Below are 72,089 nucleotides of genomic sequence, written 5' to 3' on the forward strand. Positions count from 1 at the left end.
AGTGCAGCAACCAAACAAACAATGCATGACTATAGAAACCTGTAGGATAGGAAGTAATTATAAACTGTGTTTAGAAGCACAATAAATGGCTTCTCCTTGATTCACATGGGATTGTGCAGAGTCTTTTGTCTTTTCTCCACATAATCCTACTCTAAATCCCACTCTACAATCCTACTCTACAATCCTACTCTAAGATGGCTATGGAGAAAATGGTCCTGATATGATTATAGCACTGTTTGCTTCTCCATCTTCCTCTTCACTGAGATGATGAGAGGTGCCAGGGTGGATGCAGCCTCGGCTGATGTTACAAATGGATGCTGTTCACAAAAAAACCCAAAAAAACCCCCCAAAAAATACAAAAACAAACAAAAAAAAGAAAACAAACAAAACCAAAAACCCCAAAAACAGTACAAAACCAAACAAAACAAATAAACAAAAAAAAAAAAAAAGACAAAGAACAGTGAACCATTACTTTCCAACCTCAGTGCTTCACAGGCTCAATTGGGATTGCTCTAGGTCCTAAAAAGACCCAGAAAGAGAAGCAATGGGACCATCTGCTACCCAGCAGTCATGTGCAGGACCCGGCAATCACAGGCAAACCTGGCCCAGAATCCCACTCATCCATTTATACAGGTTTCTTTATCTTGTTGGGATTTTTGCCCTGCCAGTGCTCTAGAAATGGTGCTTTCTGTCCCTGGGTTTTCTTCCTTTCAGGAAACTCCAAAGCCTCTCATTGGTCCCTCTCTTTGAAAGACAGGCACTGTGCTGATTCCCATAGGCACAGAAAGCAGTGTCTACCTTTCCATGCCCTGCCCCTCGTGTGCTGGATGGCACCTTCCTTCCCAGCAGGGCCAGCCCAGTGGCACTGGGCCCTGCAGTTCCCTCTCTGCCACACAACCTGGCAGTAACCCTGGCACAGTTCCCATCTGCTTGAGGGTGCCAGGCAGCAGATGGGGCTGGGACAAGTCCCTCCCAGCTGTCCCTGTTTGCATGGCAGAAACTTCTAAGGGTGGGCTGGGGGGCACAAACCAGGGCCCCTCAGAGGCTCACAGTGAGCCCCCCACGGCCCCTCCTGCCCACAGCCAAATCTCTGACCCCTAGGCTGGGACTGGCTTCCTTGGGCTCCTCCACCACCATTTCATGTCTCTGTACCCTGCATTGCTCTACTTCAATTCTTTTGCCATTAGATAAAACTGAACACTCCACCAAATCACAAAAGAGGGCAACAGAAACAGTCAGAGGACAGAGCACCTCTCCTCTCAGGAAATGCAGAGGGAGCTGGAGTTATTCAGTTTTGTGAAGGACAGGCCCCAGGGAGACTTTATTGCCACTTTCCAAGACTTCAGAGTGGCTTTGAAGAAAGTGGGGGACATCTTTTTTAACAGGGCCAGTTACAATAGGATGTGGGTGAATATTTTTTAACACAAATAGGATCTAATCAGAACTTGTTTACTTGGAGCATGGTGTGACCCTGGCACAGGTCACAAGAGCTTGTAGGTGCCCCATCCCTGCAACCATTCCGGCTCCAGTGGGAAAGGGCTCTGAGCAACCTGATCTCTTTAAAGATGTCCCTTCTCATTGCAGGACACTTGCACCACAGGACCTTTACAGGGCCCTGCCAGCCCAGCCCATTCTAGCATTCCTCAGTCTTTTCATTTGAAGAGCACCAAGAGTGGAGGTGAGGAGGAAGGGGGCTCATCTGCTGCCTTGGACTTGAGTGGAGGAGGAGCCCTTCCCTCAGAGCCTGTTTCACCTGCAGCCCCTTCACATTTTACCTGCAGGAGCTCCTTGGCAGACCAGCGCCGCTCCTCGTCTGTCTGCAGGCAGCAGCTCAGGAAGTCACGCAGGCAAGATGAAAATAGGTTGGGCTGCTGCAGCTTTTGTCTTCCTCCTGTGGCTATCAGGAGTTGAGGCTGGGGAAAAAGGAGACACCAGGCTCCACCTGCTTCTTTCCCATCTGTCACTGCTCTCCCAGATCCCATTGATTAAGCTCCACTCTGCAGTGGCAGTTTCTGCCCTGGCAGAGACCCAGAGATGACTTTCCTTTATCAACCAAAAACCCAAAACCCGATGCAGCCACAGCCTCTCCAACATCCCACAGATCTTGCCTTGGCAGCTGATTTCACTGACTGACCTAGTTAGTGGGAACTACATGAGCACAAGCACATTTCCTTCCCTGACGATTCATATCAGCTTGAGAGGCTTTTTGGAAGAAGGACTTTGCTATACTAACTCCACTGTATCCAAGGGTTAGTACATGGAAAGTATTTCTGCAGTGGTTCTTGTCCCTTAAGCACTGCTGCCATAAAACAAAACTAATCAAGCTTTTTGCTTTGTTCTTGAAAACAATGGGAATTGGAGGGAAAGAAAGGAAATCCACCAGGTATTCTTCAGGTAAGGAAACAAACATTTACAATCTCCTCTTCAACACAGACACATTAAGATGCCTGCACAAATGTACTGGGATGAAAATGCCTGCTTGGACACAGAGGAGCCACCTGCAGCTCTGTCTCTCAGCAGTCTGAAAATTTCTGCTTTCCTTACATGGAAAAGAAAAACTTTTCATGGTCAAATCAGAAGGAGAGGTTCCATCCCTACAGTCACCCTCTACTCATTTGGCTTCTCAAGTCAATGCATGAATGGTAGGCCCGTCCCAGAAAGTGCCAGGAAACAAATGGGAGGTTTTGGCAGGCTCTCCACATCACCAGGCTCTGGCTTGGTGATGTGCAGAATGTGGCTTGGGCCAGGAGAGAATCACGGTCACTGAGTGTTCCAGTAGCACTGCACAAGATGCAGAAGAGACTCTGTGGCCTTTACACCCTCATGCCCAGGTTTCAGGCATGTTTCCCAGTGAGAAGAAACTGCACAGGAGTTAAGTTCCTCTCTAAAAACCAGTGCCTTAGCAACTTTCTTGTGTTTGGCCTTCTTTTCTTCATTTCTGCAAATGTAACACCAGTTCTGAGAGGCTTGCCTTGTGGTTTGAGGGGCATCTTCACAGACAGACAAGTGGGAACAATTTGAAACCCGAAGCAAATGTTGCCTGGGAAGAGCTGGGGAGTGTTTGCCTGTGGTGAGGCTTGAGCTGTCTGGCAATCCCTTTCCATGATGTGCAGAAACATCCAGCTGCTCCCCAAAACTCAGTCCCTCTGGGCATGCAGGCCTCTGGAAACACCTGATGATTCCAGCCTTTCTCCTGCTCAAGAACATCTAACCTAAGCTGAGCTCCAGTTTCTTCAGCAAGGCCAAGGATGCTCACTTCCATGCAGCTGACAGTGTCCACGGAGCTCAGCAGGTCTTTCTGATACTCCTCAGGCCAAGGAATTACAGTGTAGATTGGCAAGACATCGGCTGATCATTATCCAGTGTGGTTCATGTGGAACCAAGCTCTCACACGCTGACAAGTCAGAGGGAGAGAGCTCATTCTGTTTTTGCAAGATGGTATTTAGAAACATAAGACACTGACTCGGAACTATTCAAACCTCAACTTGCAGAATTCATCTCAAATAGACAAAAAGAACAATGGCAAGAGGCCTTGGAGTCTCCATAAAAATGCCCACCACTGTCATGATAACTCTGTACTCATGGCATTGAAATAGATGGTGACCAAAGAGACTTTGTTATTAGCCTCTTTAACCCAAAGGAGAATTTCAAAGCCAGAAATGGCAATGCATTCCCCTTGTGTACAAATAATTTATGCGGCTTTCTGTCCTTTCCCCACATCACCAGAGGTGACAAAGAGGGTTTTATCCTGAGTCTCACCTGAGCTCAGCCACTGGCCATGGTGGGGAGCTGGAGCCCTCCCTGTCATTAGAACTGTGCAGGCCAGGGATGGCCCTGCTCCTGTGGTAAAGAAACACAGCACCAGTGTCAACTGCCCACGCTGGATCCCAGCCCGGGCACCTGCCTGCAAGCTCATCAACTTGTTAATGTACCCAGAAACAGCCAAGGGTTTGGCAAACAATTCTAACTGCAGTAGGAGAAAAACACATCCTAAACTTATCCAGGCCACCCACATCCGTGACTGAACAATGTACAGATGACTTGAAAGCCTGAAAGTTTTGAAGACCCACAGGATTTGGAAAAGATGCTACAGAATGGAAGAGAAGAGCTGTGTTTAAAAAATGAAAAAGCAAGCAGAACTGATTGCACATTGCTTTGATAGTAGGGTTTTTTCTCTTTTTCTTTTTTGTTTTCTTTTCTTTTTCCTTTTTTTCTCACGTTTTCTATAAAATTGAAACTGGGAAGGTCTAACCTCTATTTCTCAGGATGTTTATCACATGTCTGCCCTCTCCACTGAAAAATTATTGTCCTTCAGAAACAGAATTCCAGCATTGTTCAAAAAACAAGTGAGAATTGTCAGGCATGGCTGGAGGCCAAAATGGTAGGTTTCTGAACTGGTTAGGTTTCTGAACTGCCACTTCCCTTTCTGATACAACCAAAGCTACAGCAGATGCTGATGTGTTGCAGGGGCAGCATTTTTAGAAGGAGACCTTGGTGGAAGTGGTGCCAGCAGATGGCAATGGGATTTTGTCCAATGGCACACAGAACATGGGACAGGTGAGAAAGACAATGGGATCAGTGAGTATTTGCACCTTACCAAGACAGGAGTTGCATTCCAGGAAGGAACTTCTCGTTTCACCATTTCGATGCCCACGATTCCCAAAGACCATATGTCCACTTTGGGGCCACATGGTTGACCTGTCACCACTTCAGGCGCCAGCCACCCAGCAGCGCCGGCCACGGAGCTCCGTCTGCCCTGCTCAGGGCTGAGCTGAGCAAAGAGGCCAAGGTCAGCTGTGGAGAAAACAACAAACCATGAAAGCCAGCTCCAATTAGGAAACCAAGCAAAAGAATTCCCCACTTTCAGGCTCAGAATGTGCTGTTGAATCTCCTGGAGAACTGTCCACGCTCGATTTCCTTGGGGCTTCAGCCAAGGGAGTATGGAGTTGGCCACTTCCAAAAAATCCCAGGTTTCTTAACGCTGCTCACAGCAGTAGACTTTATTCCCCTGAAGCTTTAGATTGTAGCTCCCTCTGTCTGGAAGGGACACACACAGGGCAAGGCCACTCTTGACTGCTTGTGGTTCCTTATACCTCTGTGCACGTTCCAACTGTGCCCTCAACTTGCAGCAGGGGTCCCTGCACTGCCACCAGCACCATTTTTGGGGAGCTGGCTGTCACTCCAAGCAGCCCCACACCCACATCCCTGGAACGCTGCACCTGACCAAGAATATACTGACCCAGTTTGACAGAGCCGTCGGTTCTGAGAAGGATGTTTCTGCTCTTCACATCTTGGTGGATAACATGGTTTGAATGAAGAAAATCCAGTCCTTGCAGGCACTGAGTGAGAAAACAGAAACAGGAGGGCAAAAATGAGTGATGTGATTTCATCACACAAGAAAGGAAGCAAAGAATCGAAAAGATTCCCTCTCCAGGGGAATGGGGAGTAATGGCAGAGCAGTAATGGCCACTGAGAGGAAGAGCTTGCTGCTCCAACACCTGCAGAGCAGGACCTTTCTGAGGAAAGGCGCGTCAGCTTTTGAAAGAGCAACAGCACCTGCTGTTGTAGGCTGTCCCCTGCCATCCAGCCAGGATGACTCCTGCTGCAGTGGACATGCATTGGCCATGCAGAGGACAAAGGAGGGGTTTGGAAAGGAGCACTCCCTCCCTTTATTGTGAAGTGGATCACTTTTGGGTGGGAGGCTGCATGACAAAGATTTTCTTGCTGGCCTCAGCACAGGCTTGGAAGTATCACACCAGTCACTTTCCGGAAGCAAAGAGCATTTTGGCTGCACTACTATCCTTTTCAGCTGAGGACTGTGAGAAATGAGTCTTTTTCCTTTGCTGATCATTTCAAATCCTGCCACCAGCACCTTTGCTTTTACAGGCAAGGAATGCAGTGAAGACAGACTCCAGGCAAACATTTAGAGAGGCAAGGTGGAGAACAGCAAATACAAATACAAATACAAGAGACAGAGCGAGAATACAACAGCAGGAGCTAAGAGTACTGGCACTGAGTACAGGGAGTGCAGGGGCACTGGCAGGCCTTTCACTTGAGATGCTTTTACTTGCCCATAGCATACCAGCAACACAGAAACAAAGTTCAGCACAGGAAATCACTCCAGCTCTGAGCCCCTGTTTCCCAGACAATGCTGCCCAAGCCCTTGGAAACACAGCTGGGATTGCTGACCTCCTGACTGATGGCTGCTGTCTCATCTTCTGACAAGTAGGTCTGGCTGATGACATTGCTCAGAGTGCCTCCATCCATGTACTCCATAACCAGGGACAGTTCCTCACCCACAAGGTAGCTGAAAGGAGGAAACAGGGGTGTGGAGATGAATGTACATGGCTAGGTTGCTGTTTGGAAAAGACAGGTTGGTTCTTCTTTTCAGGTCCCTTTGAGACAAAGACAAAATAAAGGAATAGACATTCCCTCTTGGCTGTGCATTGTTTGCCATCTGTGCAGTCTCAAGGAGAAAGAAAGGCACAGCTGCAAAAAAGGAGATATCTTAGATGGGCAGCAAGCAAAATGTGCAGTTTAGTAACAGCCCAGATATAAAACCTGTCACGCATGGTGTTTCTGGAAAAAAGCACCTAATCTTCCTGGCAGGCTAGCAAGGGAAAACAGTGGCAACAATCCAAGTGAAATCCTTGTTAGTTTACCTGGACATAGGAAGACACTAGAAAAAAATCAAGCTCCAAAACAAAGTGGTGGCTGTGAATATAGAGATCATTGATTTTGTAAGACACGAGGCTCATCTGGGTTTTTGAACAATTTTCAAATACCATGTGCCAGCGAAGACTCATGCAGAAAAAATGCAATCTCTTCCCATCCACTGAGATGAAAAGAGCAATAATAATTAGACAATAATTACAGCTCTATTTTCTGCCAGTGACCAAAGTGGGATTTTACCTTGCATGTTTGCAATATGTGAACAAACATTCATGGGACAAAAGCACAAGTCACCTGTCTAAACAGTTGACCAGGTTGGCATTCCTGTTCACCTTCATGACCATGAGTTCACTGACTTTTAGTTCATTCTTCCTCAGTCCTTTAAGCTGTATTTTCTTGATGGCCACCTAAAACGACATTGAAAATCAGTAACTTGAGAGGTTGGTGGCACGGGACCAGAAGGCACATGGAGTGAGTGATTTTGCAATGACACAGCTGAGCTGTGCCAAACTGCCTTGAGATTAGGCACTGCAGTAATTAAGAACTGACATTCCAACAGCCCATTTCTCTGCTCCCTTGGGAGCCAGTTACAGGACACGTGGGGCCGCTGACATTTTGCCTTGACCACTTGGTAACAGCGGTGTCTCAGTTATCACCCACAAACCTCTGACCACACTCTCTGCTGCTTTGTTTGGGATTCAGAAGAAGTAATCCATGCCTTAATACTCTGTGGATACATCTTGGACTATGGGCAGGGCTTAGGGCTTTCATGGGTGCCTTGCTGATCTCTCCCTATGTGCAGTTCCCAAGTGCAGCACTGCAGGTGGCTAAGGAACTACCAGTAACTTTCAGATGGATTTGCTGGCAGCCAGAAATGAGAACTCAGGACTCTGAAGCTGTAGCCTCAAAGAGCAGTGAGGTGCTCGAAGGCACCGCCTTTGTTTTAGCAATGGAGAGCGAGTGAGCGCATCCTTCTCTGAAAGGAACCGCTGCCCTCTGTGCCTTCCTTCCGGCAGCTGAGGAGGACAAAGTCCCAAATGTGTTCTGTGGGCTGGCACCAGTCTGTGCTTCTTGTGCCTTTTCAGCACAGCTCTGCCCAAAGCTCCAGCCACAGCTCACACCAGAGGGGAAAGCCCTCGAGTGCAGCAGAGCCTGCAGGGGCTGTTCACATTTACCTCTCCTCCTGTGGCAGTGTCGAGTGCTTTACAAACATCTCCAAAAGTCCTAGAAACAAACGGGAAGCAGAGAAAGCAGAAGCCATTTAGATCTTGCAGTGAAAGTCAGCCCACACAGATCTGTGCTGGAAATGCCTAAGACCTGCAGGACACTGGAAGCATGGAGATGTCTTTGACAATGCCTTCTGAGCACACTTAGAAATTCTGATCAGCACTGACAATCTAAGCCCAGTGCCTGAACACATTTGCAGCTTGTCTGACTTTACATTTGATACCTACTCCACCAGCAAAACACCTGATGCATAGTTTTGTACAATTGACATTGCTTGGACTCACCCACTGCCAATATTTTCCAGTTCAATGTATTTTAGAATAGGATTTTCCATCTTCACCATTGTCCCTGAGGGAAACAAAATGCAAGATGTTCACTTTAAATCCCACCTTCTAGGAGATACAAAAGGCAGCCCCACTGTCTGGAGCTCTGAGCCTTCCCTTTGTGGACAGCTGGCTAACAACAACAGGAACAGCAACTGGAACAACAAGAAAAGAACAGCAAGCCCACAGCACAAGTGGCTGGCACAGAGACTGATTTCCAGCATCCTTTGAAGTGAGAGACCTCTAGACAGCAGGCACACAGGGAAGCACAGGGCGATACATTCAGAGGAGACTGAGATCAGAAGAGAATACCTACCTAGGCAAGTAAGTTTGTCATCTAGAAACATTAAGGAGAGCTGGAACTAACAGTGCCTTTCTTTTCTTGGGAATAAACACTGTGCGATTTATAAAAGGTTTCCTACTTGCTAAGATTAAATGCACCTGGACATCTAGAATCAATTCCTCTGAACAGATGTGAAGTTCAGAACAGGAGGAATATTGCCAAGTGTTCCCATCTTTTCCACCTTGCAGCAATTTTCCAGAAGAATGCCTCTGTGTTTGTAAACCAGAGAAGCTCATGCTAGAACCAATCCCCACGGGGCTTTCAGCATCAGGACCCTCACCCTTTATGAGCAGACTGAGCTCAAAGACCTCCTTGCCCGTGCCCCACGTGAAGAACCGCGCCGCTTCTCTTCACCCTGACCGTGCGGATCAGTCGCTCTCATTGCACTCGCCCTCTCGGCACCGCACATGTCCCCATCTTCCCAACTCGGCATGGCGGGCATGGGCAAAGAGGACAGCAGTGCTCCTCAGGCACCCCTGTGACACAGAGAGCTGCCCAGAGCAGATGCTGACCCTCTTGTGAGCCCAGGCCGTGCGAGGCAGAAGCCGGCCCAGAGAAGGGGCTGCGGCCTCAGGCAGCTCCGCGCTGCAGCAGCCGGGCAGCAGCGGGACCCTCCCAGCTAAGGAAGGCTCTAGCCTCTGCATTCCCACCAGCCCTCAGGGACAGGGCAGCTAGCACAACAAGGCTGGCAAAGCCCAAGCATGAGCACTGACAGGCACTGATGGGAAGAAGCCAGAGTGAGCCTGAGCCCCGGCCAAGCTGTTGCCCCCATTCAGGACGCAACAGGATGGGCTTTGAGATCAGCCACGCCAAGGCGCAGATCAGTGCCCTTTTTGTCTCAACAGGTGATGGTAGACACAGAATCCACTGGGCTCTCTTCTCAACCCTACCAGATCTTATCTGAGAGCACAGCACTGGCAACTGTTAAGGGCAAGAAGCAGATTCATTGGGTTGTGCTGCAGAATCACAAAGGGCTTGATGTGTTCTCCTAGAGACTGATCTCAGCAGGGTTTCTGCCAGTGGCTAGGACTCAAGCAGTCACAGCCTTCTGCTGATCCAGGAACAATCCCTGCTTCTGCCTTCGGCAGAGAAGGAAGCCCAGGCAAACTCCAGCCAGTCTAAGCTGCCATCAGAAGCAGCAGGAACACCCAGAGCTCTCTCTTGCTGTCTCGGAGCAATGCCAGCACTTCTGTGACACTAAACTGAGCAGAACCCTTTGGTACAGCTATGCTAAAACATGCACACAACACACTGTCCCTCAGATAAGAAAGATACCAGACGCACTCTGCTGCTCCAGGAAGTCACCCGCCATCTCCTGTTGCTGAGCAGCAGCTGGGTCAGCACGGGAGGTGAACCAAGGGCTCAGGCTCCACTTCTTCAGCTGGGGAGCAAAGGCTCCTTGGGACGGCGCTGCTGCTTCTGCAACAGCTTCAGTGTCAGAGTCGGTGTAGATCTGAGACAAGAAATGAGTTGATGTCAGGAAGGTGTGGCAGAGATTGCCCTGAAATGCAAGAGAGATTGCCATTTGAAATGCAAGCCCTTAGGAAGCTGCTGTCAGCCACATGCAGAGCTCTTCAACTGGATTGCTTTGGATGTCCACTTGTGAAACCAAATGGTCAAAACCAAAGGCTGGTTTTACTTGAGTTCATAGCCAGTTTCTTGTTCTAAAGGACGACTGCAGCAACGACCGCTCCACTTCTCTCAAAGACTCCTTTCCCCCTTCTAGGTCTGCAGATACATTTGCAGCTCCTCATTCTAATGTTCTACCTCCTGCCATGAAATTCTCTTTTTCTGCACCTTCCTTGGGACGTGCTTATCCTGCAGCATCTCTGGATGGTTCAGTTCCTGGGCCTCATGCCAGCCTCGGGGCTCTTGGTTGCCTGTCATTTGCTGGAACTCTCTGCAGGCTGCCAGGTAGGATGGCGACACTTCCACCTCAAGTCAAACAGAACAAAGCAGTCAGAGACAACAGCTTGTCCCCGTCAGCCAGGAGTCATCGACTGGGAAGAAAGTAAAGAAAAGGACAGGAGCATTCACAAGGGATACAGACAGCTTGTAGCTCGTATTCCAAATCTATGTGAGTGACCATGTTCACCTGCAAAAACATCTCAAGAAACAAGGTCACCTGGAAGAAGCCAGCAGGAGTTCATTTGGATGACTGCTGGCTAAATGGCCAGAGGAGTAATGCTACTGTCTAGAGCATCAGCTGAGATCCAGCAGAGCAGGAAATGTCCTTGAGAGCAGCTCTGACAGAGGCCTCATCAGGATGGCACTCAGAGGCATCACCCACCCCCTGCTGCTCTGCACTGGAAAGGCAAGGAGGGCAGAAACCACCCCTTGGGTGACTGCAGTGCCTAGTGCTATTTCACTCGCTTGCTTTTCTAGAGCCTTTTGCTCCTGAAGGAGGCGATTAATTTTCTCTTTGATAATTTTAATTTTTTCGTCTAGCCTCTTTTTCCTTGCCTTGGTCCTAGCCTCAATTTTCTGCAGCTCTGTCTGCATCTGTTCATCAATTCTCTGTAAAGAACAACAGAAAGGACTCACTTTCATGAGTAGAGTGGCTGCCATTCCTTCATTCACCTGTTTTTGTTGATTGCCCCTCTGCATAGGGAGATACTTCTCCTCTTGGATGTCTTCATTCCTCCTCTTCGCTGCCATGATGGCACTCTGAGCTTCAGGCAGCTCTGCTTGTGGCTCTGCCTTGTTCTGTACACACAAAAGCAGAGCAAGTGACTGAGAGCTGCCATCAAGCTCAGCTTTTCCCTCTTTTAGCCTCAAAATCACATTTATTCAGTCCCTTCTTTCTGCTTCCCTACCCAGCTCTTTTTCCACTGTAACCATCCTGTCCTGGTGCTGATCTCTGCAGATTGCAAGGCTCTGTGCTTCCAGTGCCTGTGGGACTCCTGGCCTCCCCAGTCCCAGGAGCTCTGGTTTATGCCCCTCTTCCTGCCCTTCCCTCTGTCCCCTGGCCACTCAGGCTTACCTGGCCATTCTCCTGTGGCTCTTCCACCTGCTGCCTGAGCTGCTCTTCCTGCCCTTGGGCAGGGAACAGCTCTCCCTGAGTCTGGCATGGCATCTCAGATAAGGCAGTGTGCTCCTGCTCTTTCTCTAGAAGCACCTGCACAGAAAGCAAGACAAGATGGGTTTCAACTTCCCATACGCCCTTTGTGGGCCAAGACTCAAAGGCTGCTGGGCTCACACGTTCCCAAAGCACTGTGCTGCTGCTCTCCTGGGTCGTTCTCTGCCCGAGGGGAGGCACAGATTCCAAAGTGACCCTGGCCCTACAATCAGGGGCCGTCTGGGACTGAAGCCCCAACAGCCTCTCAGGCAGCTGACAGGGAAGGGGTGGCATTTCTCAAGGGTCTGGTGAGGGCCTCCCTCTGCTTCTGCCATGTCCTGTTTGTCTTTCAGTAGTGACTGACACCCTGCCCTGTCCCACAGCTCCATCCTGGCTCTGCAGGGGCTTCCTGGGTGAGCTCACTCCTTGTGAGAGACACTTCTGGAGTTCACCTTCTCTTCAGGCCTGTACCAGCTTTGTGACTTCCTGACATCCACACTCTTGTTAGAAAACTGGGTCATTCAGGAGATGAAGATGCATGCAAAGATCTCTGATGGAAGTCAGAGAACCTCTATGGCCACCTCAGTATATGGAGGAGGACCAAGGTGTTTCTTCTCCCTCTTTTGTCAACTGAGAATTCTGACCAGCAGTAACAGAGTTTCTCATAAGGCCCCATTAACGAATGCACTTACACAGCCCTGGGGATGCCAGTGAAGGAAACCATGTGTCATATATGGCATGTATGAGCAAAGTCACCAGACCCCAGCTACAGCATGGGATAGTTCCACTCCCTTAGGACATGCAAAAATTTAAAGGATAAAAAGAAGGCTTCAGGGCACAAGAGGCTAGAGTAGGAAAACAGGAGGGGAAGAAACAACCATCTCTGGAGGGGGAAACATCTCTGCCTGCTCAGGATCAGTCAATGGAACTTGTCTCTATGCCTCTCCTGAAGGGATGCCTTTAGGTGAGATTTGCATCTTCCACTGCTTTGGAGCAGAGCCAGGAAGATTCAAATAGATAGAGAGATAGATCTCACTTTTATAATCTCTCTTTACTGTACTGTGGTATTTACATTCTTTGTACACAAAGAGATATAGTTCTCACTCCTAGGTTTTTTTTTTTAAGAGAAGGTAGTGAGAAACTTAAAGAACAAGAGAAAGCCATTATTATCTCTACTTGCTGTTCTTGTTGTTTAGTACATGTAGAATGCGTTCTAGTGATTGTTTACTGAAAGTGATTTGTTAATTGGATTTTAGTGATAGTTGTTTAGCTTGATTAGCTAATTAGATAAAAGATGTGTTGTGACTGTCTGGAGACAGTCACGAGTTTTTCTTTAGTAGCTTTATAGTGTAGTATCTCTTTAGTATAGTTTTAATACAGTACTAGCGTAATATAACATAGCTTAAAAAAGCATTTGTTTAACATTCTAAATCATAGAGTCAAAGCACATTATTCACCACGTGGGGTTCACCCTGAATCAACACTGTCATTTCTGTCACTACACACATCAACACTCGGTAGCAGTGCCCCGATCAGCAGCCATCCTGAACTTGCTGTCCTGTTGCTTCAGTAACCCACACTCTTGGGGAATCTGGAGCGTGTGGGTCCTTATGGAATGCAACCAGACCCAGAGCATTGCACTGTGAACTGAACTCTTTGTGCATCTGTGCTCGGGCAAGTTCTTCTCTTGCCCTTGGCCACAGTGATGGTGCTGAAGTGGCTGGAATCAGAAATACAGCCCAGCCCCTTCCAGCTCCTCTAATCCCTTAGCACCAGCTGGAATGCAAGGGCATTGATTTCCTGCTCAATTCCCAAACACAACACACACTGATTCCCTGGGCTGCCAAAAGACACGGGAGCCGTTACCGTGAAAGTGATGTGTTTCTGCCAGTGCTGGAAAAGGGCAGGAAAGATGGAGAAAAAGCTCCCTGGAGAAGGAGAAATTACAGGCTAGAAGGCTTCTCCTTCTAGCAAACAAACAAACAAATAAACAAACAAAATATGAAAGTGTTACCTACTCCAGTGTCTAAAGCACTTGGATGCAGTGAAGAGATGTTTGGCAGGGAAGCAGCCCTTGTGCTGAGCATTGGCTCTTTGGATCTAAGGCAGGGATCTATGGAAGTCTGCCTGAAGGTCCCTCAGGAGCCCCCATTGTCCAGGCTAAAGCTCCCTCAGCACCTCCTCCCTGGCCTTGTGCTGCCCCCCCTTGCCCAGCTCCCCTGTCCTTCTGTGCACACGCTGCAGCCCCTCCATGACTTTCTGCTTCCCAGGGCCCACAGCTGCACACAGCACTCCAGCTGTGGCCGCAGCGCTGCCCAGCACAGGCCACGCTCACTGCCCTGCTCCTGCTGCCCCACTGCTGCTGGCACAGCCACCGTGCCCTCGGCCTTCTTGGCCCCCTGGCCCCACGCTGCCTCATCTGCAGCTGCTCACGGCCGCCAGCCCTGCGTCCTTTTGGCCCACGCAGCTCCCCAGCCACAAAGGTGCCCATTTCACTTCAGATACTGCAGGCAGCATTGCAAGACGGCCTTCCTCTTCTGAGCAACACAAGACCGCAGTCAAGGACTTGCAGCTTCACCCCCACTCTGTGCTCCAATGCACTTGCCAAAGCTGCAGACTTCAGCACAAAATGGATCAGCAGAAACTTGCCCCTTCTGCTGTTTGCAGCATCTCAAAAGCCAAAAGGCAGTTGGGTCAACAGTGACTCTACAAGTGAAGAACGACTCAAGAAAACTGCAGAACACTTCCACAAGCCAAAGACACCTTTCCAAAAAGGGAAAAGAAACCAGCAAACTTTTTTGACCCTCCAGAACTACCACATACTCCCTTGGCCGTCCCACTGCAGAAGCCCAGAGATGGAGCTTCCCTGAGCCAAGCAGCCAGAAGCTCAGCCAGAGCCCCCAGCTTGGCATTGCCCCAACAAGGCAGGTCAAAGGCCAATTTCTAGCTGTCACTGCCTGCAGGAAATAGCTACGTCCTGCAGGACTCCAGCACTCAGCATCCTCGGCCAGAAACATCAAGCGCTGGGTGCTCAGAAACTTGCACCTCTGCCTTGCACCAAAGACAGCACCCCCCACAACGGACACTTACTCTCTTGGGATGATGAGCAGCCTGTGATGTTACCACAGCTGGACAAAGGCGGTGGTCATCTTTCTCGTTTTCCTCTTCTCTGGCTTCTTCTGCAATAGTAGAGAGAGCCAGGGGAAAGACGGCTCTTGCTCTCATCACCTGTGGCAAGAGAGAATCACAGGGGGACAGGCTGTTACCTAGTGCTTATAACCCCATTTCTCCTCGCATCTACAGCCACATCTTCTAAGGAGAGTTCATCAACATTGTTAACAATGGCATTCTATGTTACTCCAATCTCTACCTATGCGCAAAAAAGAGTCAAATAGTAGATTGAGAAGGAAACACCATATACAGCAAAAAGCGCAGGAGAAAGATGGTGAATCATTATAGCACTGCTCTGCAAGTTTGCAGGCTGTGCTGCAACACCAGAAAAAACAAGGCTTTTGTAAGTGTGCAAGTGCCTACCGAAAAATGCCTCAAGCCTGAGGATGCTCCTGCACTGAGCAAGGCCTAGGGCTGCTCTGACACTCAGACCTTCCGTGCACCAAGGCAACCTTCTGATTTCACTACAATGACGTGGCAACCATACCCTGACAAGACAAAGCAAATGCTCTGTGTTGGTCTGTGAATTTATGCAAAGCAATAACCAACCATCCCTAGAGCAAACAGAAAATAGCATCGGAAGTTCTCCTGCGTCTCAAAGCAGCACAAATTCCCCTTGTGGGCCAAAGCCTGTTGTTCACGGGATCCAAGAGGAACCTCAAGAGTGCCCTCAGGTGTGGCCGCAGCGCTCCCCAGCACAGGGCCACGCTCACTGCCCTGCTCCTGCTGCCCCACTGCTGCTGACTCAGGCCACCATGCCCTTGGCCTTCTTGGCCATCTGGCCACACACTGCCTCATCTTCAGCTGCTCAAGGCCGCCAGCCCTGCGTCCTTTTGGCCCATGCAGCTCTCCGGGCACAAAGTTGCCTGTTTGACTTCAAATACAGCATCCACCATTTCAAGATGGCCTTCTTGGTCCACAATTGCATCTTCTAAGGAGATGGCATTGAATTTACAGAATAGAATTCTCAGTCCCTCTGACTAAATGGAACTGGGCTAATTCTGCTCTCTAGGAAGTTTCTCTTAGTTCAGTGTTCCCCTCTGGCTGCTGTCAGCAAGCGACATTTTCTCTGCAAAACTGAGTTTGTAGTTCTTCAGGGCTCTGAGATGGAAACTAGGAACTGTCCACTTATGCCTTTGTTACCTTTGTTGAAGGCATGAAAATGGATTTTCTTTTGGTCTCCCTAGCCGGCCCTCTACTGCTACTGGCCAAGCTGACAGCTTGCTCTACAATTCTTAAACACCAGGAACATGAAATGTCCCTTTCTCACTCAGCTCAGGATCAGCACCACTGAATACACGCTTCATGTGACCTTTAGTGGGAAGGGAAAATGAAGCAGATGCTGTCAGAAAACTGCCTGGGCTGCTGAATCCCACAGAACAAGTCAGCCCAAACACAGATGATTTCCCGTGTCACAACATCCCTCCAGCAGACACATTTCATTTACACAGCCAGCAAAGGATATGGACAATATGGACAATATTCTTGCTTTTGCCTACACTTCAGCCTGTTTAGCCAGTAAATGAATACAAACATGACCAAGAAAATCCAAATTGTTCTTTAACACTCAATGCTCCTGTTCTACCAAAGACATAAAACAGCTTTTTAAATCAACTCCTTCCAGTTTTGTTTTGTTTTGTTTTTTTTTTAATCAGTTGCATGCACTAATTCTCCTTAATTTGCTGGAAATGCTTGCCCAGAAATGCTTCCCCAAAATCCCCCTGAGCTGTGACAGACACTCACTGCTTTATAGATTGCACTTCCTTGCAAAGAGAATCACTAGTTAAGCACTTGGTAAAGGCTCAAGTTAGACAGTCAAATCCTTTCATAACAAAATTGAGGAAGAAAGAAGCTTTCCCTGAATTCTGGGAACAACTGCAGAGATTTTAAAAGGCATTCCAAGAAGGTCTGCCAGTCTACATTTTCAAAGGTGTCTTGCTTGTCCCAGAAACTGAGGAATTGACAGACTCTGCTGCCACAGACTCTCCTGTGGAGGGAACGGAAGCCCTGCAGGTTCCCCTGCAAATGCTGCTCCTGTGGCTACAGACACCCCCTTTTTAGCTAAAAGCCTTGACAGGAGCTTTACCAAAGCAGTGGTATCCTAATGCTCTTTCTCTTTCAAAATCAGAAACTCAGCCACTAAGAAAGAGCAGGAAGACCTACAAATGCCAAGTTAGTTTACACCCTAACCTAAGCAGAAGGGAAACCTCTTACGTGCAAAGTGTGTCATATAATAAATAGAAAAGGAAACGCCACAAGCAGCAAAAGCTGCTTTGGCAATGTGGTGAATCATGCTATTAGTGTTGTGCAAGTTTGCCCCAACACTAAAAGAACAAGCCTCTTGTCAGTGGGCAGCTTCCCACTGACAAATGCTTGGACCAGGGGGGACTCCTGCTCTCAGCAGGCCTAGGGCTGCTCTGACACTCAGGCCTTCCATGCACCAAGGCAACCTTCAGATGCCACTATGACAACGTGGCAACCATGCCCTGACATCACAAAGAAAACGCTCCATGTTGGTCTGTGAATTTATGCCAAGCAATAACCAACCTTCCCTACAGCAAACACAGAAGAGCCTGGGAAGTTCTTCTCTGTCACAAAGCAGCACAAATTCCCCTCATGGGCCAAACCCTGTTGTTCAGGGGATCCAAGAGGAGCTCCAAGAGTGCCCCAAGCACCTACAGCCTGTACCCCAGCTGAGCACTCAGATGGGATACAAGCAAAGGAAACCAGACCAAGAAAATGGCCCACAGCCCAGGGCTCCTGTGGATGTACATCTCTGCCTTTCTTTCCCTTTGGAAGCAGTCAAACTGGCAACTTGAGGGGAAACCAAGGGCTTTGTGGGGGCTGCATTGCTCTGCACACACCCAGGCCACCCGTGGCACAGAGCTTTGGTGCCTAAAAGGATAAACCAGCTGGAAAATGTTTCATTTTGACCTTTCTTACCTGCTAACAGAAGTTGCCAAAATGAAAGTTTCCAAGCAGGGCCTGATCCCTGTTGCCAGCTCTGGGCTAGAAAGGAGGCATTACTTTGTTTCAGTGGTGGGTGCATAGGGAATCACTTCCCTAAGCCCTGCACACCCAGCAATCTCACCTACCCGTTTTGTATCCATGGAACTAAGACATATTCAATACTTTGCTGAAACTCATAGGCTAAACATTACCTCAAATTTATTGACATATTTCAATCACTTCTCAGAATTTACTGACATCACAATAAGAGTGTCCTGTAGGTCCCTGCTGGTCGTTGCCACAGGTTCAGGAGGCGATCCATGCACAAAAGAACCTAAGACACAACTGGGCTTGCAAAGCAAATTTATTCCATTAGTTGCAGTAGCAAATAATACATACCAACCCCTGGATTCCCAAAAATCCGCTGAGCAGGAGAAGGAGATGGAGCGTGGTGCTCAGCAGCAGGGGCAGTTAGGCAGTGCACTTCCAGGACATCCCCTGGATCAAAACGCTGTGCATCATATCCTTCTCACCCTTCCAGCTCAGAACCAGGCCTTGTATCTCCTGCTAAGGATGTGGAATTTTCCCAGTTACAGCACCAGCTCACACATGGCTGGCGTGTGAGATGATGGCTCAGGATGACTCCATGACTCCCTGCCACCGACGGCTCCATTGTTCCCCTTTCACAGCTTGACTGCCCACCGATTGACCAATACATTGTTTCTCTTTCAAGGGTCAAGGTCCCACCTGTTAAAAAAGACACTTTCCTTCACTGTCTTGTCAACCTGCTCAAACATGGATCAAATATGGCAGGGCTTCGGGCACGTCTCTGGTTCCTGACACAGTCATTTGGGCAATATTCCCATTCCTCAAATTCTCCTTTGGTTGTCAAGAGCCTCCTAAAAACACTTTCTTCCCTTTGAATGCATTCCAGCTATGTTCTCCTTATTCTCAAGGCCAAGATCGCCAGTTGCACACAGTAAGCACTGCAGTGGAGGAATACAGGCATCAGCACTCCTGTTAAAGCTAAAAGAATTCACAAGACTAAGCCCTGTTTGTTACACGCCTCTTCTACCTATTCTGGGAATCAAACACAAGCGTTTCATCAATACACCCTGCAAGTGCTCTTGCTGAGTGAAGCCACATTGCTGTGTCAATAAAGCAGCTGGGACTCAGTTTCTTCATGCAGGGAAAGCCAATTCTTTATTCACATAACTCATTTTTACACGGTTTTCACAGATCTCATGTTCAGTCCAGCTGGCTGGTAGTTTCCTTATCACACAATTTATTGCTTAGAAGGTGTATTAGTGTGTACATGCAAAGACTCACTCTTTTTAAGACTCACTCTTACTCAGGTGATTACTTTTTTTTCGTGGATGCTCATGGGAGAGATTTCTTGTTTATTACAGATGCAAACAGTTTTCTTAGCACAATAGCTTGTTGTGCTAACTGCACTCATGACTGTTCCCATGGGAAGTAAGCTGGCTGCACGTAGAAGATGTAACAGGCTATCTGGGAATTTACTGTAGTAAGGCCTGATTTTATAAGGCCTTTCTTTTCTAATAACCCTACCTGTGTGGAACACATTATGACTTTCTTTCAGAAATTAATGAAGAAAACACAAATTGCCTGCTCAAACCCTTCTGCCCCCTTCCAAATCAGTTCACTCCTCAAGCACAAACCTCAGGCACATCCCCGACTGCCTCTCTCCCAGCAACTCAGAGCTGCATTGCACAGCGCATGCTGTGCACCACAAAGCACAAAGCAGGCTGGTCTGGTGGGCCTGAGTATTTCTGCCAATCACTCTGCATCTCACACCTTTGCTCTGGCTCAGTGCAGAACTGCAGGATTGCAGGCGCTTCCTCCCAGAGCTGCGTGAGGCGCTGGCTCCTGCAGATGTGCCCTGCCAAGCTGTCCCTGCCTCATGCTGGCCTCACTTCCCTGGCACAAGTGCCGGGCCTGAAGGAGCTGCCCTGTGCTCCAGCCTGCCGAGCAGCCCGGCTCCCTCCCACGGTGCCCAGAGTGCTGCACACACTGCTGGCCTTTGCCAGGGGTTGCAGGGCAGCCGGCAGAAGAGGAGGAATCCTCAGCCAGCCCAGCGGCCTGCGGCTGCCCTTGGCCTTTCCCTGCTCCTGGGCACACTCCAGATGGCCAATGCCTCCAGGCCGGGCCGTGCCCAGCACGGATGCGCTTCCCCTCAGCAGCAGCCAGCTGCCACCTGGGCTCTGAGAGCGGAGGATTCGCCCGCTCCCAGCAACAGGCACCCAGGGCCCGGCTGCTGCCTCTTGCAGCTCTAAGGGCCTCCTTCCAGCCTGTCTCTGCCGGGGCTCAGGCTGCCACCTGGGCTCTGAGAGCGGAGGATTCGCCCGCTCCCAGCAAGAGGCACCCAGGGCCCGCCTGCTGCCTCTTGCAGCTCCAAGGGCCTCCTTCCAGCCTGCCTCTGCCGGGGCTCAGGCTGCTCCGGCCTCTGCCAGGGCTCTGCTGGGGCTCCAGCCTGGGCAAGGCCGGGCCCGCTCTCACCTCACAGGCGCTGACAGCTCTGCACCACAGGAGACCTTCCCGAGCACCCTCTCTGATTTTCTGCTTTCTCACTTGAGCAAGGCTCTCCTCCAGCCAAAGAGATTATTGCATTTAGGGATACAAATCCAAGTGGCAGGAACCCCAATGCTCTCCAGTCACAGCTGAAGGCCTGCATCTGCACAAGATATTTGGGCTGCCTCATTCTTCCTTTGGTTTTGCCTTCAAATGCCATTGCCCTTACTGCCTCAACTAGAAATATCGCAGCTGTGCCATAACCAGCCAGTGGCTCATATTCCAAAGGCAGTGTGGTCTGGAGAGGATGAATGAAGAAGAGCCCTCCTCACTTATGAAACCATACAAAAGAAGCCATATGTGTGACTTAGCACCAATAAAAAACAATTGGTAATTCAGAAGGAAATGTTGAATTTTCTGAAGGGGTCAGAAGGAGGAGAATCTTCCAAATGAGTTGATGTTTCAGAAACTTTATTAATTACAACTCTAATCTATAATTCTATGCTACGAATCTTTTCAGCAACCCTACTCTACAATCCTTCTCTAAATTGGTAACAGAGATAACATCTTGACATGATTGCTATGTTCTAGTCTCCCAGGGTTAGTGTTAGAGTTAGGCTTAGGCTTAGGCTTAGGCTTAGGTTTAGGCTTAGGTTTGGGTTTAGGTTTAGGTTTAGGTTTAGGCTTAGGCTTAGGCTTAGGTTTAGGATTAGGTTTAGGCTTAGGTTTGGGCTTAGGCTTAGGCTTAGGGTTGGGGTTAGGGTAAGGGTTAGAGATACGTATAGAGTTAGGGTTTGGGTTTGGGTTAGCATTTAAGGTTAGGATTAGGGGTTAGGGTTAGGGTTTAGGGTTAGGATTATTCGTCTTCTTCACTGAGTTGATGAGTTGTGCCAGGATGAATGGTGGCTTGGCTGAAGTTACAAATGGATGCTGTCCACCGGAAAAAAAAATACAACAAAGAACAGTGAACCATTACTTTCCAAGCTCATTGCTTCAGGGACTCAATTAGGATACATCAAGTTCCTGGAAAGACCCAGAAAGAGGAGCAATGGGACCATCTGCTCCCCAGTCATCCCCAATGTGCAAGACCTTGCCATCACAGGCAAACCTGGCCCAGAATCCCACTCATCTGTTTATTGTGATTTCTTCATCATGCTGGGATTTTTGCCCTGCCAGTGCTCTAGAAATGGCGCTTTCTGTCCCTGGGTTTTCTTCCTTTCAGGAAACTCCAGTGACTCACATAGGCCCCTGCCTTTGAAAGACAGGCACTGTGCTGATTCCCACAGGGACCGAAAGCAGTGTCTACCTTTCCATGCCCTGCCCCTCGTGTGCTGGATGGCACCTTCCTTCCCAGCAGGGCCAGCCCAGTGGCACTGGGCCCTGCAGTTCCCTCTCTGCCACACAACCTGGCAGTAACCCTGGCACAGTTCCCGTCTGCTTGAGCGTGCCAGGCAGCAGATGGGGCTGGGACAAGTCCCTCCCAGCTGTCACTGTTTGCGTGGCAGAAACCTCTGAGGGTGGGCTGGGGGGCACAAACCAGGGCCCCTCAGAGGCTCACAGTGAGCCCCCCACAGCCCCTCCTGCCCACAGCCAAATCTCTGACCCCTAGGCTGGGACTGGCTTCCTTGGGTTCCTCCACCACCATTTCATATCTCTGTACCCCGCATTGCTCTACTTCAATTCTTTTGCCTTTAGATAAAACTGAACACCCCACCGAATCACAAAAAAGGGCAACAGAAACAGAGGACAGAGCACCTCTCCTCACAGGAAATGCAGAGGGACATGGAGTTATTCAGTTTTGTGAAGGACAGGCCCCGGGGAGACTTTACTGCCACTTTCCAAGACATCAGAGTGGCTTTGAAGAAAGTGGGGGACATCTTTTTTAACAGGGCCAGTTACAATAGGATGTGGACAAATATTTTTAAACACAAAGGGCATCTAATCAGAGTAGGTCTAAGGGAGAACTTGTTTACTCGGAGCATGGTGCCACCCTGGCACAGCTTGCCCCAAGAGCTTGTAGGAGCCCCATCCCTGCAACCATTCGGGCTCTGGTGGCAAAGGGCTCTGAGCAACCTGATCTCTCTAAAGATGTCTCTGCTCATTGCAGGACACTTGCACCACAGGACCTTTACAGGGCCCTGCCAGCCCAGCCCAGTCTAGGATTCCTCACCATTTTCATTTGAAGAGCAGCAAGAGTGGAGGTGAGGAGGAAGGGGGCTCATCTGCTGCCTTGGACTTGAGTGGAAGACGAGCCCATCCCTCAGAGCCTGTTTCACCTGCAGCCCCTTCACATTTTACCTGCAGGAGCTCCTTGGCAGACCAGCGCTGCTCCTCGTCTGTCTGCAGGCAGCAGCTCAGGAAGTCACGCAGCAAAGCCGAGAGGAGCTTGGGCTGCCGCAGCTGTGGAGTCCCTACTGTGGCTATCAGGCGTGTAGCCTGGAGAAAAAGGAGACACCAGGCTCCACCTCCTGCTTTCACATCTCTAAGGCTCTCCCAGATCCCTTTGTTTAACCTCTGTTCTTCAGTGGCAGTTTCTGCCCTGGCACAGACCCAGAGATGACTTTCCTTTACCAACCAAAAAACCCAAACCCCGATGCAACCACAGCTTTTCCACCATCCCTCAGATCTTGCCTTGGCAGCTGATTTCATTGTCTGACCTAGTTAGTGGGAACTACATCAGCAAAAGGACTTTTGCATCTCTGAGGACTCATGCCAGCTTCAGAGGCTTTTTGGAAGAGGGACTTTGCTATACTAACTAATTTCATGGGTTAGTACATGAAAGGCATCTCTGCAGTGCTTTTTGGTCCTTTAAGCACACGTGCCCTAGAACAAAACTCATCAGGCTTTTTGTGCTGTTCTTGAAAACAATGGTAATTGGAAGAAAAGAAAGGAAATCCATCAGTTAATACCCAGGTAGGGAAAAAAACATTTACAATCTCCGCTTCAACACAGACACATTAAGATGCCTGCACAAATGTATTGGCATGAAAATGCCTGCTTGGGCACAGAGGAGCCACCTGCAGCTCTGTCTCTCAGCAGTCTGAAAATTTCAGCTTCCCATTTTTGCAGCAAAAGAAAAATTGTCTAGATCAGAAGAAGGAGAGGTTCCATCCCTATGGCCACCCTCTGCTCATTTAGCTACTCAAGTCAATGCATGAATGGTAGGCCCATCCCAGAAAGTGCCAGGAATCACTGGGAGGTTTTGGCAGGCTCTCTGCATCACCAGGCTCTGGCTTGGTGATGTGCAGAATGTTGCTTGGGCTAGGAGGGAAACACGGTCACTGAGTGTTTCAGCAGCACTGCACAAGAAGCAGAAGAGACTCTGTGGCCTTTACACCCGCATGCCCATGAGAAGAAACTGCACACAGGGTTAGGTTCCTCTCTAAAGACCACAGTTTTAGAAACTTTGTTGGGTTTGGGTTTCCTTCCTTCATTTCTGGAAAGATAACGACACTCTTAAGATGCTCTTTTCCTGTTATTAAGGCCATCTACACAGACAAAAGAACTGGAACCACTAACCCAAATGAAAGTGTTGCCTGAGAACACTTTGTTTGTTTGGAGTTTGTTTGCATGTGGTAAGGCTTGAATTCCCCCACTGATGCAACCAAAAGTACAGCAGATGCTGATGTGTTGCAGGGACATTTGTAGGAGGGGACCTTGGTGGAAGTAATTCCAGCAGACGGCAATGGGATTTTGTCCAGTGGCACACAGGACATGGGACAGGTGAGAATGACAGTGGGATCAGTGAGTATTTTCTCCTTACTGTGCCAGAACTTTCACTCAGGTAAGGAGGTTCTTGTTCTATCATTTCAATTCCCACAATTCCAAAAGACCATATGTCCACTTGGGGGCCATATGGTTGACCTGTCACCACTTCAGGCACCATCAACCAAGGAGTCCCGGTTACCGAGCACCGTCTGCTCTGCTCAGGGGTGAGCTGAGTAGCGAGGCCAAAATCAGCTGAGGAGAAAACAAAATACTGGTTTTATCTGAATTCTGTGCAATTACGAAAGCAAGCAAAAGAATTCCCCAGTAGAAGTTTGAAATTGTGCTGTTGAATCTCCTGGCATTGGTGACTTTAAAAATCCCCCATTTTTTACACTGCCTCTAGCAGTTGCTTTTGTTCTTTGGAAACTTTGGACTTGTAACTCCCTCCCTCTGGAAGGGACACACACAGAGCAAGGCCACTCTTGACTGCTTGTGGCTCCTTATACCTCTGTGCACGTTGCAACTGTGCCTTCAGCTCACAGCAGGGGTCCCTGCACTGCCACCAGCACCATTTTTGGGGAGCTGGCAGTCACTCCAAGCAGCCCCACACCCACATCCCTGGAATGCTGCACCTGACCAAGAATATACTGACCCAGTTTGACAGAACCATCAGTTTTGAGAAGGATTTTGTCACTCTTCACATCTCGATGGATCACATCGTTTGAATGAAGAAAATCCAGTCCTTGCAGGCACTGAGCGAGAAAACAGAAACAGAAGGGCAAAAATGAGTGATGTGATTTCATCACACAAGAAAGGAAACAAAGAATCGGAAAGATTCCCTCTCCAGGGGAATGGGGAGTAATGGCAGAACAGTAATGGCCACTGAGAGGAAGAGCTTGCTGCTCCAACACTTGCAGAGCAGGACCTTTCAGAGGAAAGGCACGTCAGCTTTTGAAAGGGCAACAGCACCTGCTGTTGTAGGCTGTCCCCTGCCAACCAGCCAGGATGACTCCTGCTGCAGTGCATGTGCTCAGAAGCAAAGAGCATTCTGGCTGCACTCCTATCCTTTTTAGCTGAGGACTGAGAGAAACAAGTCTCTCTCTTTTTTCTTTGCTGTTTGTTTCAAATCCTGCCACCAGCACCTTTGCTTTTACAGGCAAGGAATGCAGTGAAGACAGACTCCAGGCAAACATTTAGAGAGGCAAAGTGGAGGACAGCAAATACAAATACAAGAGACAGAGCGAGAATACAACAGCAGGAGCTAAGAGTACTGGCACTGAGTACAGGGAGTGCAGGGGCACTGGCAGGCCTTTCACTTGAGATGCTTTTACTTGCCCATAGCATACCAGCAACACAGAAACAAAGCTTGGCACAGGAAACCTCTCCTGTTCTGAGCCCCTGTTTCCCAGACAATCCTGCCCAAGCCCTTGGAAACACAGCTGGGATTGCTGACCTCCCGACTGATGGCTGCTGTCTCATCTTCAGACAGGCAGGTCTGGCTGACGATATCGCTCAGGACACCTCCATCCATGTACTCTATAACCAGCAAGAGTTCCTCGCCCAGAAGGTAGCTGAAAGAAGGAAACAAGGGGGTAGAGATGAACATGTATGGCTACATTGATTTTTGCTTCCAGGTTTCTTATTTCCAGATGCCTTTGTGACAAGGACAGAATCAAAGGAATAGATATTCCCTCTTGGCTGTGCATTGTTTGCAATCTGTGCAGTCTCAAAGAGAAAGACACATCTGTGGAAAAGGAGATGTCTTAGATGGGCAGCAAATGAAAAGTGCAGTTTAGAAACAGCCCAGATAAAAAACCTGTCAGGCATGGTGTTTCTGGAAATAAGCACCTAGTCTTCCTGGCATGCATAGCAATGGCAAAGAGGGGAAACAATCCAAGGGTAATCCACTTTAGGATGGTTCATCTGCACTTAAGAAACTTTAAAAAATCAATCCCAAATAAATGTGGAGGCAGTGAACTTTGAGGCTATTGAGTTAGGAAGATATAGCTGATCCAGGTTTTGAATAATTTTGGAGTAATTATCAAACTAGGTGTGCCAGGGAAGACTGATGCAGACAAGATGCACTCTCTTCTCATCCATTGGAGATGAGTAGAGACATATGAATAAATAAAAATTAACAGCTTTACTTGCTGCCACTGACCAAAGTGGGTTTTGAACCTCTCATGTTTGCTTTATGTAAACACACATCCATGGGATAAGACCATGACCTCTCACCTGTCTAAATAATTCACAACATTGGGACTCCTATACCTCTTCATGATCATTATTTCATTAAAGGTTAGCTCCTTCCTCCTCACTCCTTGAAGATTTATTTTTTTAATTGCCACCTAAAATGACATTGAAAATCAGTAACTTGGGAGGTTGGTGGCATGAGACCACAAGGCACGTGGAGCGAGTGATTTTGCAATGACACGGCTGAGCTGTGCCAAACTGCCTTGAGATTAGGCACTGCAGTAATTAGGAACTGACATTCCAACAGCCCATTTCTCTGCTCCCTTGGGAGCCAGTTACAGGACACGTGGGGCCACTGACATTTTGCCTTGACCACTTGGTAACAGCAGTGTCTCAGTTATCACCCACAAACCTCTGACCACACTCTCTGCTGCTTTGTTTGGCACTCAGAAGAAGTAATCCATGCCTTAATACTCTGTGGATACATCTTGTGATATGGGCAGGGCTTTGGGCTTTCAGGGACGCCTTGCAGATCTCTCCCTACGTGCAGTTCCCAAGTGCAGCACTGCAGGTGGCTAAGGAACTATCAGTAACTTTCAGATGGATTTGCTGGCAGCCAGAAATGAGAATTCAGGACTCTGAAGCTGTAGCCTCAAAGAGCAGTGAGGTGCTTGAAGGCACTGCCTTTGTTTTAGCAATGGAGAGCGAGTGAGCGCGTCCTTCTCTGAAAGGAACCGCTGCCCTCCGTGCCTTCCTTCCGGCAGCTGAGGAGGACAAAGTCCCAAATGTGTTCTGTGGGCTGGCACCAGTCTGTGCTTCTTGTGCCTTTTCAGCACAGCTCTGCCCAAAGCTCCAGCCACAGCTCACACCAGAGGGGAAAGCCCTCGAGTGCAGCAGAGCCTGCAGGGGCTGTTGACATTTATCTCTCCTCCTGTGGCAGTGTCGAGTGCTCTGTAAACATCTCCATACCCCCTAGAAACAAAACAGAAGCAGAGAAAGGAGAAGCCGTTTAGACCTTGCAGTGAAAGCCAGCCCACACAGGAAATCTCTGCTGGAAGTGTCAAAACCTGCAGGATGCAGGAGGGCTCTGCCAGAAGGCAGATGATGCATTTTCCTCTCAAGTGCATGGGCACTGGGCCTGTTCCTGAAGCACTGGGGTTCAACTTCTAAAGGGAGGTTAGTCCTTCCTCTTGGGTTTCACTGTCTAAACGGTGTGATTCCTATCCTGACCACAGAGTGTTTCCTTCCTCAAACCAGGGGAAAGAATTGCTCCTGGGAACTGTTATCTCACAGCTTTGATAGGGCATAGGTTGCTCTTTCAGGCAAGCAAGTTTCTTCTCTTTTCATTAGTGTGCCAGTATGATTTTGAGACATACAAAAAATGCTAAAGAAATTGACACAGAGCTGTCCCACACTTGAGAGACAAGGAGACCTTCCAGGTCCTGTTCCTTGATGCAGGCAAGACCTCGGTAGCAAGGCATCTCTGACAATGCCTTCTGAGCCCACTCACAAATTCAGCATTGAGAGATGGGACAATCTATCCCCAGTCTGTGAACATCTTTGCAGCTGTCCTGACTTCACGCTGGATAGACATTCCACCAGAAAAACACCTGGCTTATGGTTATGCAGGAATAACTGCTGTTGGACTCACCCGCTGCCAATATAATTCAGATGCGTGTATTTCATTAGGGGATTTTCAGTGGGGTTCACCATTCTTCCTGAGGGAAACAAAATGCAAGATGCTGACTTTAAAGCAGAGATCCCAGCTTCCAGGAGATAGAAAAGGCAGCCCCAGCGCCTGGGGCTCTGAGCCCTTTGTGGTCAGCAGGGTAACAACGACCACAACCAGGCAGACAGTTCTGCAGCACAGGTGGCCAGCACAGAGACTGATTTGTACAGTCTTTTGAAGAGTTCTCTTGACAGGAAATAAAGCACAGGGACCTGCAATCCCAGGAGAGGAGGACATCTTCCCCACCTTTCAGCAGTTTGCCAAAGGAATGCCTTCCCATTTGTAAACCAGAGCACCTCAAGCTGTAACTGATCCTGACGGGGCTTTCAGCATCAGGACCCTGACCTGTTTATGAGCAGGCTGAGCTCCAAGATGCCCCTCTCCCAGCTAAGGAAGGCTCCAGCCTCTGCAGTCCCTCCAGCCCTCAGGGACAGGGCAGCTAGCACAACAAGGCTGGCAAAGCCCAAGCATGAGCACTAACAGGCACTGATGGGAAGAAGCCAGAGTGAGCCTGGGCCCCAAACAAGCTGTTGCCCCCATTCAGGACACACCAGGATGGGCTTTGAGATCAGCCACGCCAAGGCGCAGATCAGTGCCCTTTTTGTCCCAGCAGGTGATGGCAGAGACAGAATTCACTGGGCTCTGGTCTCAGCCCCACCAGATCTTATCTGAGAGCACAGCACTGGCAGCTGTTACGGGCAAGAAGCAGATTCATTGGGTTGTGCTGCAGAATCACAAAGGGCTTGATGTGTTTTCCTAGAGCAGGGTCTGGGCCAATGGGTAGGATTCTAACAGTCATGGGAAAGAGTGGGAATCAGGTATGGAAAAGTGCCATGGATCTGAGGAATATACCACGGCTGAGCTGGAGGCTCTCTCCTGAGAAATGCCTGCAGTACACTTTTATCTGATCACGCCACTTGGATGTGTCTCCTGGACACATCTTGATAAGTATAAAACTAGAAGATTAAATAAAGGTTGTTATCAAAGTCTCTGTTTTTTCTTTGGGGGCACATGGAAAATACCTCGTGCTCTCTATTTGTCCTGTAACCTGATGTTCTTTCAAAATAGTTCTTATTGACAAAAAGATAGCATTCTCTTATTGACAAAAATATAGCATTCTCATGAAAATAAACTGCAGATGTAGTAGTGGTAACAGTAACAGTCATAAAAATGACATCAGTAAGACGTGGGGTAGAAGGGCTCCTTCAGGATGGAGAAAAACACAACAAAAAAACCCCACCAAAAATGAACAACACAAAAGCAATCCCACCCCCCCTCCCCCCAAAAAAGATTCCCCAACCAAAATGACAAAACTCCAAAGCCAGTCCATTTCTGTGAAGTTTTTTTGCTCTGATGACTGGTTGGAAGTCAGGAGTCTAAGGAGAATTTAGGAAGCTAAAAATTCTGTTCAGTTTGGCCACTAGCACACAGGACTTGCCTAGATCATTTGCTAGGTCACAGCCTTCTGCTGATCCAAGAACAATCCCTGCTTCAGCCTTTAGCAGAGAGGGAAGCTCAGGCAAACCCAAGCCAGTCCCAGGTGCCCTCAGAGGCAGCAGGAACACCCAGAGCTCTCTCGCTGCCTCGGAGCACAGCACTGCCTCTGGGGAGTCCTAAATGGCCCTGTGACACCAAGCTCAGGAGGAGCATTTGGTACAGCTCTGCTGACACCCGCACACAATTCACTGTCCCTCAGATAAGAAACACCCCAGACGTACCCAGCAGCTCCAGGTACTCCTCCTCAATCTCCTGTTCCCAGGATCTGCCCGAGCTTGAGTTCCCGGGTTTCACAGAAGGGTTTCCTCGAGGTGATGCTGCTGCAGCAGCAGGTTCAGAGCCCAGGATGTGCTGGACCTGGAGCATTTCTGGTGGGCACTGTTCCTGTGCCTCACTCCTAACTTGGGGTCCTTCATTGCCACACATTCCCTGCAAGTCTTCGCAGGCTGCCCGGTGAGACGTCAACACTTGCACCTCAAGTCAAACAGAACAAAGCAGTCAGACACTACAGCTTGTCCCTGTCAGCCAGGAGTCATCGACTGTGAGGAAAGGCAAAGAACAGATTGACAGGGATACAACAGCTTGTTTCAATCCTCCATCTGGGTCACCAAGTTCCACTGTAAAAATACCTCAAGAAAAAAGGAGAGCAGGAACAGGCCAGCAGGAATCAATTTGGATGACTGCTGGCCAAAAGGCCAAAGGACAAGTTTCACTGTCCAGGGCAGCAGCTGAGATTCAGCACACCAGGAAATGTCCTTCAGAGTGACTGTGATACACACACTACAGCAGGATGGCACTCAGAGGCATGGCCCCACTCCCTGCTGCTCTTCACTGGAAAGGCAAGAAGGGCAGAAACCACCAGATTGGTGACTGCAGTGGCTGCATCCCTCTTTCACTCACTAGGTTTTGCAGAGACTGATGGAAGCGATTAAGTTTCTCTCTGATGATTTTCATTTCTTCCTCCAGCTGCTTATGCCTTGCCTTGGTCATACTGTGAGCTATCTGAAGCTCTGCATCCAGCTGTTCCTTCATGTTCTCTAACAAACAAAAGAGAGGACATTTCATGAGTGGAGTGGCTGCCACTCTTTCATTCACCTGGTTTTGTTGATCGCCCCTCTGCTGATGGAGATTGTCCTCTTGAATTCTTCCCATGTCTTCCTTGTTCTTTCTCTTCACTGCCATGATGTCACTCTGAGCTTCGGGCAGCTCTGCTTGTGGCTCTGCCTTGATGTTCTGTACACACAAAAGCAGAACAAGTGACTGGGAGCTGCTGTAAGGCTCAGCTTTTTTCCTCTTTTGGCCTCAAAATCACATTTATTCAGCCATTTCTTTCTGCTTCCCTCTCCACATCAGCCTCCATTGCAAACCTCCTGTCCCGGGGCTGATCTCTGCAGATTCCAAGGCTCTGTCCTTCCAGTGCCTGTGGGACTCCTGGCCTCCTCAGTCCCAGGAGCTCTGGTTTACGCCCCTCTTCCTGCCCTTCCCTCTGTCCCCTGGCCAGTCAGGCTTACCTGGCCATTCTCCTGTGGCTCTTCCACCTGCTGCCTGTGCTGCTCTTCCTGCCCTCGGGCAGGGAACAGCTCTCCCTGAGTCTGGCATGGCATCTCAGATAAGGCAGTGTGCTCCTGCTCTTTCTCTAGAAGCACCTGCACAGAAAGCAAGACAAGATGGGTTTCAACTTCCCATACGCCCTTTGTGGGCCAAGACTCAAAGGCTGCTGGGCTCACACGTTCCCAAAGCACTGTGCTGCTGCTCTCCTGGGTCGTTCTCTGCCCGAGGGGAGGCACAGATTCCAAAGTGACCCTGGCCATACAGTCAGGGGCCATCTGGGACTGAAGCTCCAACAGCCTCTCAGGCAGCTGACAGGGAAGGGGTGGCATTTCTCAAGGGTCTGGTGAGAGCCTCCCTCTGCTTCTGCCATGTCCTGTTTGTCTTTCAGTAGTGGCTGACACCCCGCCCTGTCCCACAGCTCCATCCTGGCTCTGCAGGGGCTTCCTGGGTGAGCTCACTCCTTGTGAGAGACACTTCTGGAGTTCACCTTCTCTTCAGGCCTGCACCAGCTTTGTGACTTCCTGACATCCACACTCTTGTTAGAAAACTGGGTCATTCAGGAGATGAAGATGCATGCAAAGATCTCTGATGGAAGTCAGAGAACCTCTATGGCCACCTCAGTATATGGAGGAGGACCAAGGTGTTTCTTCTCCCTCTTTTGTCAACTGAGAATTCTGACCAGCAGTAACAGAGTTTCTCATAAGGCCCCATTAACGAATGCACTTATACAGCCCTGGGGATGCCAGTGAAGGAAACCATGTGTCATGTATGGCATGTATGAGCAAAGTCACCAGACCCCAGCTACAGCATGGGATAGTTCCACTCCCTTAGGACATGCAAAAATTTAAAGGATAAAAAGAAGGCTTCAGGGCACAAGAGGCTGGAGGAGGAAAACAGCACTGAGAGGAAGAAACAACCATCTCTGGAGGGGGAAACATCTCTGTCTGCTCACGATCAGTCAATGGAACTTGTCTCTACGCCTCTCCTGAAGGGATGCCTTTAGGTGAGATTTGCATCTTCCACTGCTTTGGAGCAGAGCCAGGAAGATTCAAATAGATAGATAGATAGATCTCACTTTTATAATCTCTCTTTACTGTACTGTGGTATTTATATTCTTTGAATGGAGAGAGATATAATTCTCTCTCCTAGGTTTTTTTTAAGGGAAGGTAGTGAGAAAATCATAGAAGGAGAGAAAACAAATATTATCTCTACTTGCTGTTCTTGTTTTTTAGTACATGAAGAATGTGTTATAGTGTTTGTTTACTGAAAGTGATTTGTTAATTGGATTTTAGTGATAATTGTTTAGCTTGATTAGCTAATTAGATAAAAACTGTGTCGTGACTTTCTGGAGACAGTCACGAGTTTTCCTTTAGCAGCTTTTTAGTAAAGTATCTCTTTAGTATAGTTTTAATATAGTGCTAGTGTAATATAACATAGCTTAAGAAAGCATTTGTTTAACCTTCGAAATCATAGAGTCAAAGCATATTTTTCGCCACGTGGGGGTCACCCTGAATCAATACTGTCATTTCTGTCGCTACACACATCAGCACTCGGTAGCAGTGCCCTGATCAGCAGCCATCCTGAACTTGCTCTCCTGTTGCTTCAGTAACCCTCACTCTTGGGGAGTCTGGAGCGTGTGGGTCCCTATGGAATGCAACCAGACCCAGAGCACTGCACTGGGAACTGCACTCTCTGTGCATCTGTGCTTGGGCAAGTTCTTCTCTTGCCCTTGACCACACTGATGGTGCTAAAGTGGCTGGAATCAGAAATGCAGCCCAGCCCCTCCCAGCTCCTCTAAACTCCGAGGGCCATCTGGAATGCAAGGGCATTGATTTCCTGCTCAATTCCCAAACACAAGACACACTGATTCCCTGGGCAGCCAAAAGACACAGGAGCCGTTAACTTGAAAATGATGGGCAAGCCCTACTGGCTGGTCTGGCACCAGAACAGCTTGTTCTGCACCAACATCCCTGCCCCAAACTATGTGTTCTTGTGCAAAAATACTGCATTATCCAGAACTGCCTCCTTGAATACTAAAATTCTAGCAGAATTTCTGCCAGTGCTGGAAAAGGGCAGGAAAGATTGAGAAAAAGCTCCCTTGCTCCCTGGAGAAGGAGAAATTACACAAGGCTTCTCCTTCTAGAAAACAAACAAATAAACAAAATATGAAAGTGTTACCCACTCCAGTGTCTAAAGCACTTGGATGCTGTGAAGGGATGTTTGGCAGGGAAACAGCCCTTGTGCTGAGCATTGGATCTAAGGCAGGGATCTATGGAAGTCTGCCTGAAGGTCCCTCAGGAGCCCCCATTGTCCAGGCTAAAGCTCCCTCAGCACCTCCTCCCTGGCCTTGTGCTGCCCCCCCTTGCCCAGCTCCCCTGTCCTTCTGTGCCCACGCTGCAGCCCCTCCATGACTTTCTGCTTCCTAGGGCCCACAGCTGCACACAGCACTCCAGCTGTGGCCGCAGCGCTGCCCAGCACAGGCCACGCTCACTGCCCTGCTCCTGCTGCCCCACTGCTGCCGGCACAGCCACCGTGCCCTTGGCCTTCTTGGCCCCCTGGCCCCACGCTGCCTCATCTTCAGCTGCTCACGGCCGCCAGCCCTGCGTCCTTTTGGCCCACGCAGCTCCCCAGCCACAAAGGTGCCCATTGCACTTCAGATACTGCAGGCTCCATTGCAAGGTGTACACCCTGGTTTTAGCATTACAAGACAGCAGTCAAGGACTTGCAGCTTTGCTCCCATTCTAGGCTCCAATGCAATTTTCAAAGCAAACTACACAATAGAAGGTATCAACAGACACATGCAGTGTCTGGTTTTTGCCTCCGAAGAAGGGTTCAGAACTACTCCCTTTGTTTCTTTTGCCACACTAGACAAGAATGGATCCCCACAGCTTCATGGACAACACAGTCTTCTCCTTGCAGCTTATCAAAGACCAAGAAACAGGCAGACTCAGAGCACCTATCTGCTCTGCTACCGGCTGCTCTGCCTGAAGGGGCAAAAGAGCAACCTGGCAACAAAGGCACCAAAATCCCTGACTTCAAGCAGCAACTCTACATCCCCAGTGTGTCTCTGAAATACTCCCAAGTAAGCACACCCAAGAAGTTTGTGGGGACAAAGCACCACCAAGAGATTTTGTGGTCAGATCAACATTTTTTTGCGCCTGCAGCAACTTGGCCAGTCTGTGCAGGGGGACAGGTCTCTCCACGCCACAGTGTTCCCTGTGTATCCAACAAGGCTGAGCACAGTGTCTTTGACATGCTCCCTGCTCTGGGAACAGGGAGCCTTCGTGCTTCAGGCTGGCCCTTATCAAAATGCCAGGAAGCTGGTGCCTAAACGTGACAGACCAAAGCCCATTGTCCAGCTGTCACAGGCTGGGGGCAATCACCAGGCCCTGGCAGGACTCCAGCACTCAGCATCCTCAGCCAGCAACAGCAAGTGCTGGCTGGTGTGAAAATTGCAGCTCTGCCCTGCACTAAAGACAGCAGCACACACAGCTGGCACTTACTGCCTCAGAATGTTCAGGCTGTGGTGTGAGCACAGCTGGAGGCTGGCGCTCATCCACCTCATTTGCCTCCTCTTCGGCCTCCTCTCCATGAGCAGAGGGAGCCAGAGGAGAGACTGCTGTTGGTTCTGTGATCTGTGGACAGACAGCAGTGTGAGGGACAGAAAGTTACGTATAATTTATAATCGTATTTCTATTCAGCACTTTATTCTATTCAGCTCTATTTCTACAACCAGCTCTGCTAAGGACAAATCAGAAACTTTGGTAACAATGGGATTCTAAGTCACTGCGACTAAATTTAAATGGGCTAATTCAACAGGATTGCTAATAGTTCTGAATTAGACATTCCGCCCTGGCTACTATCAAGAAGCAACATTCTCTCTGCAACATGAGCTTTTCATTCCTTGAAAGTTCTGAAATGTAAAATTAGGAAATAGCCAGCAATGCCTTTGTTATTGCTGCTGCAGACATGGAAATGGATTTTCTTGCATCCTACCCAGCTGGCCCTCTACACTCTACTGCCACAGATAAAGCTCACAGCTTGCTCTACCATTCCTAAGCACCAGGAACATGAAATGTTCCTTTCTCACTCACCTCAGGATCAGCACCTCTGAATACACGCTTCAGGTGACCTGGAGTGGGCAAGGGAAAATGAACAAGTGCTGTGAGAAAACTGCCTGGGCTGCTGAATCCAACAGAAGAGAAGTCACCCCAAACAGAGAGTATTTTTCTTTATCAACATCCCTCCACATGACATAGTTCTTTCACACAGCCAGCAAGAGATCAGGACAATAATCTTGGTTGTGCCTACACTTTGGCCTGTCTAGTCAGTAAATGAATACAAACATGATCAAGAAAATGCAAATTGTTCTTCAACACTCAATGCTTCTGTTCTGTCCAACAGATAAAGCAGCTTTTGTTCTCTTGTCTTTCAGGTACTTTTTTCAAAAAAGAAGTTGTATGCACTAATTCCCATTAAGTTGCTGAAAACAGTCACCCAGAAAAGCTTGCCCCAAATCCCCCTGAGCTGTGGCAGTTCTATTGTGAAACAGCACAGCAGCAGCTCCAGGGCTCAGGAGCAGACACTCACTGCTTTGGCGGTTGCACTTCACTGCAAAGGGAATCACTCTTTTAGCACTCAGTCAAGGGTCAAAACGGACAGTCAAATCGTTTCATTACAAAATTTAGAATAAAAGAAGCTTTCCCTGAGTTCTGGGGAGAACTACAAAGTCCTTAGAAGGCCTTCTGAGAAGGCCTCTAAGTCTACATTTTGGAAGTTGTCCTGCTTGTCCCAGCAAACTGAGGAAATGACAGACTCTGCTGCCACAGACTCTCCCGTGGAGGGAACAGAAGCCCTGCAGGTTCCCCTGCAAATGCTGCCCCTGTGGCTACAGACACCCCCTTTTTAGCTGAACCTCTTGACAGGAGCTTTACCAAACCACTGGCATCCTAATGCTCTTTCTCTTTCAAAATCAGAAACTCAGCCACCAAGAATGAGCAGGAAGACATGCAAGAGTCAGGTTAGGTTACACCCTAACCTAAGTAGAAGGGAAACCTCTACTTACAGGTGAAGTGTGTCACGTAATACATGGAGAAAGAAATGCCATACACAGCAAAAGCTGCCTTGGCCAGATGGTGAAGCATTGTCCTTTTTGAAAGTTAGGTAAATATAGAAAAAACAAGGCTCTTGTCAGTGGGCAGCTACCCACTGACAAATTCCCCAACCAGGAGGGTTCTCCTGATGTGAGCAAGCACTAGGTCTCCTCTGACACTCAGGCCTTCCATGCACCAAGGCAACCTTCTGATGTCACCACAACAATGTGGAAACCATGCCCTGACATCACAAAGCAAACACTCCACGTTGGTCTGTGAATTTATGCACAGCAATAACCAACCTCCCCTACAGCAAACACAAAAGAGCCTGGGAAGTTCTTCTCTGTCACAAAGCAGCACAAAATCCCCTCATGGGCCAAATCCTGTTGTTCAGGGGATCCAAGAGGACCTCCAAGTGTGCCCCAAGCACCTACAGCCTGTACCTCAGCTGAGCACTCAGATGGAACACAAGCAAAGGAAACCAGACCAAGACAATGGCCCACAGCATTGCACATGTGAGAAATGACTCTCACTTTTAAAATTTTTAAGGTTTAGTAAACCTTAACAAAGGACTGAAAAGGGAAAAATTGCTGCATTGGGAGTCTCTGTGACTAGCAGCCACGTGCTCATCTACAAAAAGGACGCTCTGCCTTTTATACCCTTAGCTCCTCCAAAAGTTTTGTCAGTCAACTCTCTCTCTGCTGTCCATTGGTGGAGATTACTTTCTTGCATACTGACTGGAGTCAGGTGTTGTTACACCCTGCCTGCTGGTCACAAGCCAGCCCTCCCCAAATGCCCTGACTACCAAGGCTATTACAAGGGGGACGGGAAAGAGGACTATGGGAGGATATATTACAATACCATCACTACACATTTGAACATCTACATAACATCTGCTTCTTAATTGTCAGAGCCAACCATTGTATTACTCGTCTAGAACACACAGAACCAGGAGAGAAGCCACTGTTGGCATCACAGCTGAAATGCTTCCTAACAAATCTTCCCACATATATGCACCTTTACTGGACACGCCCAGGGCTCCGGTGCGTGTATATCTCTGCCTTACTTCCCCTTTGGCAGCAGTCGAACTGGCAGCATCTGCCCGCCAGCAGCAGCTGCTCCAAGCTGGGAACGCCACTGGTGGTGCTGATTTCCTGAGGCTTCTGTGTGCCAGGGGAAGCCAAGGCAGGAGCGGGTTGAACGGTGCTGGCGCTGCTGCTGCTCTGTGCCAGAGAGCCCCGGCTGGGCAGGGCACGGTGCCCACTGCGCTGCGGGCTCCTTCTCCTGCCACAGCTGGGCACACCTGGCAACAAGGCATGACAACTTGTGGGCAAGCCAAGGGGTTTCTGGGGCTGCACTGCTCTGCACACACCCAGCACACCTGCAGCACAGAATTTTAACCCTCAAACAGGTAAACCAAAGGGAAACAGCTGGAAAAGATTTCATTTCAACCATTCTTACCTGCTCAACAGAAGTCTTCAAAATGAACTTTACCAAGCAGGGCCTGATCCCTGCTGCCAGCTCAGGGTTAGAAGAGAGGCAATACTTGATCTCAGCACTGGGTGTGTGGGGAGTCACTTTCCTAACACGTGCACACCCAGCAATCTCAGTTACTAGTTTGTATCCATGGATCTAAGACATATTCAATACTTTGCTGAAACTCACAGGCTAAATATTCCCCCAAATTATTTGATTTACTCATTGATACCTTTTGACTTATTGATACTTAAATCACTTCTCCGAATTTACTGACATGAGAATAGGAGTGTCCTTTAGTCCCTGCCTGTCTTTGACACAGGTTCAGGAGGAGACCCATGCACAAAAGAACCCAGGACAAAACTGGGATTGCAAAGCAAATTCATTCTATTTGTTGCAGTAGCAAATCAAACATACCAAGCCCTGGATTCCTAAAAATCTGCTGAGCAGGAGAAGGAGGTGGAGCGTGGTGCTCGGCAGCATGGGCAGGTAGGTAGTGCACTTTCAGGACACCCCCTGGATCAAAACGCTGTGCATCTCATCCTTCTCACCCTTCCAGCTCAGAACCAGGCCTTGTATCTCCTGCTCAGGAGTGGAATTTCCCAGTTACAGCATCGGCTCACACATCACTGGTGTGTGAGATGAGGCCAATGAATCCAGGATTTAAAAGAACTGAAAGAGTTAAAATTTTAGCAAGATTTAGTTAGGCAGAAAGAGTATAGCAAGAAGAGTAGAAATAATAAGGGATAGTTAATTTTTAGCAGATGAGGTAGTTAAGGCTAGGGTAATATATTACTTGCCTGTCTTTACTATGTTTAAAGAAGCGGGATGGGATGCGGATTTCTTTGTGACAAAGAAGAGGACCGTAGCCTGCACCTGGGCCCCGAAATTTCAGCTTTAGCCAAGGGATGCAAAAGCCTGCCAACAGGTCATAAGGAAAGAGGTCAAATTGAGGAAGACGTCTTGGCTTCATCAGAAGGAGACCATTCCCCACTTTAAAACTCACCAACCCATGAGATGTGAAAGAATCCGCAAATATGAGGGAACTTTGGACTCAATTATAATACATTTTAATACAAAGGGGGTAGGTGGGGTTACCTAATTAATATGGATTAGTAGTTTTGGGAATTATATGAATATGTAGGACTTTTTTAGATAAGTAGAGCGGCAGTGATTCTTCACACATGTCTTTAAGAGACAACTCCTCGTGTGCCTGGCGCTGTAATAAACACACCACCTTCTACCTTTAACTGTGGTGAGTTCTGTTCCACACCTCATTTGGTGACCGCGGCAGGAACGCTTCTCTGCTCCAGCGAGAACAACCGGGCTCTGGACGTCTCTGGGCGCTGCCAGGACATTCCTTCCCTGGAGGCACCTCCGCTCTCGGCTGTTCCTCATGGGGGACAGACAAGACTGCTGGGACTGTGGAGAAAGGGAACGTTTAACTCTGTATAAAGTAACCCGTAAAGTGTATGCAGGGGAAGGGCTGTTCACAAGTCACACAGAGATGTCCTGTGCACAACGTACGCCTGTACAGTTTGGGTTTGGGTCTGGCTGCTGGCAGAAAGGATTTGCTGTGTCAATAAGGACCTGCTAGCAATTCTGGGGGTGAATTGAGCAAATCCTGTTTCATTGCTGCTATTTTTCCTGTGGGTTGTAATTGTGGTTGTGTTTTCAGTGTGTGAATGTTTGAGGAAGATGAGGTGGGTAGATGCTGATGTGGTGGATGGTGTGTGTTGTGTTGAGAAAAGTGAGCACTCTGTCCCCTCATAAAGAGATGCTCCTTTCCTAGTGTGCCTGTGTGTGTGGACTTTCTAGTTGCAGGGGTTGGTGCTCCCTGTGACACCTGGTGCTTGGGTATACAGGGGGGTTGAGTGGTTTTTCACCCACATTGTGGTCATTTGGGACTGCACGGTTGTGTTTGGGGAGATTTTAGGATTTTGTTTGCAACAGGTGCAGCAATTTATGCAGAAAACTTCAGTGTGGTGATTTATTATGTTGAATTATGGTAGTTCCTTTCTACCCACCCTCCTCCCCCAGGGTTTAAAATCCCCTGCCATGAGGTGGACGCTCTCTATCCTCCTCTGGACATCTTCTTTCCTCTCCTGGACACTCCCTTTCTCTCCTGGAGTTGTTCTCCATTAAAGCTGTGGGACTTTGGTCCCGGGAAGAGAGAGCGCCTCTCGTCTTTTGCTTTTGTCCTTATCAGTGTCACTGGGCCCAGAGCTCGCCAAAGTGATCCCCCACGAGATGAAAACTGACAAATGGCCCCATATACACAGCTCAAAAATTGGCCACATTTTTGATGGACTGGGGTGTTCGCCACATTTTGGAATTCCCTATTCCCACACAGGTCAGGCAATTGTTGAAAGGACACACCACACTCTAAACTCATTCTAGATCAACAAAAGGGGGAGTGGCTCAAGCAACAACCCAGATGAGGTTGAGCAAAGCTTTATATGTTTTTATGTTTTGAATAGCTCATTTGCAGGACCTAATCCTCCAATTTTTAGGCACTTTTCAAACAGCACACAGGCAAAATTTAAAGAAAATCCTTCGAGTTTGATCAGAAACCTTGAGTAAGGACAAATTGAAGGACCATTTCCACTAATCACTTGGGGCAAAGGGTATGTTGCATTTGCACAGGTGCCGGACCTAAGATGGTCCCTGTGAAGGATGTGAAACCGTCTCATACACAAGAGCGCAGCGACAATTCCACCAGCAGGGAAATGAGCATGCAGACGTGAGCCGCATGGAGAAGCTACGGTGCATGCCACCTGTTCCCTGTTCAACCTGTGAAAGCTATAAATCTTGAGTTTGATGTTGATTTTTGGACTGTGAAAATGGTTTGTATCATCGAGCTCTTTCAGCAAAAGCGTGGTGTCCATTGTGTTCAAAAGAATTCTAAGATATCCAAATTTGTAAAAATTGAAGGTTAGAGGGACAGTTTAGTGCCCTATAGTTGGCCAGTCCCTGAACAAGTGCTAAAAGATTTTCTTGAGAACTGAAATAGATGGGGAAGCTTTTGCCAAAACACAACTGAGCAGGAACATGGAGCTTGATCAAATGATATACAGGCGCTTGTTGGTTTTGCTTGCTTGCTTTTGCATGCATACATGCCTGTAGATCAACCAAAAATGAATGTTTGCCTTGCTTTAGCCAAGTCAGCAGGCTCAGACGCCATGTGTTTGACCAATTTGAGCCCAGATAAATCCTTTGCAACCCTTTTGGTCGGTGTGCCTGTGCCAGCCAAGGAGTAACCAATACCCAATCGTGACAAATATTGGTGTGAGGCTGCCAACGAGACCAATCCCATAACCAGCTGGCATCACTGGGCCCCTGATCTTCTTAAAGCACCTTCTGAACCTCAAGAATTGGAATTCTTGGTTCATTGGTGATGGAATTTTGTGCTGAGTTTTAGTACCAGGGAGATCCACAGTTAAATGTTACTCCCCATCATCCTGAGGACAGATACTCAAGTTTGTGGTGCAATTGTACTACCCCAGTGCCCCCTAAGGGTGAAACTGCTGACGAGCAGATGACCTAGATGAGTCCCCATGACAATTAGCAAGAAAATATTGGCTCATTTGTGGAGATAGAGCCTGGCAGGACATTCCCTCAAAAATTAAAGGTGGCCCATGTAGCATCATGCAACTCACTGTGATAGCACCTTTTGTTAAAAGAGCCATCAAGAGAAAACACAGAGAAAAAAGATTTGCCCATCATTATAAAGAAAACTGTAATAGCAATTTCAGACCCTAGGGCCCTGCAAAATGAGGTACATCGAATTTATTTCTACATCAACTTGCCTTGGGCGAGGCATTGAAACCAATATACCGATTGGGGTGTTGGCAGAAGAAAGAAGACAGTGCTACTTCCATTGCAATTAGTGACATGATGACTGATGTTAGTGCTGTCAGACATGCAACCTTACAGAACAGAGCAGCAATTGATTTCCTTAGCAGCCATTCCATGTGCTCAGTGTCACCCCCATGTTCAACACTGTCACTGTCAGCTTTGACAGCTTTTGGACTGTGTTTGAGAAGTCAAATTTTTCTGACTGTTGAAGGGCTTTGGGGCCCAGAGTTCTTGTTAGGAACAAGGGATTAAGTGTGTGAGCCAAGGAGTTGTTGGACCAGGTGTTTTGTGTAAGTGGTGAGAAGGGTTTCTTCCTTTCTGTTTCTCTTTCAAGGGGAATATTAATGTTGCCCCTGAGTCCTCAGGAGGGGAGCCTGTGGACAGAGCTGCAGCAGAGGGAGCTTTGCCTGGCACCGAGAGCTGAGGGAACAATTCCCAGGAGCCCGAGGAGCCTGGTAAAGACAGAGCCCCACTGGTTTAGAGAGGGGTGAGATGGCTGCTCTGAGCCTGCCTCTGGCAGTGAGGGAGATGAGAAGGGTTGAGTTCCTCTTCCAGGCTTGGTACTTCCTGGTGCCTTTAGTTCAAATCCTGCACTGGCAGAACCTGCCTGAGCCCTGCCCTCCACGCTTCTCCAGAGGCTCTGGCACTGAGTCCTCTGAGGGAATCAACAAAATTAGAGGGTTTTGGGAAAGCTGCAAAAGGCAGGTCTCAGATACAGTAGAACTGTTATTAGAGCCAAGCAGCAGCCATGAGATAGGTCAGCAGAAAAATTATTTAAACTGCAGAAAAGCAAAGAAAAATAGAACAATGGTCTGTGCATTAACACTGGTCTAGAATAACTCTCTAAGCTACAGAAAAGTTTATCTAGCAAGATATTAGGAAGGCTGAAGCTTAATAATGGAGCTCAGTGCGTTGTGTTTTAAGGCTTACACGTAGGTATTGTATTCGAAATAAGCAAGCATTGTTTTAACCAATGGAACATGTGCTTATAGTGATTGGATAGAACTAGTGTCAATAAGCTTTTGCTTTGTGTGATTGGTCAAAAAATTTATCAAGTAAGTTGTAACATTAAGTTCTTTGTCTGCTGCCTGGGATGTGAGCTGCTGGCATTTTCCCTTTGTCATAACCATGTAATGAGACTGATGCTGGAAAACAAACAGCTCGAGGCGCATTCCTCAGCAGTCCCAGCCCATTCGTGATTTCTACACAGCCCCCTGCCAGTGTCAAATGGCACGGCTTGATTTGCAGGGCAGACAGTCTTAAACATCTGCAATATCCTATCAGAGTCCTAGTTTGGCTTCATTCAAAGAAAGAGGAGAGTGCACCTAACACTGACCACTTGTTAGGCAGTATCTTCCACCTTGCTCTTGTACCCCTACAGAGAGGCTGTCTGCAAAATGCCCAGAACACCATCCAAATCTGCAGCGAGGACTGGAAAATCAGGCAGAGAATCTTTCTGTTTTCAAGGTCCGCCTTCCTAGGTGACTTGACCCTTTCTACCTGATTCTCACTTGAGATCTACCCATGATAGAGCACTGCAGGAAAACACTTTAAAGGGTCGTTAACCAGGACCTGCTTGGAAAGCAAGGGTAGAAACTCTTTCCCTCCCTGATAGGATGCGGGCTGGCAACTGCTGCTCTGAAGATGTGCAGCTGCTCCTCTCTGGAGAGGCCATGGAAGGGCTGTGATGGTCTACGGGAACCAGAGGAACGATGAGCTCAGGTTGGCATTTAAGCTTCATGGGAACAAGCAGAATGAAGAGCTCACAGTGGACATGAAATTTGCCTGTGCCTGGCTCCTCCGATGAAACCCCAAGAAGTCCAGATGAAGCAAACACCTTCTCCCAAGAAGCTAGGAAAACCTCAGAGTCCTGAACACCTGCACTTAGCCTGGAAGGGCCTGGAGGCAGCTCTAAATGCTCAGGTGAGGCAGCACTGAGGTCCTGGTATGAGAGCGCTGTGTAGCAGTGAGGGAAGGAAAAGGGAAGCAAAGGGAAGGCTGGGTCACTATTGGTCTTTGGGTGTGTTTCCCTTGGCAGAAACTGTACTGTCAGGGAAAACAAAAGCTCCCTGAATTGTTCAAACTGAAAATCAGGGACAAAGACCCTCTAACTAGTCAAAGTTACAAAGTGGTATGTTCATTACGCCGGTGGCCAGCACAGGGGAGGGTCATTCCCGAAATGCGTGACCACTGGCCGGGCTCGGCTCGGCACAGCACAGCACAGCAGGATCCCGCAGGACAGGGAAGGGCAAGGCAGGCAGGGAAGGGCAGGGCAGGGCACTGGGAGCAGTGACAGGCTCTGTCCTCATGCTGCATCCCATGCCTGGGTAACCATTGGGGACAGAGAGGAAGGACATTGCTCTGTCTTGGCTGCGGAAAGGATGAAAAGGGGGAGTTAGAAAACATTCATTTGGACTCCTTTTCAGCAGACGAGCTGGTTTTATCTCACCATGTCTGCCTGTCTTTGGCAGAGTTGGCACATTGCTCATGAATTGGAGTCAGCTACGGCAGCAGGAATGGGAAGCAATTTTGTCAGCATTGATATCAAAGCCAAAGTGCTGCCCCATGGATGGATGGTGCTTTCTTCAGGGGATTTCGGGCATAGAGTTGTAGCAAACTCACACTGGTGTCTTCCCAAGCAGCGTTGCCTTTTTCTTTCCTCAGGAATCACCTCTTCTTTTTCTTCCCCTCAGTCTGGGGAGAGTTCCCATGCAAATGTCTCCTGCAGCCAACTCTTGTCACTGTAGACTGACAAAGGAGATCTTGCAGTGGGGAGAGACTCCCTAGAGCTGCTGTGGAGAGCTGAAGGGGGAAGCTTTGTCCCTTAGTCTTGAAGTGTTGTTGGGGAGCTGCTTGTGCTCTGGGGGGCGGACACCAATGATTTTTATCCAAGCCTTGCAGGTTCATTCCTGAGCTTGCTGACACACCACAGAGACTTTGGGGTTGTCATATTGGCAAACAAATTTCAGTCTGGGCACTTCTTGAAATGCTTCAATTATTTTTTTTTTGCTTTTCTGCAGAAATGTTGTCATCATCTATTCCTTCAAGAGAATCTTTTCTTACTTTTTGGGGAATTCCTTTTGCTGCCCTCCCAGACCAGGCCAATTCCCAGGGCTCCTTCCCAAAGTGAGGTGCAGCCCATGGCCTCCACTCTCCAGCTGGAACAGAAGGAAGCACAGAGGTTGCGGTTGTGGGAGAGGAGCTTCTCTTTCCTGCCTGATTTCCCTTTGGGACAGATTGGTGTGTGCTCATTTGATAAAGGCAGGTTTAAACTCTGAAGCAGTTGTGTTTCAAACTGCTCCCTTCTCCAGGTCTTCTGTGGGTGTCCTTGGACAAAAGGCCTCTTGGTCGGAGCTCCCAATGGCAGGTTAAGGAAGGAGGTTGATATTTCAGGGTTGTGACTGCTGAAAGCAGCTGGTTTCTGGAGGTGTCCAGAACTGGGAATGGCTCTTTTTCTCTCCTGCCGGCAGCAAAGGAAGTTGCAAAGTGGGAATTTCATTTGTGGAGATGGCCACCAGGGGTGTTTGCCAAGAGATGGGCTGGCAGAGAGGCAGGTCTCGTGCTAAACTGGCTGTGTGTTTGTTTTGATGGTGGAGAGGGTCAGAGATGCAGACACACCAGCTGAACGAACAGTGTGATTTACTGTAATGCCAAAGTGTAAAAAAGAGTCAGGAAAGGATAAGCTGAGCAATGCACCTCAGCATTATTACAAAAGGGTGCCTCTGGTGATTAAGGAAGATCCATCACCAGGTAGCCCAATGGTTTCCCCTTCATCCAGAGCTGCACATCAGCTGGGGGAAGCTGTCCCAGCCCAGCCCTGCAGAGCCACGCCCGGGAACTGGGAAATCCTGCGGTGCCTCCACCTTTGGCGGCCATGAGGCTCCCAAGAGCGCTGTGAGAGTAGCCCGGCTCCGACAGTGCTAGGCGAGCAATGTGACAGAGCTTCTGCTGGGGGCAAAGCTGGTGTCATTCTCCTCTTGGTTTTCTCCCCGAGCCTGCCCAGGGCTCAAGGAGGAACCAAGGCCAGGTGTGGCCTTGTCCATTTTCCTCATGCAGAAAGGTGAAGACATGTTTCACCAGTGAATGGATGCAACAATCCTTTTGATAATAACACTTGGTTAAGGAGCAGGTACATAGAACATTGGGTTGGGAAGGTCACCTAGAGGGCAGCTTTGGCTCAGGTCCTGTTGTTGAGGCTTCAGTCAGGGTCTGTTGTTCAGGCCTTGGTCCTTCAGTATTTTGTGGTGCAAATCACACCTGTGCAGAGCTGCAAACAACCAGGTCTATCATTAGCACATTTGAGAAAGGGAACAGGATTAGCCCTGCAAGGCCAGGCTAGGGCCAAGAGCAGAAGGCCAGCACCCTGCTTTTGCCCCCAGGCAGCCCTGCAGAGCAAGCAGCCCCTCCTGCCCAGGGGCTGAGGTGCCCGAAGCTGCCTCCCCGCTGTGCAGCTCTGCAGAGCCCGCGGGGCACAGGGTCCTGGGCAGCCAGGGCAGCCCGGCTGCCTTGGGGCACAAGGAGTGCCCCAGAGAGAAGCTGCTGCCCTTTGCTTTGGAACTGTTCCTCAGAATCTTGTCAATAATCCACAGTATCTGATGTGTTTTCCTTTCCTCTCCCAAGTTTAACACAGCTTTTTGAGAAAATTGACTGATGTAGCTGCTGCTGGTGGTGGTGATAGTACTTTTCTCTGCAGGTGAGGGCAGGTGATTTGAACCAAGGACGGAGTCCATTGTTAACACCCCAGCTTTGCCAAGTCAAGAAAACCATTCACAATTGGGCTACCAGTGCTGAGCAGTTTTCCTAGGTTTTGGAAAGCTACCACCTTAAGAAACCCAACAGATTTTCCTCCAGGAGGATACCAGCAGTAGCATGATGCCAATGTTTTCCACCCCTTTTCTGTGTCTTTTAAGAGTTCCGCAGTGCCCAGCAGGAATGAAACGACCTGTGATAATGTGGTTTGAGAGCTCCGTGTTGTTCGTTGCCACATGAGTGTTCATGACAAGCTGGACACCCCACTCGTGGCTCTGTCGAGTTAAATTTATCCCAAATCACTGCAAACAGCAGCCCTGAGATGCTGAGAAGAGCAAGCACAGTGGGTGGGTGTGCATGCACACACCCAGAGGCTGACTGCTCTGTGGGCAGAAGGTTTTGAACTGTTGTAAATCATCACACTCCCAAGCTGGAGGAAGAAAACAAATCTATATGAAAAGATATAAATCTATATGGAATAAAAAGATATCAAAATGAATGAAATAATACATATTAATTTATCATATCTGTAATTTAACACCTATATACTATTGCCGGCAGGGGGTATGTGTAAAAATCACGATCACAACGGGGCTGCTGAGGACCACGCCTCGAGCTGTTTGTTTTCCAGCATCAGTCTCATTCCATGGTTATGACAATGGGAAGATGCCAGCAGCTCACATCTCTGGCAGTGGGCAATGGACTTAATGATACAACTTACTTGAAAAGTTTTTTGACCAATCACACAAAGCAGAAGCATATTGACAGTAGTTCTACCCAACCACTATAAGCACACGTACCTTTGGTTAAAACACTGCTTGCTTATTTTGAATACAAAACCTGCTTGTAAACCTTAAAACACAATGCACCGAGCTCCATTATTAAGCTTAGAAGTTCCTAATATCTTGCTAGAGATATTTTTTTGAAGCTTAGGGAGTCATTCTAGCCAAGTATTAATACACAGACCATTGTTCAATTTGTCCTTACTTTTCTACTTCTTATATAAGTTTTCTGCTGACAAATCTTATGGCTGCTGCTTAGCTTAATTGCAGTTCTGTTGTCTCTGAGGCCTGCCTTTTGCAGCTTTCCCAAAACCCTCTGATTTGAAGGATTCCCACAATTCCCCCTCTCGGTACAACTAAAAAGAAACCTTTGTAACCATGTTGTTTATTAACTACTGTCGGAGGAAGGAGACCCAGACACCAATTGGTTCATCCAAGTCCAATTTATTGATCGAATATGGCGGGTTAAATACAGTTCTTAATAAGCTTCATACATATTGCAAAAGTTGAGCTCAGGATTGGTTAGTTACATATCAGCAACTACACCTACTTCTGCATTCTTATGGTTATACTTTTGATACTTTCTGCAGATATTCGGAACTAATCTCACCTCCCTTTCCTCATGTTGCAGCAAGGTCATCCGGCATTCTTGCCTGTCAGCAGTCACTGAATCAGAGACTGCTGACCTCCCTTTTGAGCTTAACCAGAGGCATTATGTCAGTATGCGGCCTTATGTCAATATGGCCTTTCTCTGCTAACCACTCATTAATAAAATCCTCCACATTTCCCCCATTTTCTTCTTGAGCAAGAAAACTAGTCTGCATTTTTGCTATCATACGGCTGACCATGTTTTGAATACAATTAAAGACACAAGGCAAAATAAGCAAAAACAGTAAAACTACACCCAGTAGTCCTATAGCGTAGATCACTAGGTTTCTCAGCCATGGCCCAAGTCCTAAGTTTTTAAGCCACTCGTCAATTCCTAAACCTTCTTCTTCCTTGAGATTGTGAAGTCCTTGTTGCAATTCTTTTATCTTAGTGTGAATAGACACCGAATGATCAGACAGATTCATACAACACATTCCCTCAAATTCTTCACATCCATGTCCTTGTGCTAAGAGCAAAAAATCTACAGCAGCTCTATTTTGCAAAATTGCATGGTTAACACTCTGCACATCTGCAGTTAGCATGTCTAGAATTTGGGATGTCTTGTTCAGCTCATTTTTTGCCCAGCACCCTAATTGTTTTGCTAAATTCATAGCCTTATTGGCAGATCCTCCTGGCAAAAGAGTTGAAACTACTACTTGTCTGAATGTACCCCAAAACTGTGGATCTCCTATCTGGCTGCAGTCCAAGTCATGTATGCTATGTCTCTTCCTGTTTGAATTTTGACTCAGTTGCATTAGTAAGGACACATTAGGGTGGAACAAGGACAATTTTCCCAAATAACAGGGTCCGCCCTGTGGTTTAGCTGGTACACCATTCCACGCCCTGTCTCCACAAATTAGAAATATTCCTGTAGGTAATTTCATTGGTGCCGTGATGTTTGTGCCGTTACATTGACTGTAATGCTGTGGAGAGAATTCACTCAAATTCCGGGATGAATGTAAGGTGGGCCACGTGTCTTTAGGTTGATTTAAATTCTGAGCATCCAAGGGCTTGAAACTGAACCATCCGCCAGCTGTAGTGTTAGGCATACTGGCATTTGCACTTCCAAAAAGATCCAATTCCTCAGGAGGAGAATGCAAAGAAGTGTTAAGTGATTGGATTAGTAAACACTGACGATAGCCATCACTCTGACCCGCAGTATACCCTTGTTGCACTGGCAATGTGATGTTTGACATGTTAGACATACACAAGGTTCGATTACTTATCAAACCACAAAATTCTCCAGGAGACCACACCGGAAGTCCCACCAGGCATGTTCGAAATGGATTAGTGACTCCTCCAAGGCTATGACAAAGCGATGATTGATTAATTTGATTAGCAAGTGTTACCCATAAATTCTCTCTTGGCTGACTAAAATGTGTTATTCCTACTGCTTCACTTGCTACAGCATTGAGCAGTATAATAAAAACAAACCTCATTTTTCTTTCTGCTTTCTCTGTTTTTCCTTTCTTCGTTGTCTTTTCCCTGGTTTGTTAGAACAATTAAAGTGGACTTGAGTTAGTTTTTGAATACACTGATCTAATTCCAAATCAGCATCCTTGCTTACAGGTATAGCATGAGGTAAGTTTAAAGGCAAATCAGCTTTACAGCGAGCTGCTATGATGCGTGAGGATGTAGTAATTTCAAGCTCTCTAAGTACTTGTTGTAATTTCCACCTCATATATGCTATGGCCACTTGTTCTGCACTCTCATAAAGTTGTAATCCTGACCTTCCTGGTAGACCAGTACTTTGCTCAAGAGCTCTATACCAGGAAGAATATCGAATCCACTTCCCAAAACAAGGGTGACACCATAAAATTCCTACTGTCCTCTGTGAATACCAATAAACCTTATTGCAATCAGCACAATGCAAAGCTACCCAAGCATAGCACTTATCATTATCCTTTTTGCAAACATAACAAGGAAGTGTATATAGGAAAGGATCAGTATTAAAATTTGTCTGTGTGATCCAATCCAACCAGTTCAATGGTGGTGATTGCAAAGCCTCTTCAGCTTTCTTACTATATAAGGCTACCAATTCAAGCTCCTTCTTTAATACAAAATGTATCTTATCTCGTAATTGCTGTTCTTGTTCTTCAACACCTATAGCATGCCACGAAGCGGGGTCCCATGGAGCTACAGCATCCCACAAGGCAGGGTCCCATAGACGTGAAATTGCCTTAATCATAGAAAACTAATTAGCAATCACTAATAGTCTTATTTAGATGAGGTCGCTCCCTTTTTCGCCTTCCTTTTCTTTTCTATTTTCAATTTTGCTGCTCCCAATTTCACTGGTCCTGTCACTTGCAAACTCAATTTTTGCAACTTTTCAAGGCAGTGGTCTAATGCTCTTTCAGGATTCCCCCTGAAGCACCCTACAATTGAATGCTGGGTTAAAGGTACTAACTTTCTACACCTTACAGAGACTATACGTGATTTACTTTGAACCTTAATTCTATTCACAACACATTGATAATAAGCAAGAATTTTCTGTTCAGGAGACCCATAAAGATTTAAAGCTATATATGCATTTTGCCCTGTTTGTCTCCTTAATTCATCTTGCCAGCTTTTACCCCACGTGTGCTTGTGCTTACAAATGTGACACCATAAATCCCATAATAATGATTGTTCTATCCAAAAAGTGTTATCACAACCCCCACAGCGTAGGGCTATCCAGGCAGCACAATGTGGATCGTGACAGTCAAGGCAAGGTGCCTTTGTTGGATTTGTTAAACGAAAAGTTGATAATGAGTCAATAAAACCAATCAGCTCCTGGGCCATCCGATAGTGACGTGTCAGTGCTCTGTCCACCACTTTAGAGTGTCCCTTCAACTGTAACAGTAGTGGTCGTAGAACTAGAAGCAGTTTCTTCCCCAGTCGCTCCTTGTCCTCCTCCGTGAGACAGTTCACCAGAGGCTGCATCAAAAACAAGTTTAGTCCACTTAGCAGGCACCCACAAAGGTCCTGTAGGTGAGGAAACACAAAGATATCCTCGACCCCAATATAATACTTTTGCAGGTTTTTCCCATAATCCTGTACTCGGGTTCCTATACTTAACCCAGACCTCTGTTTCCTTAGTAACTTCCTGACCTGACCTTGGGTGATGTTTAATTGCAGGAGGGGTATCATCTTCCCCAAAAATACATAAATGATTAATCACATACAGAACCTTAGCCAAGCATGATTGTGGGTCCTTTATATCTTGATGCTTTTCAATATACTGCTTAAGGGTACCGTTTGCTCTTTCTACTATTGCCTGTCCAGTAGGAGAGTGTGGAATACCTGTCACATGCTTAACAGACCACTGATTCAAGAGTTTCTGGACCCTAGCACTTACATAAGCTCGACCATTATCCGTTTTGATACTCTTTGGAACTGCCATTACAGCAAAGCAACTTAACAGGTGCCTGATAACATGTATAGCTTTTTCTCCTGCCTGAGCCGTAGCCCATATGTAGTGACTATATGTATCTATAGTGACATGCACACACTTAACTTTACCAAATCTAGCTATATGTGTAACATCCATTTTCTATTTCTCATTTATTTCTAAACCTCGAGGATTAACTCCCATGCCTAAACCTATTCCCCCATTATGATAACTACATGTTGGACATGCTCTAACAATGGCCTTAGCTTCTGACAGACTCAGCTCAAAGTGCTTTGCCAATCCTTTTGCATTTTGATGATATCTACTATGTGCTTCTCTGGCCAATGTATGCTTATCAACAGGACAAGAGTTATCAATGGGTAAGGTAACCAATTTGTCTGCATGTTCATTCCCTTCTCCTAAACCTTCAGACCATTTATGGCTCCTAATATGAATCACAGAATACGCTGCATTTTTCTCCCGTAAAGCTTTCCTTAATTGTATCAATAACTCATACAATCGTTTATTATTCACTTCCTTAATTGCTGCTTCCTCTATTCGTCTGACTATACCTGCAACATACATAGAGTCTGTGACCACATTTAAAGGCTCCTGTAAGTTGGACACTGCCCATACTGCTGCTAACAATTCCAAAGTTTGTAAGTTATCTGCAGGGTCTGCTGTGAGAAGTTGATGCTTCCATTGTCCTTTTTCTTGCCAGGTGACAGCAGCACGCCTTGATTTCTTTCCTGCATCTGTAAAAGCTGTAATAGCTCTTGTATCCAATAATCCATAAAGGGTTGTGCTTTGATGTCCATGGATAATTTCCACTTTTTGTTTTGGTCTATTTTGTAAATCCACAGTCAGAAGTGTAACACCAGTAGAGCCAAAACCCTTTTCATTCTGTGTTTGCCCAGTAAATGCTGGTATACCCGATGTCATTTGTGATAGTGGTATCAATTGTGCCATGCGTTGTCCTTTTGTTATTTTAATCGGAGGATAAAGGGTGTAAACCATGATTTGTATTTCCCCTGTATAATCCGCATCGATAACACCAGGTAATACAAATAATCCCAGCATGGTTATTGAAGAACGTCCTAATAACAATGCTCCACATCTTTGTCCATTTAACATAAGAGGACCCTTTACTCCAGTCGGTATCCTCTCAGGCCGGTTCGTCATGAGTGTGACATCTACTGCTGCTGATAAGTCCAAATCGAGGCTCCCTGCTGTTGCTGTCAGTGATGTTACGGCAGCAGCTGGTGTCTCCGATGTCACGGCGGCTACTTGTGTCTGGGCGCGCATGTCCCTCATTGCCGCATCGGTAACACTTGATGAACGGTCTCGAGCCTCCTCGTGTAACCGCCAGTGAGCCGCTTCGGAGAGGAGCAAGAGCAGCTAACACCTGATTCTGAGCAGCTAACACCTGATTTTGAGTAGACTCTGCTTGCTTTTGTAACCCTAATCCTAATTCCTTTAAAGCTTCTGCTATAAATGCCCATTTATAGCTTCTGCTATAAATGCCACCTAAAGCTTCCTCAATAGTCCAATTTGCCCCTAAAGTAGCTAACACTCTTGCATTTGCCTAACAGGTTCACTTTTTACTCCAAAATGACTAACCAAAGAGCGTAACTAAGCTAAGAACTTCCAGTCTAAGGGAGTATATTCAGCTATATTATGTGTAAGGTTCCCCTGTGCATCATACTGTGGTGTGTATGTAACCGGACATGCAAGATTGGAAGCTACTTCCACCGCCTCGCTATCCCCCATTTGCATTACTTCTTTTGCCAAAGCAGCCCAAGCTTCCCTTCTCTGTTTAGCCATCTCCCCCCATAGGTCACTGTGTGCCCCCGGGATAGGATCTGGCCCTTTAAGGGTGCTATGCTGCTGGCACTTCAGTACAGACACCGAGTTCTCGCACGGGGAAGGCGGTGGAGCAGGAGCCGACGCGCGCTGGGAAAGTGGCCCCCCCGCTGAGACCAGCTCGTGCGGGGGAAGCGCCCCCCCCCCGCTGAGGCTGACAGTGAAACCGGAGACGACTCGCGCTGGGAAAGCGGCCCCCCCGCTGAGACCGACTCGCGCTGGGAAAGCGGCCCCCCCGCCGGAGCCGGCTCGCTCGGGGAAAGCGGCGGAGGCAAAGGTGGCGGCGGAGGCGAAGCTGGCTTGCTCCTACCCCCACCATCCGACCCGCCTGAAGCTGGCGGCGGAGGCAAAGCTGGCTTGCTCTTACCTCTACCACCCAACTCGCCCTCTCCCTCCGGCAGGAAGGGTGCAGATGGTTCCACTGTATCTAAGGGAAAGTTTTCCACACCATTTTGCTGGGGACCCTTAGGCATAAGTATCTGAGTTACAGAAGGTGCTAAGGGATCATCCTCACGACCATACCCTATATTCTTCTTATGAGCTTCTGTCGCCCTTTCTGCTGCCTTTCTCTCAGAGACCTGCTGAAGTAACGTATTATACACCACCCGCCATGACTTCCCTAATTTCTTTGCTGACTTATCATCGTCTAACACTGTATCCCACAGGATATCCCTAATCTTTTTCCACTCTGCTATCTCATGAACTGTATGTGAATTAGCTAAAATTCCTTTAGAATGACTATAAGCTAATAACCCTGGTAATTCCTTTTTTAAATCTATCCCTTTTACTCCTTGCCTTTCTAAATATGAGGAGAAGGGACCATATGCCGCTTGCCTATCCATACCTATATATCAGCGCGCGCTGTTGCAGCTCTCCAGGCTACCAGCGGCACGTAGAGACTTGAGTCACCGTTGTGATCCTCAAGGGTGCTTTTAAAATCCGGCACCGTCCCGGCTGCAAGGACTCTCACCCAACTTCCTCGACTGTGGCGAGTTTCTTTGTAATCCAAGAAAGCAAGCGTTCAGGGGTTTGCCCGCATTCTCCACCATTTGTCGGAGGAAGGAGACCCAGACACCAATTGGTTCATCCAAGTCCAATTTATTGATCGAATACGGCGGGTTAAATACAGTTCTTAATAAGCTTCATACATATTGCAAAAGTTGAGCTCAGGATTGGTTAGTTACATATCAGCAACTACACCTACTTCTGCATTCTTATGGTTATACTTTTGATACTTTCTGCAGATATTCGGAACTAATCTCACCTCCCTTTCCTCATGTTGCAGCAAGGTCATCCGGCATTCTTGCCTGTCAGCAGTCACTGAATCAGAGACTGCTGACCTCCCTTTTGAGCTTAACCAGAGGCATTATGTCAGTATGCGGCCTTATGTCAATATGGCCTTTCTCTGCTAACCACTCATTAATTAAATCCTCCACAAACTACCTTGCATTTCATAGCTTTACTATAGTATACCTGCTTATTTCTTGCTTAAAGCATCCTTTTTGCTCACATTAAGCCTTGCTGTATTAATGCTGTGGAAGTCAAGTCAGTTCAAAGGGCTTAAGTCATGTCTGATAGCAATTACAAGTCGTTGTCCAAAAAAAGTCTCGCCTGTTCCGAAGTTTTAATTCAAAACTTTCCTCCATGTCTATACCATCATCCATTTAAAGAACTCTCTGTGAATCCATTTCCTACCTCTCTCTCTTGTGTGATAAAAACTTCTTTGATAGTTTTGTCCATCATTTGTCACACACACCGACATATGCAAGGCATTACTATTACTATCACTACCAAAACACCCAATACATATAGAGACCTATTCTACAAAGTTCCCTTAGCCAAGGTGCAAAGCTCCATCCTTGGAACAAATGATCTAACCATGACCCACCATCTTCTTTAATTGGACTGTCAAATCTTTCAGCTTTTGTATGCTTTTGTGGATGGATTCAGAGTGATCAGACAGGTTCATGCAATGCAATCCTTCAAATTCCTCAAAACCAAGCCCATGTGCCTGTAAAAGAAAATCAATTGCTGCTCTGTTCTGTAAGGCTGTATGTCTGACAGCACTAACATCAGTCATCATGTCACTAATTGCAATGGAAGTAGCACTGTCTTCTTTCTACTGCAAACACCCCAATCGGTATATTGGTTTCAATGCCTCGCCCAAGGCAAGTTGATGTAGAAATAAAGTTGATGTACCTCATTTTGCAGGGCCCTAGGGTCTGAAATTGCTATTACAGGAGTTTTTTTTTTTGATGAATGGCAAATCTTTTTTCTCTGTGTTTTCTCTTGATGGCTCTTTTAACAAAAGGTGCTATCACAGTGAGTTGCATGATGCTACATGGGCCACCTTTAATTTTTGAGGGAATGTCCTGCCAGGCTCTATCTCCACAAATGAGCCAATATTTTCTTGCTAATTGTCATGGGGACTCATCTAGGTCATCTGCTCGTCAGCAGTTTCACCCTTAGGGGGCACTGGGGTAGTACAATTGCACCACAAACTTGAGTATCTGTCCTCAGGATGATGGGGAGTAACATTTAACTGTGGATCTCCCTGGTACTGAAACTCAGCACAAAATTCCATCACCAATGAACCAAGAATTCCAATTCTTGAGGTTCAGAAGGTGCTTTAAGAAGATCAGGGGCCCAGTGATGCCAGCTGGTTATGGGATTGGTCTCGTTGGCAGCCTCACACCAATATTTGTCACGATTGGGTATTGGTTACTCCTTGGCTGGCACAGGCACACCGACCAAAAGGGTTGCAAAGGATTTATCTGGGCTCAAATTGGTCAAACACATGGCGTCTGAGCCTGCTGACTTGGCTAAAGCAAGGCAAACATTCATTTTTGGTTGATCTACAGGCATGTATGCATGCAAAAGCAAGCAAGCAAAACCAACAAGCGCCTGTATATCATTTGATCAAACTCCGTGTTCCTGCTCAGCTGTTTTTTGGCAAAAGCTTCCCCATCTATTTCAGTTCTCAAGCAAATTTTTTAGCACTTGTTCAGGGACTAGCCAACTATAGGGCACTAAACTATCCCTCTAACCTTCAATTTTTACAAATTTGGATATCTTAGAATTCTTTTGAACACAATGGACACCACGCTTTTGCTGAAAGAGCTCGATGATACAAACCATGTTCACAGTCCAAAAATCAACATCAAACTCAAGATTTGTAGCTTTCACAGGTTGAACAGGGAACAGGTGGCATGCACCGTAGCTTCTCCATGCGGCTCACGTCTGCATGCTCATTTCCCTGCTGGTGGAATTGTCGCTGCGCTCTTGTGTATGAGACGGTTTCACATCCTTCACAGGGACCATCTTAGGTCCAGCACCTGTGCAAATACAAGCATACCCTTTGCCCCAAGTGATTAGCGGAAATGGTCCTTCAATTTGTCCTTACTCAAGGTTTCTGATCAAACTCGAAGGATTTTCTTTAAATTTTCCCTGTGTGCTCTTTGAAAAGTGCCTAAAAAATGGAGGATTAGGTCCTGCAAATGAGCTATTCAAAACATAAAAACATATAAAGCTTTGCTCAACCTCGTCTGGGTTGTTGCTTGAGCCACTCCCCCTTTTGTTGATCTAGAATGAATTTAGAGTGTGGTGCGTCCTTTCAACAATTGCCTGACCTGTGTGGGAATAGGGAATTCCAAAATGTGGCGAACACCCCAGTCCATCAAAAATGTGGCCAATTTTTGAGCTGTGTATATGGGGCCATTTGACAGTTTTCATCTCGTGGGGGATCACTTTGGCGAGCTCTGGGCCCAATGACACTGACAAGGACAAAAGCAAAAGACGAGAGGCGCTCTCTCTTCCCGGGACCAAAGTCCCACAGCTTTAATGGAGAACAACTCCAGGAGAGAAAGGGAGTGTCCAGGAGAGGAAAGAAGATTTCCAGAGGAGGATAGAGAGCGTCCACCTCATGGCAGGGGATTTTAAACCCTGGGGGAGGAGGGTGGGTAGAAAGGAACTACCATAATTCAACATAATAAATCACCACACTGAAGTTTTCTGCATAAATTGCTGCACCTGTTGCAAACAAAATCCTAAAATCTCCCCAAACACAACCGTGCAGTCCCAAATGACCACAATGTGGGAGAAAAACCACTCAACCCCCCTGTATACCCAAGCACCAGGTGTCACAGGGAGCACCAACCCCTGCAACTAGAAAGTCCACACACACAGGCACACTGGGAAAGGAGTATATCTTTATGAGGGGACAGAGTGCTCACTTTTCTCAACACAACACACACCATCCACCACATCAGCATCCACCACCATCATCTTCCTCAAACATTCACACACTGAAAACACAACCACAATTACAACCCACAGGAAAAATAGCAGCAATGAAACAGGATTTGCTCAATTCACCCCCAGAATTGCTAGCAGGTCCTTATTGACACAGCAAATCCTTTCTGCCAGCAGCCAGACCCAAACCCAAACTGTACAGGCGTACGTTGTGCACAGGACATCTCTGTGTGACTTGTGAACAGCCCTTCCCCTGCATACACCTTACGGGTTACCTTATACAGAGTTAAACGTTCCCTTTCTCCACAGTCCCAGCAGTCTTGTCTGTCCCCCACGAGGAACAGCTAAGAGCGGAGGTGCCTCCAGGGAAGGAATGTCCTGGCAGCGCCCAGAGACGTCCAGAGCCCGGTTGTTCTCGCTGGAGCAGAGAAGCGTTCCTGCCGCGGTCACCAAATGAGGTGTGGAACAGAACTCACCACAGTTAAAGGTAGAAGGTGGTATGTTTATAACAGCGCAAGGCACACGAGGAGTTGTCTCCTAAAGACATGTGTGAAGAATCACTGCCGCTCTACTTATCTAAAAAAGTCCTACATATTCATATAATTCCCAAAATGACTAATCCATATTAATTAGGTAACCCCACCTACCCCCTTTGTATTAAAATGTATTATAATTGAGTCCAAAGTTCCCTCATATTTGCGGATTCTTTCACATCACGTGGGTGGGTGGGTTTTAAAGTGGGGCATGTATTCCTTCTGATGAAGCCAAGATGTCTTCCTCAATTTGACCTCTTTCCTTATGACCTGTTGGCAGGCTTTTGCACCCCTTGGCTAAAGCTGAAATTTCGGGGCCCAGGTGCAGGCTACGGTCCTCTTCTTTGTCACAAAGAAATCCGCATCCCATCCCGCTTCTTTAAACATAGTAAAGACAGGCAAGTAATATATTACCCTAGCCTTAACTACCTTATCTGCTAAAAATTAACTATCCCTTATTATTTCTACTCTTCTTGCTATACTCTTTCTGCCTAACTAAATCTTGCTAAAATTTTAACTCTTCCAGTTCTTTTCAATCCTGGATTCATTGGCCTCATCTCACACACCAGCCATGTGTGAGCCAATGCCGTAACTGGGAAATTCCACTCCTGAGCAGGAGATACAAGGCCTGGTTCTGAGCTGGAAGGGTGAGAAGGATGAGATGCACAGCGTTTTGATCCAGGGGATGTCCTGAAAGTGCACTGCCTACCTGCCCCTGCTGCCGAGTACCACGCTCCACCTCCTTCTCCTGCTCAGCAGATTTTTAGAAATCCAGGGCTTGGTATGTATGATTTGCTACTGCAACAAATAGAATGAATTTGCTTTGCAATCCCAGTTTTGTCCTGGGTTATTTTGTGCATGGGTCTCCTCCTGAACCTGTGTCAAAGTCTGGCAGGGACTAAAGGACACTCCTATTCTCATGTCAGTAAATTCGGAGAAGTGATTTAAGTATCAATAAGTCAAAAGGTATCAATGAGTAAATCAAATAATTTGGGGGAATATTTAGCCTGTGAGTTTCAGCAAAGTATTGAATATGTCTTAGATTCATGGATACAAACTAGTAACTGAGATTGCTGGGTGTGCACGTGTTGGGGAAGTGACTCCCCACACACGCAGTGCTCAGATCAAGGATTGCCTCTTTTCTAACCCTGACCTGGCAGCAGGGATCAGGCCCTGCTTGGTAATGTTCATTTTGAAGACTTCTGTTGAGCAGGTAAGAATGGTCAAAATGAAATCTTTTCCAGCTGTTTCCCTTTGGTTTACCTGTTTGAGGGTTAAAATTCTGTGCTGCAGGTGTGCTGGGTGTGTGCAGAGCAGTGCAGCCCCAGAAACGCCTTGGCTTGCCCACAAGTTGTCATGCCTTGTTGCCAGGTGTGCCCAGCTGTGGCAGGAGAAGGAGCCCGCAGCACAGTGGGCACCGTGCCCTGCCCAGCCGGGGCTCTCTGGCACAGAGCAGCAGCAGCGCCAGCACCGTTCAACCCGCTCCTGCCTTGGCTTCCCCTGGCACACAGAAGCCTCTGGAAATCAGCACCGCCAGTGGCGTTCCCAGCTTGGAGCACCTGCTGCTGGCAGGCAGATGCTGACAGTTCGACTGCTGCCAAAGGGAAAGAAAGGCAGAGATGTACCCGCACCGGAGCCCTGGGCATGTCCAATAAAGGTGCAAATATGTGGGGAGTTTTGTTAGGAATGATTTCAGCTGTGATGCCAACAGTGGCTTCTCTCCTGGTTCTGTGTGTTCTACACAAGTAATGCAATGGTTGGCTCTGACAATTAAGAAGCAGATGTTATGTGGATGTTCAAATGTGTAGCGATGGTAATGTAATATATTCTCCCATAGTCCTCTTTCCAGTCCCCCTTGTAATAGCCTTGGCAGTCAGGGCATTTGGGGAGGGCTGGCTTGTGACCAGCAGGCAGGGTGTAACAACACCTGACTACAGTCAGGATGCAGGAAAGTAATCTCCACCAATGGACTGCAGAGAAAGAGTTGACTGACAAAACTTTTGGAGAGGCTAAGGGTATAAAAGGCAGAGCATCCTTTCTGTAGATGAGCACATGGCTGCTAGTCACAGAGACTCCAAATGCTGCAATTTTTCCTTATTTAGTCGTTTGTTGAGGTTTACTAAACCTTTAAAATTTTAAAAGTGAGAGTCATTTCTCACATCTGCAATGATGTGGGGCCATTTTCGTGGTCTGGTTTCCTTTGCTTGTGTCCCATCTGAGTGCTCAGATGGGGTACAGGCTGTAGGTTCTTGGGGCACTCTTGGAGCTCCTCTTGGATCCCCTGAACAACAAGGTTTGGCCCATGAGGGGATTTTCTGCTGCTTTGTGACAGATGAGAACTTCCCAGACTCTTTTGTGCTTGCTGTAGGGAAGGTTGGTTATTGCTTTGCATAAATTCACAGACCAACATGGAGCGTTTGCTTTGTGATGTCAGGGCATGGTTGCCACCTTGTCGTAGTGACATCAGAAGGTTGCCTTGGTGCATGGAAGGCCTGAGTGTCAGAGCAGCCCTAGTGCTGGCTCACATCAGGAGAATCCTCCTGGTTGGGGAATTTGTCAGTGGGCAGCTGCACTCTGACAAGAGTCTTGTGTCTTCCAGTGTTGTGGTGAATTTCCACAACACTGCTACCATGTTTCACCATCTGGCCACAGCAGCTTTTGCTGCTTATGATGTTTGTTTTTCCACGTATTACGTGACACACTTTGTTTGTAAGTAGAGTTTTCCATTCTACTTAGATTAGGGTGTATCCTAACCTGGCTTTTGCATGTCTTCCTGCTCTTTCCTGGTGGCTGAGTTTCTGATTTTGAAACAGAAAAAGCATTAGACTGCCAGTGGTTTGGTAAAGCTCCTGTCAAGAGGTTCAGCTAAAAGGGGGTGTCTGTAGCCACAGGGGCAGCATTTCCAAGGGAACCTGCAGGGCTCTGTTCCCTCCCCAGGAGAGTCTGTGGCAGCAGAGTCTGTCATTTCCTCAGGTTGCTGGGACAAGCAAGACAGCTTTGAAAATGTAGACTGGAAGACCTTCTTTAAGGCCTTCCAAAAACTCTGCAGTTGTTCCCAGAATTCAGAGAAAGCTTCTTTCTTTTTAAATTTTGTCATGAAAGGATTTGACTGTCTAACTTAATAACCTTTTACTGAGTGCTGAAACAGTTATTCCCTTTGAAAGGAAGTGCAAACTCTAAACCAGTGAGTGTCTACTCCTGAACCCTAGAGGTGCTGCTGTTCTCTTCCAAAATCAAACTGCCGCTGCTCAGGGGAATGTTGGGAAGCTTTTCTGGGCAACTGTTTACTGCAAGTTAATGAGAATTAGTGCATGTATCTGATTGAAAAAAAAAAAAGTACCTGAAGGAGAGGATTTCAGAAGCTGTTTTATGTCTTTGGTCGAACAGGAGCATTGAGTATTAAAGAACAATTTGCATTTTCTTGATCACATTTTTATCCATTTACTGGCTACACAGGCCGAAGTGTAGGCACAGACAAGGATATTGTCCTGATCCCTTGCTGGCTGTGTGAATGAAATGTGTCTGCTGGAGGGATGTTGTGAAACGGGAAATCATCTCTGTTTGGGTTGACTTGTTCTGTGGGATTCAGCAGCCCAGGCAGTTTTCTGACAGCATCTGGTTAATTTTCCCTTCCCACTACAGGACAACTGAAGCGTGTATTCAGCAGTGCTGAAGATCCTGAGGTGAGTGAGAAAGGAACATTTCATGTTCCTGGTGTTTAAGAATTGTAGAGGAAGCTGAGAGCTTGGCCAGTAGCAGTAGAGTGTAGAGGGCCAGCAAGGAAGGCCAAAAGAAAAAACATTTTCATGCCTGAAGAAAAAATAACAAAGTGTGAAATGGATATTTTAAATTTCTATATCAGAGCTTTGAAGAACTACAAACCTAGTTTTGAAGAGAGAACCTTGCTTGCTGACGGCAGATAGGGTGGAATATTTACATAGGAGCAATTTCCTGTACAGTTGAATAAGACCATTATAATTTAGTCAGAGTCCCTTAGAATTCTATTCCTATCCAACTTTATGATATCTACTTAGAAGATGTGGTTATAGAACAGGAAGGCCATCCTGCAATGGTGCCTGCTCTATCTGAAGTGCAATGGGCACCTTTGTGGCTGGGGAGCTGTGTGGGCCCAAAGGACGCAGGGCTGGCGGCCGTGAGCAGCTGAAGATGAGGCAGCGTGTGGCCAGGGAGCCAAGAAGGCCAAGGGCACGGTGGCTGTGCCGGCAGCAGTGGGGCAGCAGGAGCAGGGCAGCGAGCGTGGCCTGTGCTGGGCAGCGCTGCGGCCACAGCTGGAGTGCTGTGTGCAGCTGTGGGCCCTGGGAAGCAGAAAGTCATGGAGGGGCTGCAGCATGTGCACAGAAGGACAGGGGAGCTGGGCAAGGCGGGGCAGCACAAGGCCAGGGAGGAGGTGCTGAGGGAGCTTTAGCCTGGACAATGGGGGCTCATGAGTCTGCCTTCAGGCAGACTTCCATAGATCCCTGCCTTAGATCCATAGATCCAATGCTCAGCACAAGGGGTGTTTCAGTGCCAAACATCCCTTCACTGCATCCAAGTGCTTTAGACACTGGAGTGGGTAATACTTTCTTTTTTTTTTTTTTTGCTTATTTGTTTGTTTGTTTGCTAGAAGGAGAAGCCTTGTGTAATTTCTCCTTCTCCAGGGAGCCAGGGAGCTTTTTCTCCATCTTTCCTGCCCTTTTCCAGCACTGGCAGAAACACATCACTTTCAGGTTAACGGCTCCCATGTCTTTTGGCAGCCCAGGGCATCAGTGTGTGTTGTGTTTGGGAATTGAGCAGGAAATCAATTGCATTCCAGCTGGTGCTCAGAGATTAGAGGAGCTGGAAGGGGCTGGGCTGCATTTCTGATTCCAGCCACTTTAGCACCATCAGTGTGGTTGAGTCCAAGAGAAGAACTTGCCAACTTGCCCAAGCTCAGATGCACAAAGAGTGCAGTTCCCAGCAATGCTCGGTGTCTATTGCATTTCATAATGACGTACATGCTCCAGATGCCCCAAGAGTTTGGGTTACTGAAGCAACAGGAGAGCAATCTCGGGATTGTAGTTGAGCGGGGCACTGGATACCAAGTTCTGATGTGTGTAGCAACAGAGAGGACAGTAAAGAGAGATTTCATTAATGAGATCTGTCTGTCTATCTATCTACTGTCTATCAATCAATCAATCAATCTATCTATCTATCTATCTATCCATCCATCCATCCATCTATCTACATAACATTTACATAACTGAATCTTCCTGGTTCTGGCTCTGGTCCAAGGCAGTTGGAGGTGCAGAGCTCACCTAAAGTATCCGTTCCTGGAGAGAATTAGAGACATGTTCCCTTGACCAGTTCTGAGAAGGCGGAGATGTTTCCCCCTTCAGATATGGTCGTTTTTTTCCCCTCAGAGTTGTTTTCCTCCTCCAGCCTCTTCTGCCCTCAAGTTCCCAGTTAATTCTTTCAATTTCTGCCTGTCCTAGAGAGGTGCAACAATTCTATGTTTAGGTGGTGTTGGTGACTCTGGTCACACATGCTTTATGTGACACATGGTTTCCTTCACTGGCATCCCCATGGCTGCGTAAGTGCATTCGTTCATGGGGCCTTAGGAGAGTCTTCTCTTTCCCTCAGCAGCAGCAGCAGCAGGGAGCGGTGGCAGGGTCAGGACGAGGAGGAGGCGCCTGCCCTGGCCCTTTGCTCCCAGGCCCCAGGCCAGGAGGGCTCTGGCTGCAGCAGGGCGCTCTTCGGGCAGCCCCTGGCAGCCTCTGCACGGAGCACGGCACGCTGCACCGTCCTGCTTGTGCCACTTTTCTTCAGCAATACCCGAGCTCCTCCTCACAAGGAAAAAACTCCAGCAATCTAAAAAGAGACCATTCAAGTACAGTTCTACCTGCCTTTGCATTGTAGTTCAGGGCATGTATTTTTTGGTCTATAATTTAATGATTTTTATGAAAAACTGCATTCATATCTTCACATTTTTGTGGTTTTAATTATTCATATACCTAAACACTCCATTTTAAACTCTTGATTTATTGCAGTTGGTAATTTTGAGGTAGTATATTTTGAAATGCCACAAAACAACACCTTTTGGGTAGTTTTTCTCACTCTTAAAAAAAAACCCCATAAGCCATTTTAGTCTCTGTTACTCCGAATTGGTTTATATCGGCCTATTTTAAATCAGGGCTACAATACTTTTATAGGATTGAGAGAGTGCTAATTAAATGCACACCAGTGATTCCTCTTGTGGAATATCATGGCCCCACCGTAAAGCTTCTATTTACTTTTTTTTTCTCTCATTAGCTCAACTGCAAACACATGTTCAGTTGCAAACTTACACAAGATGAGCAAAATCAAAATGATGTGAGGGGCCATTGAGAGCTCCTTGCTGATCTTTCTGCTTCTTCGGCTGAGCAAGGCTCTGATCCAGGCAAAGAGATTGCACTTAGTCCTACACAACCATTTGGCTGGAACTTGCTGATTTCTAGGAACAGCTGGAGGCCTCTCTCTCCCCAGGATGTTTTGGCTGAGCCAAGCTTTGCTGGGTTTTGGCTGCAAATACCTTTTGCCCTTGCTTTCTTATATCCACAAGTACCATGGCTGGGCAAAAACTGCCACGTGGGCCATCTTCCAAAGGCACTCTGGTCTGGAGTTTGTGAATGAACGAGAGCCTCATCCACTTCCAAACCACATGAAAAAAATCAGGGAAGAAAACTTCCCATCCTTAAAAAACAACTGACAATTCACAAGTGGATCTAGAGCTTCTTTACGCAATGAAAAGGAAGGCAATCTTCCAATGGAGTTGTGCTTTCGGGAGTTTTTCTTCTGACTCCCACTCCCAGCTGGCACTGGAAAAAGTCACGTCTCTGCAAGTGTCAGTGTCTTCTGTCTGCCATCAGTTGTTTTGCTGCAACAATCAGAACAAGCATCAGGCTGAAGAGAGGCTCAGCTGACGCTAGGAACAGGAGCTGCCCCAAGGAGAAAAAAGACATGAACTTTTACCTCCCAAACCCATCTCCCCAGAGGCTCAAGCAGGATTCCTCTGGTTCCCAGAAATACAAAGAAATAGGGCTGAGAAGACCCTTTGCAGCTATGTGTTCATGCCCAAGACTTTGCTGATGCCGTTTGGGTTTTGCCTTTTTTCTTTTCTGTCTTTTCTGTATTCCTTGCACATCAATTTAGAGCTCTGTAGGCTACTCGATTTGTGACTACTTTTCCCAGTCCTTTTCCATGGCCTTTGCCTAAGCAGAAAGACAAACTTCCAGAGCTCCAAGCGCCGGGGGGTAGAAGGCCCCAGTGTTATCTTGGTTCTTCCTGGGACAGACCCCTGCAGGGAGCTGGTGGACTCACCATCCCTGCAAGCCTTTGAAAGAAGACTGGATGTGGCACTCGGTGCCGTGCTTTAGTTGAGGTATTAGGCCACAGATTGAACTCGATCATCTTGAAAGTGTCTGTCTGATTCTGTGATTGAGGCAGCTTTTCCTGCAGCCCTGGAAAGGGCTGCGGGGGCCCTTGGCCAAGGACGGGGATCAAGGCTCATGGAAAAGAAGCAAAGGGCTCAAGGCGAAGGCTGACAGGGCACAGCTGCCACAGCCCGGCCCAGAGGGAGCTTAATGTCCTCCTCCTCAACCTGCACCCTCTACGCTGCCCTTTGCGGTGCTGGCGGCTGCTCTCGCTGTGGGGCTCCAGGGCGTGCTGGGGGCCGGGCCCTTCGTCTTTGGGAAGCGCCAGAGCCTCGGAGGCAAGCGGCTGCTGCTGTGGCCGGCAGGGGAGAGCTGCGGCTGCGGCCCCGGGCACGGCGAGCTGCCGCTATGGCCGGCTCCTGCCTCTGCTCCTGCCTCTGCTCCGGCCTCTGCTCCTGCCCTGTGCGCACAAACACGGCCGAGGGCTGCCCAGCAGCTCCGTGCCGCTCCGCAGCGGGCCCAGCCGGGCTGCTGCTCTCTGCGGCCTCTGCCCGCCGCTGCCGGCCCCGCTGCGCTCCCGCCTGCCTCTGCCGCAGCCGGGCCCACATGGGAGACAGCACATTGCGGCAGGCTCGGAAAAGCCCTGCCCGCAAACTGCCCGCCACGGCCTCGGCCTCAGGGCACAGGCTGCCGGCGTCCTCGCACCTGCGAGCCGGCCCGGGCCACCTGCCGGCCTCAGCCACAGCTCCCGCCTGTGTCTCCATGGCCGCGGCTGCTCGGCACAGCGGGCTGAGCACAGCCAGCGCCAGCAACAGCTCCTCACAGGCCCGGGCTCTGGGCGCTCCGAGCCCGCCCTCCCCCGAATCCCAGCCCTGAGGGGCTTGGCGTCCCAATGCATCCCCTGGGGACAGCACAGTCGGCCGCTGAGCTCAGCCCATGGTGACACCACCAAGTGACCAATGGAAAATTCACCAAATCCTCATCAGAGACAAGAGAAAACTCCCATGGTGCCTGACAGCCTGAAGCAACTGCCAATTCCAGATCATTCCATCCATGTAGGAAAAGAGGCTTTTGCATTAAAGCAGAAAAGAGTTATCAAAAAGGAGGGCAGGAGCAAACAACAAAGTTATTTGGACTCATGCTTCTTGTGTCTGTTAGAAAGGCCAAGAAAATGCACTCCTTGTTCTTCTGACACAGCTCTCTCTGTTCATGATGTGGGACAGCGAGTGCTGATCATGTGCAGGAGCTGATGCAAGGGACAGGGACAAGGATGCAGCAGGCACAGTGCCAAGCTGACAGAGGGATGATCTCTGGCAGTGGCACTGAAGGAGAAGAGTTTGCAGGCAGCACAGAAAATGGCTCTTTGTTTCACCTCTTCTTTCAGTGCTGCTAAGAATGTAGCCTGGAGCAAGCTGGGAACACCAGAGCATGGAGCCCATTCCAGGCAGGGCTGCATCAGACACAAACCAGCAGGGGACTGAGGAGCCCCTGGGGCGGCAGTGAGCAACCTCAGGCTCTGCTCACTGCTGCCGGCATTTTCTATTGAACCATCTCCAAGGACTTCTGTTGTGCTCTGTATTTCTAAGGGTTTTCCCCCTTGGTTTGTTTTTTGTTTTCTCCTGCACCTTTTTTTCTCCAAATTTTCCTATCCTGTCAGCAGCAGCCCTTGTCCAGAACTGGCTCTAAAATATCAGCAAGGTAGCTAGGAACAACAATGGGTGGAATCCTGCGGCTCAGGAATTCATATGCCAGAGCCCTGCCTGTGCCTTATGCTTTGTCAGGACCTCCTTCTCTGTGCAAAACTAGGGATTAGTGGAGTTTTTTTGCCACAGAGCTCCTGAGAAGCAAAGGTTGTGCTAGGTTTCTCAGGAGTGTATCCGTTAAGTTCATTGCCGGCAAACAGAAAGAAAGGCCAGGGTAGCAGAGCAGCTGGGAGCTGGTCACTCCCTGCAAAGGGCTGGTGTAGGAAGTGGGAACACCACATTCCAGGAGGAGCGAGCAGGGTTAATGTGCTCAAGGTGCTGCCAATGAGGTTTGGGTTCACTTAGAGAGTAGTCAGGGCTGGTGAGCACTGCAAGATCCAGCTGCAGTCCCCATCCATGTCCCTTTCAGTGCTGGCTTTAGGGTGTCTGCAGCCTGGATCCAGAGCACCCTGGGGGGCTCCTGAGGCTGCCTTTGCACTCAGGGTGAGGATGCCCAGGAGCTGCTGAGGCCAGCAGGGGGGACCAAGGCTGGGGTTTGTGGTCTGGCAGGTGTGGCTCTGGGGGCTGTGACATGCCAGGGCATGGGTCACTGTCACTGCCCTCCGCAGCCCTGGCTAGCTCTGTGATGCTCCAGGGACAATGGCAAGAGCGGGGATCTGGCTAGGTTAGGGTTTTGCCTGAGCCAGAACCTCTAGGCCAAATGCCGAGACGTAGAGACCTCTGGAGGACCGAGTGGAGGAAACACAGGAGGCTCTTCTGCGGTGTAAAGTGCAGCAAATTCGTCAGGAGAGGCGGGGGGAAGGTTCTACAAGTCAGAATTCCCAAAGGGAACAGATGTTCATAGAACCCCCAGCACCCCTGTGCATTGGTTTTTAAAATCTTTCAAAACAGGGGGTGGACACCATATAGTAACCAATAAGCGACTCTTGGGATGTGGTTTTCAGGGCTACCACAAATCAGAACAAGGGGAGGAGAGAGCGTTGGGATAGGGATTGGATCTTAGGGTGAGGGACAGGGAACTTTCTGGAACAAAGTGTAGGGTTTGGGTTGATGGGTGGGGCAAAGGGGCCAGGTTGACTTGACAGACAGGGAAAAATCTGGTGAGGAGGGAGGGAATTCCTTGAGAGACACTTGGGTAGGAGGGCATAACAGAGGGGAGAGACTAACTGTAATGACTCGGGGAACACTTCAACATACCACTACATAACAGAACATTTGACTCAGTAAACTAACACACTGCAACACAGAAATTCAGGGTTTCGGCAGCTGAGAGGTGGCACGACTAGAACCCGCAGCAGCTGGTGAAAGCCATCTGTCTCCTTCAGGTTCTTGCTGTGTGGGAAGGTGCTGCGAGTTGTGGTGGCTGCACTCCCCCTTTGCTGGGAGGATGATCTGTACCAGGGGAGAGCAGAAAGCTGCCATGGTGAGCAGAACATGCTCAGAGCATTGCAGTTCAGAGAATGGCATTGCCCCTGAAGGGCAAAAAGCTTGAAAGCATATAATTCTGTGCAGAACCGTTGCACAAATTTTCTCTTCTAGAACATGCCCATTTTTGTATGCTGTAGATGAATACTCCGGGTTCTATAGAATACATGGGGTTTTTTCTTAAGGTTTTTGGGAGAACTCTCAAGTTGATTTCTGTTTGTATTTTACATCCAGCATGCATACAGGTTTTTTTATTATTATTTTTCTTTAGTAAATACTTAGGGAAAAATACCTAAGCATTTTTTAATCCTTTGGGATATTGAGATTAATATTCTTAGAAAGAAAACCTTGTTGAAAAAGTGTGAAAACACAGAGAGAGGGAAAACAATATAAAAGTCTTTTAGAACAGGGCATGTAATAAGGACTGCAGAACTGAGTAATTCCTCCAAGGGCAGAATTAGCATGATATATCACCAAGAACACCTGCCAAGATACTTCCTTAAATCAAGGGAAATGTGACCTGCAGCCATACGAAGCACAACCAAAGCAAATGAAAACCTTTGGAAAATTTTGCCAGTGACATCAGTCTGTCTGGATAACTGAGGGATGCCCATCAATATTGCACTACATTCCTCAATATTTGCAATGTCGTTTCTCCCAATTTCTGTGAAATCAATAAGCTGCAGTTGTTTAGCATTAACTTAAGCTCTTAGAGGAATTACCAAGCACCATGTATGTTTTTCTGTAGCTGAGCAGGACTTGAGTTTCCCAAATCGTCTACAAAGCAGAAGGGAATCACACAGTTACTTGTGCTAATGTTAATGAAGGGTTTCATGAAAGCAGGTGAATGAGAGCATTGCATTGTAAAACTTCCACATGCAAGAAAACAGGAGTCCACTTAGAATAAAACATAGAAGGCTAGCATAACATCAGAACAGGATAAAATGAAATTGCTAGACAGGAACTGATGCGTCAGAAATTAGGTGAATAATTTCTGATACATCTGCATGCATTTGCAAGCAAAAACAGAAAATGAAGGGCAGAGATAATAAGGAACAAAGATTTTAAAATTGCACTGTGCAGAAGAGACACACAAACCACCAATGTGAGCACAGCTGGGAGATTCAGCTTGGAGATGGATTAGAGTGGAATCCATTCACTGAAGGTCTCTGGTGCACATGAGTGCAAAGACTGAGGAAAAAAGGAAAAAAGTTTAATTTCTGAAAGCTATTTAGATTCCTGGAAGCATTGTCTAGAGATCTAAAAATCTAAAGCCTCAGAGAATCTGAACCCAAACCATCCCCAAATGGATTGATAAGGTATGATGTACACATCTCTGCTGTTTTCAGAGTCAATGAAATTGACAATGAGTGGCTGGAAATTAGGAATGCCCACCCAGATTTTATCTCCCTTACTTTAAGAACACCTTAATAAGGGACTTCAGGAACTGAACACTGACATTCTCTCCCTGCTCTATTTACTTTACATTTGAATACAGGCTGGTAGAAGGAGAAATCAGGCTTTAATTTCTCCCCAAATGACCTGTTGCACTTTCAGGTTAGGAGTAGATGTAAAATTCAGCTAATCACTCTATCAATGGATATTCCACTAGTGAACTGACCTACAGAGCATCCTTTTCATCTTTTGTACCTTCCTAAATGGTGCCCAATGGGCAGGACACTCGCATAATTCTCACAGAAAATCACCAAAATTGCTGAAATTAACTCTCAATTCCATGATAAAAGCTTCTGAGAAAAGGCTTGACGGGATCACTGAACAAACTGTAACTTGGAAGAGAAACACGCATTTCAGCACTGATCAAGGGGAAAGAAAAAGAAATGCTGTAAAAGTTCCAAGTGGAAGGTAAGGAGAAACACAGGAAGCACAGAAAGAACAAGGCCCTGTCAGATGACCTGTGCAAGGTAACTTTGTGCCCCAGCACCATTAGAGGACATTCCCTGTCATTGGTGCAAGCAGCTGGAGACATAAATGCTGACTGATTTGGGGGCCACAACCTTGATAAGTGCAGAGGTGGTTCAATAACGTGACATGAGGGAGTTCCCTCAGAGCAACTGGGATGCCAGAAAGAAGTGAGCAGCTCACCACAGCCCGGCCCGCTCGGCTGCTTTTCCTTCTGACCCTCCTGGGGAGGCTCTGACATTTCCTCTTCCCTGATGGAAGCGCAGCTGCTGCCAAGGGAAACGTCCCCACACTCACTCAGTGTTCCCTTTGCTTGCCAGATGTCCCATCTGCTGTCCCTGTCCAGGAGAGCTGCTCTGCTCGGGAGGAGGAGCCCGAGCGAGAGCCTGGGAACATTGGCGGCTGCAATCCCTCCTGATCAAGCGCTGTTTGTGGATGTGTAGCTAGATTTGGATTGTTACAAGTATAGGGATATTTACATACACTGACTGATATTTGTATAGGGATATTATGTATGTATATTGTTATATTGATGCGTGTATATTCATCTGTCTACATACTTGTACATCTCTGTAGCTGTGCATTTCTATTGCTGGGGATGTATAGAATATTCTATTGGTCCATTGATATTTGTGTATTTATAGAAAGGTTTGTTATGTTTGTATTATATTGTCATGTTATATGTCATGAAATATGTAATGCATGTTTACATCTCTATATTGTTATGCCTATATAGGTATTTACTTCTATTTATTATGTATGGAGTTGTATAGTTCTAAAATTCTTTTTATTTAGTTCTGGATCTGAGTTCCTTTACAGAGGGATATTGCTGTTTCTCTATTTGTATATGGGCTGTACATTTGTAGTAATAAGTAATGAATTTAATTGTTAAACTTCAATTCAGTAACTTCAATATTTGTGTACAGTGAGTTGTTGCAGAGGGTTGCAACAATTTTTTTTCACTGAAGTTGATATCTGTATATATTTACATAGCACAATTCTCAGAATAAATTAAATTTTATTCATAAATTGATATTTCTGTGTTTCTATATTGGTAGCACAGGTGTTGCAATTTAAAATAAATTTCATATTTAAACATAATTTAATGTTTGTGTATTTGTACATTAGTAGTGCGGGTGTAACTATCTGCAATAAATGCAATGTTTCAACTGAAGTAAGTGTAGATTTGTGCTATCCAAAGCCATGGGCAGGTGTAAATGCTGGAGGATTCTGGCCATGCAAATCTCCGGCCATGCCCAGCACATGCCCCGCCTGCACTCAGGCTGGGCAGGGGAAGCGCAGATTTGGGCTGGCAGCAGAGCCCCACGTTGGCTCAGAACTCGCTGCAGAGGCTGCTGAGAAAACTCCGGGGCTCCATGAGCACAGAATCCAAGCAGGAGCCACCCGGGAGGACAAATCCCTCATCCCACGGGCAGCTCTTTAGGAAAGTGCTCCAAGTGTCCCCCTGAAGCTCATCCCAGAGAGCAGAAGCCAGCAGGGATCCTGAGCCAGCTCTGCTGCCTTTGGCAGCACTTTGGCAAATGAGCTGCAGCAAGGGGGAGGCAGCAGCAACTGTGACTGCTGCAGGCTGGGGATGAAGGAAGGGCCATGGACACAAGTGCTGAGATGCCCCAAAATCCAGAGGGAGGCTGGAGAGCTGGGAATCAACTTGGCATTTCAGTGCCAAACTCTCACAGGCACTGAAATGATGGAATCCCTTTGTGTGAAGTGACCTGGAAGAACTGACAGGGAGTTGCTGCTAGGATCAGCAGTAGCAGAAAGCAAAAAATGTACAAACACTAGGAGATCATCTAATATCCCCCACAAGCAATGGCTTCAAAAATGATCTCATGTATATATTATATTATGTTATGATATATTATGTTATGTTATGTTATGTATGTATATATAATATTATGTTATGTTATGTTATGTTATGTTATGTTATGTTATGTTATGTTATGTTATGTTATATTATATTACATTACGTTATGTTATTTTATGTTATTTTATGTTATGTTATTATTATATTAATCAAAATATATAATATATAATATGCATGAAATTTAATGCACAT

Source organism: Melozone crissalis, unplaced genomic scaffold (assembly GCF_028551555.1).
Source record: "Melozone crissalis strain CALT ecotype California unplaced genomic scaffold, PUWL_Pcris_2 ptg000003l_1, whole genome shotgun sequence".
NCBI classification, from domain to species: Eukaryota; Metazoa; Chordata; class Aves; order Passeriformes; family Passerellidae; genus Melozone; species Melozone crissalis.